This window comes from Schistocerca piceifrons, chromosome 5 (assembly GCF_021461385.2).
Source record: "Schistocerca piceifrons isolate TAMUIC-IGC-003096 chromosome 5, iqSchPice1.1, whole genome shotgun sequence".
Taxonomy (NCBI): domain Eukaryota; kingdom Metazoa; phylum Arthropoda; class Insecta; order Orthoptera; family Acrididae; genus Schistocerca; species Schistocerca piceifrons.
The window spans coordinates 106,587,191-106,659,279 of NC_060142.1; the positions used below are offsets into that span (position 1 = coordinate 106,587,191).

Below are 72,089 nucleotides of genomic sequence, written 5' to 3' on the forward strand. Positions count from 1 at the left end.
CCACGTAATACAATAGATACGTACTTGGACCATCCTTCTCACAAAACTCTTAGCGTTTACCCATAACCACTTAGAACTTAGTATATACTAATCAATACTCAACTGAGCAGCCGGCCGGAGTGGCCGAGCGGTTAAAGGCGCTGCAGTCTGGAACCGCACGACCGCTACGGTCGCAGGTTCGAATCCTGCCTCGGGCATGGATGTATGTGATGTCCTTAGGTTAGTTAGGTTTAAGTAGTTCTAAGTTCTAGGGGACTTTTGACCACAGCAGTTGAGTCCCATAGTGCTCAGAGCCATTTTTTGAATCAACTGAGCAAGTACTTTGTCACAAATAAATTCTTAGTTAAAAACTAAAACTGAAAACAAAGGTAGTGAACAAAAGATCTTACTAAATGTAATGAAACAGTTTCCTACAAAATTCATTATAATTTATGCTCACTCAAAACCTAAGCAATAATTTAGTTATGAATCAAATGAAAATTAGACTTAATTTATGACGGACCAGACGAAGAAGAGGGAGAGAAACGGTAGCGTGTTTACGTGGCTTGCTTACCGCAAGGTGACACCTCTGCCTGTCCACGTGTTTGTACTATGCAGTCCAGGCTTACGGTAAGCGTACACTGGTGACAGATGCTGCGACTTAAAACGACTCCAAAAATACAGTTGTCTCGACTGGAAACTCACTGCATGGCAGGATGAATCATGGTTAACTGTTCTACTCTGACGTCTTGGGGCGACAGCATAAAACAGACTATTTAACATGAGTGAATCATCTCCTTTCAAACAATTAGAAATATAATTAGCATTAATCGGATCCTCCTCAGCTTCCACAACAAAACATTATCTCTACAACTGAAATAACATCACTTAAAACAACTGACGCAGGAGCTCTTGCCTGCACATAATTACCTTCAACTACATTAACCATAGAACCTCAATAAAACAACAACATACATCAGTTCATACCAACAAAACTGTCCTCCGAGGGATAGCAACTGAAAGTCGTCATATCCCCACTTAACAACTTACAGGGGTAGAACAGATTAATTCTCCTCCATCATACATTACAATTCTTATTGCGGTACATTACTTAACAGATCTTAGCTCCATGCATTGAGTTAACCAGTCAAGCAATTACCACTTACGAAAGACAGAAAGCATGGATAGAAAAAGAATAAAAGGTCGGGAAAGAGAATGTAGAGAGGAGAAAGATGAGAAAGAGAAGGCAGAGAAAGTTCATTTCTTTCGTTCGGCAATCCAGTATGTCACACAGCGTCCTACTGATTTCGGCAACACAAGTGCTAATCGTGTCATTACTACTGTGTATGTGCTTGGGGCCTCAAGTCGCCTAGTACCAATAGTAAATTATGTACAATATCAGGATCGTCAGAATCCATGGTTTGTCGCTTTTTGACCCCAATGTACATGGGCCGGAATAATGAAGAACGTTGTTGCCTACGGCTTATGACGACAATGTACAGCAGTTCGAGCGATCATGAATTATCGTGTGGGCATCGAGGGCTGCCGTTAAATGACAGAACAGGATTAAGTCAAACAAAGGGAATATATTTCCATGTACGGAACACAAGGGGCGCACCTAGGGTCGGAAGTTAGCGGGTGTAGGCCAGACTAGGAGGACGAACAACTAAACAAAGTGGGTAACGGGAGAGTAGGCGGTTCTTGTTGATGGCGGGTCGGTTTGGCGTGCAGAGCCAAAGTATGACGTCTGTTCTAGTCGAAGTTTGGATCACTAGATAGCGAAGCAATTGTGTTCTGCACTGCACAACCATCCAGAGTCAACACACGTGATCTGTATCCCACGCACGCTGTTGATTAAAACCAATGGCGAGAATTCGCTAGCAGTTTCAGCAGAGGGCTCAAGGCGTCTCGTGTCAGTAGCTACAACTGGGCAGAGCTGCCTCGATTCTGAAAGGCAGGCAACTTGTGTGACGTAGGTACAGAGGGAGTTGCTCTAGGAGAAAACTTTTAAATATTTGATTGGGTATTTTGAAATAATTTGTTTTAAACCAATTCCCTAAAGTTTTCCTCGCCTTGCTCCCACCCGTACACCAAATTTCTATCAGCAAGTTGTTGGAGCAGTCGCACGGGTGGATTTCTGGAACTAAGTCGGTTTCTTGTCAACCAGGGAATATCTTCATGGATGGGAAGTTGGAGATATTTATTGTTGTCTTCTTAACGGAACAGGGGCTACGAGGCTGGGTGTTGATAGCCAGTGAAGTGGAGTAGTTCTTATGCAGTCGGTGATAATCCTCATGGTTTTATTGTTCTATTGAGCCAAGTGTCCGTCTTATTTACGTGTGGAGTCTTGAACCACACCGGAGCATAATATTCGGCGGTACAATACGCTTAACCGAGCACGTAAGTTCGGAGCGTCTCTGTTGAAGCTCCCCAGTTAGTACTGCAAAGTTTCTTTTTAAGGTTTTTCCGTGTGTTTATTTTCCAATAAGTTTTTGTTGAGATATCTGCTCAAAGATAGTGTACTACCAAGAGTCATTCCAAAACGTTGGTGATAACGCATAAAGGCTACAGCTTATGTTTCATGAGTTTTCAGCACGTTGTAGTGTCATTGTTATCCCTTTCATCCATTCCTCATGGGCGTTAACCAACTCTCGTACTGGTAAGCTAGCACTAGCACCAACAGTCCGCTCCCTGGGGGGCGGCTGGCTCGTTTCCCGCGAGAGGCGACGAGTATGCTCTTTGGACTCTACCGCTGCTTCATCAGTAGCCGTTTTCGATCGTCCAGTTTTGTCTCCAACAGAGCCAGTTTCATGGATATTCCCGGCGAGTTTCACCACCGCTTCGTGGGTCACGCTTGATGTTGATTTGTAAGGAAGAAACCGTCTTAAGTCTATAATGACGAATGCTATGCTAAAATTAAAAAGGCACCAAGTTTTTTCTCTCGTAATTCTTCTTTCTCTGATGTGTCACACGACCCCCCCCCCCCTCACCACTGAAAACTACGAGGTGTATTCAAGATGGCGGCTTCCAAAACGTACACCTTGTTGCTAATATAGCCTCACACGCTCACATGTTTTGCTCCTCTCTCATCTCAAACTACTTCACTTTACAACTCTGTTTGTCCAGCTCGGAGCGTTCTAGAAGGGCGGCCCCGTCCTATGAACCGAGTCGCATTCGCCTGTCTACTTTACATCTACGTCTACGTGATTACTATGCTATTCACAAGTGCCTGGCAGATGGTTCAATGAACCACCTTCTAGCTGTCTCTCTACCGTTACACTCTCGAACGGCGCGCGGGAAAAACGAGCACTTAAATTTTTCTATGCGAGACCTGATTTCACTTATTTTATCGAGATGATCATTTCTCCCTATGTAGGTGGGTACCAATAGAATGTTTCCGCAATCGCAGCAGAAAACTGGTGATTGAAATTTCATGAGAAGTTCCCGTAAGAACGAAAAACGCCTTTGTTTTAATGATTGCCACTCCAATTCACGTATCATGTCTGTGACACTATCTCCCCTATTTCGCGATAATACAAAACGAGCTGCCCTTCTTTGTACTTTTTCGATGTCATCTATCAGTCCCACCTGATGCGGATCCCACACCACACAGCAGTACTCCAGAACAGGGCGGAAAAGTGTAGTGTAAGCAATCTCTTTGGTAGACCTGTTGCACCTTCTAAGTGTTCTGCCAATGAATCGCAGTCTTTGGTTTGCTCTGCCCACAATATTATCTATGTGATCGTTCAAATTTAGGTTATTTGTAATTGTAATATCTAAGTATTTAGTTTAATTTACAGCCTTCAGATTTGTTGACTTATCGCATAATCGAAATTTATCTGATTTCTTTTAGTACTCATGCGAATAACTTTACACTTTTCTTTATTCAGGGTCAATTGCCACTTTTCGCACCACTCACATATCTTATCTAAATCATTTTGCAATTCGTTATAGTAATCTGATGACTTTACAAGATGGTAAATCACAGCATCATCTGCAAACAATCTAAGACGGCTATTCAGTTGTGTCCTATGTCGTTAATACAGACCAGGAAGAGTAGATGGCCTGTAACACTTCTTTGAGAAACGCCGGATATTACTTCTGTTTTAATCGATGACTTTCCGTCTGTTATTACGAACTGTGACCTTTCTGAAAGGAAATTACGAATCCAGCAGCACAACTGATGCGATATTTCATAGGCAGGCTGTTTGGTTAGAAGACGCTTGTGAGGAACGGTGTCGAAAGCCTTCTGGAAATCTAAAAATATGGAATCAATTTGACATTCCCTGTCGATAGAACTTGTTACTTGATGACTATAAAGATCTAGTTGTGTTTCGCAAGAACGATATCTTCTGAATCCGTGCTGACTTCGTGTCAATAAATCGTTTTCTTCGAGGTACTTCATAATGCTCGAATACAGCGTATGTTCCAAAACCCTACTGCAAATCGACGTTAGTGATACGGGCATGTAATTCAACGGATTACTCCTACTTCTCTTTTTGGATATTGGTGTGACTATGGCAATTTCCCAGTCTTTAGGTGCGGATCTTTCTGTGAGCGAGCGGTTGTATATAATGACTAAATATGGAGCTATTGCATCAGCATACTCTGAGAGGAACCTGACTGGTATAGAATCTGGACCGGAGGCCTTGGCTTAATTAAGTGATTTAAGCTGCTTTGTTACACCAAGGATATCTACTTCTATGTTTCTGATCTTGGCAGTTGTTATTGATTGGAATTCAGCAGTATTTACTTCGTCTTCTTTGGTGAAGGAGTTTCGTAAACCCGTGTTTAATAACTCACCTTCAGTGACGCTGTCATCAGTGACTTCACCGTTGTTATCGCGCAGTAAAGGTATTGATTGCGTCTTGCCACTGGTGTGATTTATGTATGACCAGAATCTCTTTGCGTTTTCTGCCAGATTTCGAGACAGAATTTTGTTGTGGAAGGTATTAGAAGCATCTCGCATTGAAGTACGCGCTATATTTCGAACTTCTGCAAAACTTTGCCAGTCTTGGGAATTTTGAGTTTTTTTTTAATTTGGCATGCTTTTTTGCTGCTTCTGCAACAGCTAGTCATGACTAACGTCGTCCACAATAAATCTGAGAATTTCCGACGACGTGTTGTACATTCATTAACACCAGGCTCGTGCCAATCTGGACAGACGTATGTAACACTGAATTCCAGTATGAACTCTGGTCCACAACTGTCCAACACCAACATTACGGAATACACGTGGGATGCCATGTCGTGTGTATTTTTGTGTCGTGCTTTGAACAACTGCAGTTATTCAGCGGCACAAACTTGAATTAACATAGCTCTATAATTTTCTGGCTCATCGGTGTGTGTGTGTGTGTGTGTGTGTGTGTGTGTGTGTGTGTGTGTGTGTAGAGAATAAGGTGGTTGTGATAGTTCAGATTTAACTTGGGGGTGATATTATTTTCCGTTAAAATAGCAGTTTCTTCAGAAGGGCATCACAACAACTCGTTTGTGGCATTTGACTTTTTCTGGTTAATGTTAGTGTGCTCAAAGTAACAACGACTTTTCCACTCTAGTATACGTACTTAGCGATACCTTTGAAAGCAAATCGGCATGAACCAACGTACATGGTTGTCAGTAACTTTTACGAGATAGGCCGATGCTACGTACTGCGCTGTATCATGCTTATCATATGCAATTCCCCCTTCCACTACAATACAGATATCGTCTGCAACGTAGATGTACATGTGATAATGGCTGGGGATTTTCCACGTGCTGCTCGGTATATGAGAAACAATGCGACACAAAGTAACTCCTAGTTTATTTCTAATCTTCATTTGGGTGTCATTTAGCAGAATGACGATTCGTTACTGAACGTCGTACTTTTTAAGTATCTGGACGTCCTTCACCTTCAAACATCATGCTCCTTCACACTTAAAGCTATGAATAAATACTTACAAATACGTAGCCAAAGCTATCCGAATGAAGGTGACATCAATGCAAATTTGCTTTCGTTGTGTAAGTCAAGCGTCAAACTGATTTACGGAATAGCTATGCTTGAATGGTATTTTAAATTACCCATTTCCTGTGGGTTTCGCTTAATGGATAAAGCGTTATGTCGTGGCGTGATAAAATGATTTTTCGAACTGTTTATGACTGTTGTTTATCGAACGTTGGTGAAGGTTTGTAACCAGTAAACCGCATCATTTTCGTAGTAAATAAATAGGTGGCCGAATTCATTGAAGACCATACCTAGTTTGGAGATGGTCCACATGCAGGACTACCAATTATTCCGACTGCAGGTAAAAACTGGTAAGAAAATATGTAATACGTTATTGACCGATTGGCAGTTAAGAGTTTATCAAACAGATGAAGCTTGAGGCACATTAGAATAAATGGTGTGGCACATTCTGCATCTAGAATCACCCACGCAACATTATACAACATGGACGCTGTTTTCGCTGGAAGCTAACTAAAAGCTTAAACGAAAAAGAATTTATCAGCGATGTTTGAACTGTTTTAAAAAAATAATAGAACTAATTTTGGGTAGCGATATTTTAATCTGAATGTGACGTGTGTCCTTAACGTAATGACAGAAACGAAAAAGAGATTTAAGTATTGCATAAAAGTCGGTGTCCTTCATACAAATAAAACAGGAAAAAATAACATGAGCAGCATAAAAGGTTATGGGCGGTGTTTTGAAGAGTTCAGAAGAAGTTCTTATTATTCACACCAAAGGGAAAACAGAAATTGTTGAATACTTCGTATTACTACTGGACAAACGAAAAGATACATGAGAAGACTTCTGGATTAGAAAAGAACAAATGATAACTTAAAAAGGTGCTTTTCAGTGGAAAGCCCGTTGTATTCAAAGTACAAAGAGATGAAACCTTCACACAGTTCACTACACTCGGAACATTCTGATATCTATAATAAACGTGTACAAAGAAATTCGTAAACGAGAATATTTTAAGTGCAATGCGGAAGTTTCAGCGAGTGTAGTCTGTTATTCAGCAGAACTCTACCCACAGAATAAGCGTTTTTGCAAAGTGCAGTAAGCCAGAGATGATTCTGACCTGAAGTAAGTACAAGGGATGCCTTTGAAACATTTAAAAAAACCATTAAACGAAAACCAATTCTAGTATAAATCATGTCATTTGTTCTAAAAACATTCGTCATTAAAATAAGTGAAATTTTCCTCGCGTTAGAGACGTCGAACATATACTTGGGTTTGGAAGCTTGACTAAAGCTGCTGCCCACGAATCATTTTTTTTGACGTATGGGAACAAACTAAAATACTTAGTCCTTAAATGAGGTGTATCCAGGCAACGAGACGTTACTTCGATGGTTTTCTCCGTCATAAATTAAACTGTTCAACGTGTCGTGTAAACAGCCAGAACTGTTATCGTGTAGAATGAAGTGAAGTGTTCATTCATTCGATGATTTCGTCGATTACTGTTGGTAAAGTTATTGCATAACATTCAGGGCTGATTATTCTTACAGCCCCTACATGCAAACAGTTAACTGCTCTTTATATCCATAGATTCAGTGATTCAGCTTGTCGTGAGCTCATGGCCAAGTGCAAAGGTAGTCGAAAACAGTCTACGGACGGGGCTGAAAAGAGGATTGTATCTTTTTTACCGTTGGCAGTGTAACGCTAGGGGCCCAGATAGGGTCTCAGTGCTGTATCCAAGGCGCGGAACACAGCCGGTTGACACGGGATTTAATTATATTGACAACTTCGTCAATAGCGGCCGTGCTCTCCGGGCAATGACTAACATTCAGGAAGATTAGACAATACTGAAGTATGGTGCGGGATTCGATGTCCGTCACCCTGTTCTCTGCTTGCTATGGGCACGCTACAGTGCTGCCGTTTGTGGTTAATAATAAAGAATTTTTACGGTATTTACCCCCCAGCCACCTGCAGCAGAGAATCAGTCGCTCACTGCATTCTCTCTGACACCAATACAGTGACTTTCCATGTCATGCGGTTCTTTGCTGTACCTACATTGGATGTTGACGCCGCTCATAATGCTATCGTGCTACATGGCAAAGGTGCTCCCAAGTAACTGACTTTTTCTTTTCACAAGGAAGCCAAGTATAACACTACCGGGCAATGTAAAATGACAAATACGGCCTTAACGTGCAGTAAGCGTTACCCTCTGGGAGGAATTTTGAAAATTTGACCGTGCACTAACCTAACTGATAGAGGGTATCGAACGTGAACTTCGTACTGTGGTAATTAGCAGAAAGCAGAAAGACTATAATTTAGAAAATAATGAAAGTAGTGAAAATTTACGTAAATGAAACAATAAAAAACGGTCTCCAGATTAATTAGGCATAGTAAGGTGAAAACCTTATCCTCAATGGATATATATATAGGGTGGTCCATTGATCGTGACCGGGCCAAATATCTCACGAAATAAGCGTCAAACGAAAAAACTACAAAGTACGAAACTTGTCAAGCTTGAAGGGGGAAACCAGATGGCTCTATGGTTGGCCCGCTAGATGGCGCTGCCATAGGTCAAACGGATATCAACTGCGTTTTTTTTTAATAGGAACCCCCATTTTTTATTACATATTCGAGAATTACGTAAAGAAATATGAATGTTTTAGTTGGACCACTTTTTTCGATTTGTGATAGATGGCGCTGTAATAGTCACAAACGTATAAGTACGGGGTATCACGTAACATTGCGCCAGTGCGGACGGTATTTGCTTCGTGATACATTACCCGTGTTAAAATGGACCGTTTACCAATTGTGGAAAAGGTCGATATCGTGTTGATGTATGGCTATTGTGATCAAAATGCCCAACGGGCGTGTGCTATGTATGCTGCTCGGTATCCTGGACGACATCATCCAAGTGTCCGGACCTTTCGCCGGATAGTTACGTTATTTAAGGAAACAGGAAGTGTTCAGCCACATGTGAAACGTCAGCCACAAGCTGCAACAAATGAAGATGCCCAAGTAGGTGTTTTAGCTGCTGTCGCGGCTAATCCGCACATCAGTAGCAGACAAATTGCGCGAGAATCGGGAATCTCAAACCCGTCGGTGTTGAGAATGTACATCAACATCGATTGCACCAGTACCATACTTCTATGCACCAGGAATTGCATGACGACGACTTTGAACGTCGTGTACAGTTCTGCCACTGGGCACAAGAGAAATTACTGGACGATAACAGATTTTTTACACGCGTTCTATTTAGCGACGAAGCGTCATTCACCAACAGCGGTAACGTAAACCGGCATGATATGCACTATTCGGCAACGGAAAATCCACCATGGCTGCGACACGTGGAACATCAGCGACCTTGGCGGGTTAATGTATGGTGCGGCATTATGGGAGGAAGGATAATTGGTCCGCACTTTATCGATGGCAATCTAAATGGTGCAATGTATGCTGATTTCCTACGTAAAGTTCTACCAATGTTACTACAAGATGTTTCACTGCATGACAGAATGGCGATGTACCTCCAACATGATGGATGTCCGGCACATAGCTCGCGTGCGGTTGAAGCAGTATTGAATAGCATATTTCGTGACAGGTAGATTGGTCGTCGAAGCACCATACCATGGCCCGCACGTTCACCGGATCTGACGTCACCGGATTTCTTTCTGTATGGAAAGTTGAAGGATATTTGCTATCGTGATCCACCGACAACGCCTGACAACATGCGTCAGTGCATTGTCAATGCATGTGCGAACATTACGGAAGGTGAACTACTCGCTGTTGAGAGGAATGTCGTTACATGTATTGCCAAATGCATTGAGGTTGACGGACATCATTTTGAGCATTTATTGCATTAAAGTAGTATTTACAGGCAATCACGCTGTATCAGCATGCGTTCTCAGAAATGATACGTTCACAAAGGTACATGTATCACATTGGAACAACCTAAATAAAATTTTCAAAGGTACCTACGTTCTGTATTTTAATTTAAAAAACTTACCTGTTACCAACTGTTCGTTTAAAATTGTTTGCCATACGTTTGTGACTATTACAGCGCCATCTATCGCAAAGCGAAAAAAGTGGTCCAACTAAAACATTCATATTTCTTTACGTACTACACGAATATGTAATAAAAAATGGGCGTTCCTATTTTAAAAACCGCAGTTGATATCCGTTTGATCTATGGCAGCGCCATCTAGCGGACCAACCATAGCGCCATCTGGTTTCCCCCTTCGTTCTTTGTAGTTTTTTCGTTTGACGCTTATTTCGTGAGATATTTGGCCCGGTCACGATCAATGGACCACCCTGTATATATATTCTTTCAAAAGGGACTTTCATAAATTTTTTATTAGTAAAGAGCAATGGACACACACACAACAACGAGCCGAACTGCACAGTTGGAAGCAGTAGTTATCAATTGTGCAGATAATCAGTTGCAGCAATGTAAATGAGACTTCCCCTTATTAATAGCAGTCATTACCTCAACCTTTAACTAAGTCAGCACTAAATGTTATCAAATATCTCACAAGACTAAGTGGCACCAGACAAGAGTTCAAGTTGGACCAAAAACATACACATCACAAATGCAATAAAATAACACTATACTACCACATTTCATATTCATTTCACTCTAGTAATGTTTCAGATTTAAATAGCAGAAACAAAATTGAAATTAACCTTTTCCTACTAGCAAAGATTAAAGTGGGGGCGCTTAAACTGTCCCTTCCTTTATAAGCAACTACGTACACATTTCAGAAACAATTTGCATCACATAAATGCTGAATTACAACCCCACTTAAGATTATTTAGTCCTCAATGCTTTATAACAATTTACACTAGCAGTATTCTTATTTAGCTTCGGAAATAAATTCAAGGTAAAGTAAAGTTTCAAATAGGTTTAGCATTATGTGCCTTTTTCATTACTTGGTAAGCAAGAGATTTTAATTATCAACATTTAAACTCTTTAGCACTAACTTTGGCACAATCAAAGTAGTAGCAATTCAAAGCAAAATAAAGCTTTTTTAACAAGTTTAAAGTAATGTGCCTCTCTCTTTATCTATAAAACAAATGATTTAACTAACAACTTTTATATACTTTAAAACTGAAATTTAGGCACATTTAAATAGAAACAAATTTGCATTTCTTCATAAACAGGATACTCGGTCTTTATTGCTTTTAGGATAGGATCGTGCTTGGTATCATGAAGAGAACATTTTCAAAATCCAAACACAAATTTTACAACACTTGAATTATTATTGCAAAAGCACACACAAGCACACTGGTTCATATTGGCATACATAGGTTTTCCAAAGTAGGAGAAGCCGTGGAGCAATAGTGGTGGCAAGCACGTGGTGGCTATCAGATTTCCTTCTGGCGGTTTTAAACTCTATTTAATTCTTCTTGGCGGTGTATTCATTACCTTTAGCGCCTTTTCAAATGCGGCAGCACCTTTTTAAAGCCGGAGCACTATCCGAGGCCATTCCATCATAGATTTGGTTTCGGAATACCTCACTTGGCACCTGTGGTGTTTATGCGACTGCTAGCCACTGACTGCGTCACGTGGTCTCTCTGTTGCCGCCCAAACTGACCACCACTTCCACCTTTTCTCGCGCGCCAACCCCTTCGGTAGTGGAGGGGGTTCCCTACGTCTTTTCTGTTTCACAATGCAAGATCCCTAAGTATGAACCAGTTTTCGACATACAATTTTGTTTTCACAAACAGACATATTTAACAAAGTTTCATTATTTTAGGACACTGTTAAGTTAAATCAAAAAATGCATCACAATTTTCCATTTCTCTCCAACAATTCAAAGAACTTAACACGTAAAGAATAAACACTTCATAATTATTTACAGTTAATTACACTGTACTAACCACTCATACTCTATAATAGTGTTACACGCTCCCTGCCTCCTTTTTTTTTAGACTGAAGATGGCGCTGCTCCTGGACTCTTGGATCGCCGAGTTGGTGGTCGTCTTGTCGGCGGCCGTGCTCTCCCTCTACCTGTGGTTCTCCAGTAGCTACAGATACTGGAAGAACAAGGGGGTGCCGTACGCGGAACCTACAGTTCCGTTTGGAAACTTCCGGGGAAGCATCCTAGGCCAAGAATCTCTCGGCGAGACATTGCAGAAAATGTACAATCAGCTGCCAAGTAAGGAATTTTAAATTTTCGTCAGTTATACGAAACTGTTCATTACTAATTAAGCGAGTCTGTGCTATAAGCTGTGATAATAAACAGGGGATAGGGAAAACTATGTGAACACCCATACTTACTTGGGAATGGTTTTGTTAATAGGGAGTTGGACGCCCATTTATTCGTAATACAGCTGCGTTTCGTCTTGGAATACTGGAATATAACGATTGTATAGTCTCCAGTGGAATGTTGTGCCACTCTTCGATCAGAGACTCTTCTAATTCCTTTAGTGACGAGAGAGACAGAAATTTGCTCCGGAATCTGCTCTCCAATAGCGCCCACAAGGGTTCGATAACGTTCAAATCCGGGGACTGGGCTGGGTGGGGAAGACGTTGTTCAGCTGCATGCTCCTCACACCATTATTGTACTGTCCTGGCTGTGTGAATGGGTGCGTTATCGTCCTGAAATATGGCATCATTGTTGTGGAACAACATTTGAATCATGGGGTGCACCTGATCACCTAAAATGTTCACGTAATCGTTGGCTGTAACACGGCCTTTGAGAGTAATGTTGGGACCACCAGAATACCATGATATGGCTGCCTACATCATCACGCAACCACCTCCACGCTTAACTGTTGGAATCAAGTAGTCAGGATTGTAGGCTTCTTTTGGGGTTCTCCAGACGTAAATCCGGCCCGGTGTTGAAAATAACGAAAACGTCGACTCGTCGGAAAATATGATGTATTTCCACAGGTCAGACGTCCAGATTTATGTCCCTGACACAATGTTTTACGCTTCTTTGCATTGCTTGTCGTCACTAATGGTTTCGGTATAGCAGCTCGTCCATGAATATTCGCTTTATGGAGTTCTTGGCGGACAGTGTCGATAGATACGGGGTATCTACAATGGCTACTGAGCTCTGCAGTCACTTTCACCGTTGTAGGTTTGTGTTGTTTTGACACAATTCGTGTTAGTGTACGACGATCTCTGACATTTAGTTTTGCATTTGCGCCCACTACTGCGTTTACACGATGACGTTTGTAATATTTTTGTGTACGCTCTCATGACTGCTGAAACAGTTGCTCTTGGAACATTCAGTAAGTTGACTGTCTTGGTTACTGGTGCTGCATCTAATCGGACCTCCACAATCTGCCTTCTTGAGAACTCTGTTAGGTCTTTCATTGCACGTCGACCTCAGCCTCTGGATGGAAATACGAAGTGTGCACTACTCGTAAACAACCTGCACTGATGCGTAGTCCGTATTGAACACGCACAGTCCAGTGCGACACCTGCATTACCTGCGTTGCTGACCGTCAAACACAACCAGCCCATTATTACCACTCTTCACATTATTTTGCCTATCCCCTCTAGACATGCTTTGTGCATTTGCAACACACCATTTTCTGCTTAGTCTATGAGTTCGTCCTGTGGGTATTGTGGATGCCACAGCTGGTTCACCGGTATCTAGGGAGGGGGAGGCTCTCTGCAGCCAGAAAATCACGGACTTCTCCGGATACTTCTAAACGAGTTTCGGTGGTGGCCGACAGGACTGGCTGTAGAGTGAGTGATTGCCAGAGGATGGAAGGAGTTTGCCACCACTTCCTGGAAAACCTGCCGGCGAACAGCAAGTGGTTGTGTGTGATGGATGTTTGTGATGCCCTTAGGTTAGTTAGGTTTAAGTAGTTCTAAGTTCTAGGCGATTGATGACCCCAGAAGTTAAGTCGCATAGTGCTCAGAGCCATTTGAACCAGTCAGAGAGTAATCAGTGCGATATTCCTTGATGGCACTGTGACTGCCGAACGGTATGTGAAGGTTTCGGAAGCTGATTTCTCCCCTTTATCCAAAGTGAACCAGATTTCGACAAGATGCGGTTGGTGCAAGACGGACCTCGACCCCATCGAAGCAGGAGAGTGATGTCTCGGAGGAGCACTCTGGGAACCGCACTTGTCTCTGGGGTACCCAGAGGCCAATCGCATGAGCCTCGATTGGCCACCATATTCCCCTGATCTGAACACGTGGGACGCCTTTTTGTGGCGCTGCATTAAAGACAAGGTGTACAGCAATAGTCCCAAAACCATTGGTGAGCTGAAAAGAGCGATTCAGGAGGTCATCGACAGAATCAGTGTTCCGACACTTCAGCGGCTCATGCAGAATTTCGCTATGCGTCTGCGCCACATCACCAAATATGGCATGGGATTCCAGTGGCACCAAAGGTGCCGCAGACCTCGTCACTGGTGCCCCTACGCCACCGCAACTCTGAGCATTAGCTAGAAGCGTTTCGACGGAAGCCAACGCAGCTTGTAGCTGTTTACGGACAGCAGCTAACTCTCCTTGTATCCGCTCACAACAAGCACAGTCCCTAGCGATATCGTACTGTGTACAAACTAGATATAAGGTCTCAAATGGCGCTATTGAGCTTGAAAATGTACCAAGGGAGAACAAAGTAACACTAAAAGTTGCTGTGCAGATTTCTCACTGCATTCTGGGACCGCAAACTATTAAACAGAAATAAAATTCTCTACTGAAGATGATGTATTTAAAGATACCAGTTATTAGAAATTCTGTTTGCCGAAAAGTTACTGCGCGAGATAAATATTCAAACTAGAATGCACTTATCTAAACTGTGTGCTGTCTACTAGCACAAAATTAAAACTTAGTAGCGCCACAGAGTTTCTGGCGACGGGAAAATTTACGCTGCACAAGAATATTCACAAGACTTACGCAAAAACAAAAACTACGATTAATTTTCTAACCACTAATGTACACAGTAAAATACACACGTACATTTCACTTCTTGGCAGAAGCACGTGAACAAAAAACAAAGACTACATTAGTTTACAGTTTATCAGACAAGTGCTGCGTCCTGTCGGCTCGGCTGCTGCCGCTGCACTTTATCGTGTAGCCGAAGTTGAGCGGATTCCTTTTAGCACTCATGTGGGCGATCTCACACTTTTCGTTATGTGGAGTCAATTGCCAATTTTCGCACCATACAGATATTTTTTCTAAATCGTTCTGCAATTTGTTTTGATCTTCTGATGCCTTTACTAGTCGATAAACGACTGCGTCATCTGCAATCAAGCGAAGACGGCTGCTGAGGTTCTCTCACAGATCGTTTACGTAGATAAGGAACAGCAAAGGGCTTATAACACTACTTTTACTCGATGACTTTCCGTCAACTACTACGAACTGTGACCTCTCTGACAGGAAATCACGAATCTAGTCATATAGCTGAGGCGATATTCCATATGCACACAATTTCACTACACGCCGCTTGTGTAGTACAGTGTCAAAAACCTTCCGGAAATCTAGATATACGGAATGAATTTAAAATCCCTTGTCAATAGCACTCAACACAGTGTGAGTAAAGAGCTAGTTGTGTTTCACAAGAACGATGTTTTCTAAATCAGTGTTGACTGTGCGTCAATAGACCGTTTTCTTCGAGGCAATTCATAATGTTCGAACACAATAAACACTATGTGATCAAAAGTATCAGGACACCTGACGGAAAATGACTTACAAGTTCGTGGCGCCCTCCATCGGTAATGCTGGAATTCAGTACGGTGTTGGCCCACCCTTAGCCTTGATGACAAATTCCACTCTAGCAGGCACACGTTCAAACAGGTGCTGGAATGTTTCTTGGGGAATGGCAGCCCTTTCTTCAAGGAGTTCTGCACTGAGAAGAGGTATCGATAACGGTCGGTAAGGCCTGGCACGAACTCGGCGTTCCAAAACATCCCAAGGGTGCCAGAATGAGATTTTCACTCTGCAGCCGAGTGTGCGCTGATATGAAACTTCCTGGGAGATTAAAACTGTGTGCCCGACCGAGACTCGAACTCGGGACCTTTGCCTTTCGCGGGCAAGTGCTCTACCATCTGAGCTACCGAAGCACGACTCACGCCCGGTACTCACAGCTTTACTTCTGCCAGTATCTCGTCTCCTACCTTCCAAACTTCTGCGAAGAGCTTCTGTAAAGTTTGGATGGTAGGAGACGAGATACTGGCAGAAGTAAAGCTATGAGTACCGGGCGTGAGTCGTGCTTCGGTAGCTCAGATGGTAGAGCACTTGCCCGCGAAAGGCAAAGGTCCCGAGTTCGAGTCTCGGTCGAGCACACAGTTTTAATCTGCCAGGAAGTTTCATCCCAAGGGTGTTCTGTAGGATTCAGGTCATGACTGTGTGCAAGCCAGTCCATTATAGGGATGTTATTGCCGTGTAACCACTCCACCACAGGCCGTGCATTACCAACAGGTGTTCATAGGTTGAAAGATGTAATCGCCATCCCGAATTGCTCTTCAACAGTGGGAAGCAAGAAGGTGCTTAAAACATCAAGTCCCGCGTCCCGACATCCTAATTTAGGTTTTCCGTGATTTCCCTAAACCGCTCCAGGCAACTGCCGGGATCGTTCCTTTCAAAGGGCACAGCCGACTTCCTTCCCTGTCCTTCCCTAATCCGATGAGACCGATGACCTCGCTGTTTGGTCTCTTCCCGCAAAACAACCCAACAACCCAACCAAACCATCAAGGTAGGCCTGTGCTGTGATAGTGTCACGCATAACAACAAGGGCTGCAAGCCCCCTCCATGAAAAACACGACCACACTATAACACCACCGCCTCCGAATTTTAGTGTTGGCACTACACACGCTGGCAGATGACGTTCACAGGGCATTCGCCATACCCACACCCTGCCATCGGATCGTCACATTGTGCACCGTGATTCGTCACTCCACACAACGTTTTTCCACTGTTCAGTCGTCTAATGTTTACGCTCCTTACACCAAGCGAGGCGTCGTTGGCATTTACCGGCGTGATGTGTGGCTTATGAGCAGCCGCTCGACCACGAAATCCAAGTTTTCTCACCTCCCACCTAACTTTTATAGTACTATATTAGCAAGGGATCCTGATGCATGGTCTGGATAGATATCTGCCTTTTACACATTCTGACCCAATTCAACTGTAGACGGTCTCTGCAGTCAGCAGACTAGGTTGGCCTGTACGCTTTTGTGCTGTACGTGGCCCTTCACGTTTCCACTTCACTATCACATCGGAAACAGTGGACCTAGGGATTTTTAGTAGTGTGGAACTCTGGCGTACAGACGTGTGACACAAGTCACCCGTTCACCTGACCGCGTTCGGAGTCCACGAGTTCCGCGGAACGCCCCATTCTGCTCTCACAATGTCTAATGTCTACTGAGGTCGCTGATATGGAGTACCTGGCAGTAGGTGGCAGCACAATGCACCTAATATGAAAAACGCATGTTTTTGGTGGAGTCCGGATACTTTCGATCAAATAGTGTATTTTCGATCATCAGATATCTACAAAAAGATCAGATACAAACATATTTTAGAAAACATAGTAATGGATGGTTGTAGCATTCCACTTTGACTGAAATCATCTGGCACAAATTATAATACACCTATCCAGGAGCGATTGCTGCACGCAGATATGGTGTTTCAGCTACGGTACACTTATTATTTGTTATTGTTTCATTGCTAATTTCCATGTTCCGCCAGCTATGTGCCATCGCCAGAGCGTTACATTTTATGAACGTATGATTGGACGATAGTTTGTCTGCAACCAATTTTTTTTTATTGGCAGGTTACACTGCCTACCCCTGAAAATGGCTACACAGCCGCAGATGTGCAGCAGTGAGGAAGCGCCAAAGAAACTGGTGTAGGCATGCGTATTCAAATACAGAGATATGTAAACAGGCAGAATTGAAAGAAATATCATCTATATGGAAATATGGGTTTTCGGACACGAGGGATCACTCGTGCACCCTTAATTACTGTACGACACAAAGCTTTACGCTTCTCCTGGGCCCAGCACCGACATTGGACTGTTGATGATTGGAAACATGTTGCCTGGTTGGATGAGTCTCGTTTCAAATTTTATCCAGCGGTTGGACGTGTTCGAGTATGGAGGCAACCTCATGAATCTATGGACCTTAAAAATCAGCAGGGGACTGTTCAAGCTGGTGGAGGTTCTGTGATGCTGTGGGGCGTGTGCAGTTGAGTGATATGGGACACCTGATATGTCTAGATACAGCTCTAACAGGTGACACGTATGTAATCAGCCTGTCTGGTCACTTGCATTCATTCGTGTCCATTGTGCATTCCGACGGACTTGGGCAACTTCAGCAGGACAATGCGACACCCCACCGTCCAGAATTGCTCCAGAGTGGCTCGAGGAACACTGTTCTGAGTTTAAACACTTCTTCTGGCCACCAACTCCCTTGATATGAACATTATTGAGCATATCGTCGATGCCTTGCAACATGCTGTTCAGATGAGGTTTCCAATCCCTTGTACTCTGACGGATTTGTGGACAGTCCTACAGGATTCATGATGTCAGTTCCCTCCAGCACTACTTCAGACTTTAGTCGAGTCCATGCCACGTCGTTTTGCAGTATTTCTGCGTGTTCGCGGGTGCCCTGCACGATATTAGGCAGGTGTACCAATTTCTTTGGCTCTTCAGTTTACCTTCGATAAGGTAGTGTTCTGTTTACGGAGCTGTTGCTTTCTTGTTCTTTGGAGGGATCTGAATTAATGAATTTTGCCTGTCAAAGTCGTCCTAACCATCCCAACCACTTGCTCTCTGAACTGTGACGGCGTCCGTTTCTTCTTCACATGCTGCAGTGATTTCGATCTGGTTGAAATTAAATGAGTAATCTAAAGAAGAGAGGGAGACTACAGACCAGTAACAGATAGCTAAAGAAAAGCAGACATGTTCTCGTAGACACCTGGAACTAAGAGGCAGTGTCGATGGTTACTAGCCTGTCCACAATTTCGGCCTACACAGGCGATCGGCAGGCTTGCTGTGAACCAGACCACAAATACATGGAATGGCCTCAAAACACCATAACGATATCTGCTCCAGTCCTTAGAGATAGCCGGCCGGAGTGGCCGAGCGGTTCTAGGCGCTACAGTCTGGATCCGCGCGACCGCTACGGTCGTAGGTTCGAATCCTGCCTGGGGCATGGATGTGTGTGATGTCCTTAGGTTAGTTCGGTTTAAGTAATTCTAAGTCTAGGGGACTGATGACCTCAGAAGTTAAGTCCCATAGTGCTCAGAGCCGTTTGAACCATTTTGAACCTTAGAGATAGTCTCGATGCAGTAGCGACATTATCATTTTGGTCTCATTATTATCTAGGTAAACACTATCCTCGGTCAGAGCCCCACGTACCTGAACAAGCCAGCTACAACTGAGATCCGGATGGTGGTCCAGAAGTAGTTTGCTAACGACTGTTTGTCCTTAGCAGCCGCACACTCCAGCGACGTGCAATGCATTTTATGTTTTTTTTTTTCTATTCTTGTAGAGGTGTTTAGCGCACTCGCAACGTCGGTGACAATGGAGTATGATAAAATATTCGCGAAATTTCTTTGACAAAGATCTATGACGTGGCGCTAAAAAGGGGTATTACACTGTCGTCAAATATTTCGTCAAATTCCGAGATGGTGGACAACAGCTTGCTATTATGCGTTGCAGTTTTTAGTACCACAATTGCATTGTGTGTGTATTTGGATGAATGCAACGGAGAAAATAGGAAACATACTCGGATGAAGCCTTAGGTATTACTTCGATATAATAAAAGCATTGAGCAAAATTTGTTATGAGAGCTACAAGTGGAGGAATTCAGGTATTAATACATAAATTAGTTACGAGTGGACGGGAGAGTATTTCAGTATTTACTCGGTAAAGGGGCTTCTCATATTGCAAAACAGAGTACTCTCTTGAGAAATGCTATATGTACAGAAGACAGACAAACTGTGAGATTGCGATTTCCTGATGCAGAGAGAGTTACTCCACAACACAGCACTCGAATATTACATCGCACATTAACCAAAGTAATTCCAGAAACGTTTGAAGCGATTTATTAAGCACGGAAGGCGAAATACGTGAAGATAAGTAAATGTTTAGTACACTATATGGGCAATAAGAACTATTTCTATTTTTGAATAATTTGATTAATGGAATCCGTGTTCCAACAAATATAAAATTAATAAAAAGTGCGAAACGGATGAAGCGCTTTCTAGCTTGTGCCATTCGGAATTCAAACATAAACGAAGTAGAATAGAAAGCTAAGAAAGAACTTTTTATTTTAGAGTGTGACCACATCTTCTATTCCGGCTTGTTGAAAAGCAACCTGGGTGTTTCGAGATGTAGAGGTGGATGGCTGTATCTGTGATTGTGGACATGAAGTTGCCTGCAGGTATTCCACTTGCCCATCAAGACACAATTAATAGCATACACTGAGCCCCTTTTCACTCCCAACACTAGTCGGAGTAAGTTTATATAAAAAAAATCCATAAGAGTCGAAGAAACACACCAACTTTGAAGCCATATTTAGAAACATAATACACAGACGTCAAATAGCTGTAGCGACGCCAGCGCTCAAAGCGGTTTCATGTCACGTTGTAGTGAACAGGCGACAAACGACTTTTATGATCAAATCTATCGCGAGGCGCTAGATTTGATCATATTTATTTGACGACAGGCGAGATTTGACAAAGTTCCCTATTACACCATCAAATTTCTTTGACATAAATATTTGACATATCAGCTTTGACACAGCAATATGATAGTGTAATGCCAGAATTAAAGCCATTATTCCATTATCCGTGTCGCTGTTAGATAACAAAGCAGGCCAGTTAAAGTCAATAGCAGATCTGGTTGGCCTAAGTCGCATCAAGCATAGACGGGATCCTCACCATAGAGCTCGTGTGGGCTTCGAAATGTCGCGTCACGTTCCACACAATTTTCTATTTGTCTCAATTGCGGATCTAGCTAACACTGAGAATCGGTACAATCCTTGTGGTGGCATCTAAGTTTTATTACATCAGGAAGATGTGCGCCGTCAGTTTATGTCGTAATTATGATCTGTTTTCATTTCAGGAGAGAGGTATGTCGGGTTTTACGGATTCCGTCGACCACTGCTGCTTATCCGTGACCCTGAACTCATTCGTCACGTCCTTGTTAAGGATTTCGGGACGTTCCACGACAGGGGACTGTTCATCGACGACGAAGAACCTCTCAACCAACATCTCTTTGCGTTGGGAGGAAAGAAGTGGCGCCAGCTGAGAATCAAGTTGAGCCCTACGTTCACATCTGGAAAACTAAAGGTGATGTTCAAGGTGAGTTGATGCGTGATGCGGCTCCACAGCGTAATCGTTTTGTGCTAAAAACCCAACGGCTTTGGTGCGAAAATTGTCTCTCGAAAGCTATAAATCTTTCCCTTACGTGGAGATGGCCACCAAAGCGGTCGACGACAATACAGACAAGTTTGAACACTGTCACAGCCTATAGGTTCACAAGCGATTACCATTACATTAAGAAAACATGACTTCATAACAATGCCGTTTAGTCTTCTTGGATTTTTCTCCGTACAGAACGTTTTGTTTCATCACACACTGATGTTTCATATTGGAAACTTCATTTACGCTATATGTTCCAGTCGTGTAAATGGAACCTCACCCTTACGGAATTTTTGTCTTTATGGAGGGAGACACAATAATGAAAAACCGACGTTCGTGACGTGTTTATAGACTTTACTAAAAATCAGTACAGGGTTATTACAAATGACTGAAGCGATTTCACAGCTCTACAATAACTTTATTATTTGAGATATTTTCACAATGCTTTGCACACACATACAAAAACTCAAAAAGTTTTTTTAGGCATTCACAAATGTTCGATATGTGCCCCTTTAGTGATTCGGCAGACATCAAGCCGATAATCAAGTTCTTCCCACACTCGGCGCAGCATGTCCCCATCAATGAGTTCGAAAGCATCGTTGATGCAAGCTCGCTGTTCTGGCACGTTTCTTGGTAGAGGAGGTTTAAACATTGAATCTTTCACATAATCCCACAGAAAGAAATCGCATGGGGTTAAGTCGGGAGAGCGTGGAGGCCATGACATGAATTGCTGATCATGATCTCCACCACGACCGATCCATCGGTTTTCCAAGCTCCTGTTTAAGAAATGCCGAACATCATGATGGAAGTGTGGTGGAGCACCATCCTGTTGAAAGATGAAGTCGGCGCTGTCGGTCTCCAGTTGTGGCATGAGCCAATTTTCCAGCATGTCCAGATACACGTGTCCGGTAACGTTTTTTTCGCAGAAGAAAAAGGGCCGTAAACTTTAAACCGTGAGATTGCACAAAACGTTAACTTTTGGTGAATTGCGAATTTGCTGCACGAATGCGTGAGGATTCTCTACCGCCCAGATTCGCACATTGTGTATGTCCACTTCACCATTAAGAAAACATGTTGCTTCATCACTGAAAACAAGTTTCGCACTGAACGCATCCTCTTCCATGAGCTGTTGCAACCGCGCCGAAAATTCAAATCGTTTGACTTTGTCATCGGGTGTCAGGGCTTGTAGCAATTGTAAACGGTAAGGCTTCTGCTTTAGCCTTTTCCGTAAGATTTTCCAAACCGTCGGCTGTGGTACGTTTAGCTCCCCGCTTGCTTTATTCGTCGACTTCCGCGGGCTACGCGTGAAATTTGCCCGCACGCGTTCAACCGTTTCTTCGCTCACTGCAGGCCGACCCGTTGATTTCCCCTTACAGAGGCATCCAGAAGCTTTAAACTGCGCATACCACCGCCGAATGGAGTTAGCAGTTGGTGGATCTTTGTTGAACTTCGTCCTGAAGTGTGGTTGCACTTTTATGACTGACTGATGTGAGTGCATTTCAAGCACGACATACGCTTTCTCGGCTCCTGTCGCCATTTTGTCTCACTGCGCTCTCGAGCACTCTGGCTGCAGAAACCTGAAGTGCTGCTTCAGCCGAACAAAACTTCATGAGTTTTTCTACGTATCTGTAGTGTGTCGTGACCATATGTCAATGAATGGAGCTACAGTGAATTTATGAAATCGCTTCAATCATTTGTAATAGCCCTGTAGTTTCAAACGTCACGTCTGATCTGATTGTTCTCGCTGAAGATTTAGCAGTATTGACTATTCACCGTTTCACTTAATATTACGTCAAAAACTCGCCAACTGCCCGCTCACAGTTAGGGCCTCTCAGGAGGCTGATAGTCTCGTACAGAGCGTAACGTTCCCGTACTATCCATGTTCTTCCATTCACAAACCTCAAGGGCGAAGGACAGGGTGATGGACGAAAATATTGCTCAAATTCAGGAGTTTCTTCGACTGGAATGTAGTAGAGAAATGTGATTTGCTACAATTGGTATTTTTATTGAAAAATATTAATATCTTCACCGTAATTGGGATTTTCCCGAGTTAGCTCTGAAATGAGGTAGATAGACGGTTGTCGCTGTAAATCTCGTTGTGATTTTCTGAAACACGAAAATTGCATATCACCCTGATCCTTACAGATGTAATTTCACTTCATCGTAGGGATTTGAAAAAAGGGGTCAAATTTGAAAAATGTGGCCATTTTTGGACACCTCTTTCTTGGTCGAAAAAAATACAAAATATGAGCATAAAAAAATCTGCTACGATGAAGAGCATTCAGTTTTCTTCAAGGAAGGCCAAAAATCATTAAAATCGAATGAAAATTGAAGGGTGGGCGACGACAATCATGCCGAAAAACATGGTTTTGAGAAAAACTCGTTTAAAGTTTGACAGGTAGTTATCATATATGAAAAGGGACAAAGCTTGAAACTTACGGGATATCATCGATGCCTGCTCCACATAATTGTCGCCCCGGCTAGCGGATGGCCGATTTCTGTTACTTTTACCTGATAAACCCTCATTTTCGTCCTCAACGGTCTTTTCGTCGCTGAACGTATCGCCCCTACCGTCTCTATTCGTACAGAATCGGCGCATTTCGTCACCGATTTTGACTTGAAGAGCATTTGCCAAGTGCATTAATGCAGTACGGTCTACATTGAATGTACATACGGCCAAATTGGAAGCAATGGTGACAATTTTGCTACGGTTGAACGCTGATTTTAGAGCGTATCTTCAAATGAGACTATTGAAACTTTCGTTTACATTTTGAGTAAAACCGCTCAAACGACGCTCCAGGAAATCAGGTTTACTCGAATCGCTTTAAATGGGGAGCGTGAGCGGGGAACCGGTTCTCTAACGCCCAGGCGTGCCGTGAACGGTGAGCTTCAAACGCTCACAGAATCGCTACTTTTTAAATATTTTGTATATACATTGGAATTCCGTAGTAAAAAAAATTGAGAGCTTTTTCCACCCTCACCCTGTTGTTACCCCATAACGGTGAATCCTGATGACTATAAAGTCTGGATTGCAATGTAACGCTGGACGGTGGCACACCGACTACTGACCCGAACTGTGCGCCAAGCTATATGTCATAATAGCGACATGATAACTTGTTAAAATATTACTTTGCATAATGGTAGTTTAGGCTGAAGGTCAAGGTATTATCCGGGTAGTTTAGTACAAAACGCAGAGTGTCACGTACTTTTGCGTGCAACTTTTCTTTGTATAACAGTGATTGGTCATAGGGGCTTACTACATTAATCCTCATAAATTAAGGATACCTGACGAATGTGGTGCCACACAACGTGGCACTACACAAAACTGGCGCTAATAGCATAGGCACATAGGGAACACACACGACACAGATCTGTAAGTCCACGGTATTGGTCATAAGTTGAGAAAACCGTCCCGAAACACATGTGCTACAAAACGCCACCGTTTCCTGCGCATGTACCCCGACATCAGTAAGGGATATGATCACCATACGCACGTACACAGACCGCACAACGGGTTGGCATACTCTGGATCAGGTGGTCGAGCAGTTGCTGGGGTGCAGCCTCCCATTCTTGCACCAGTGCCTGTCGGAACCCCTGAAGTGTCCTCTGGGTTTGAGGACGTGTAGCGATACGTCGACCGAGAGCATCCCAGACGTGCTCGATGGGGCTTAGGTCTGGAGAACAGGCAGGCCATTCGACTGATATCTTCTGTTTCGAGGTACTCCTCCACGATGTCAGGTCGGCGGGGCCGTGCGTTATCATCCATCAGGAGGAAGGTGGGATTCACTGCCACCCTGAAAAGGCGGACATACTGGTGCAAAATGACGTCCCGATACACCTGGCCTATTACAGTTCCTCTGTCAAAGACATGCAGGGGTGTACGTGCACCAATCATAATCCCACCCCACACCATCAAACCATGACCGCCATACTGGCCCCTTTCAAAGACATTAAGGGGTTGGTATCTGGTTCCTGGTTCACGCCAGATTAAAACCCGGCGAGAATCACTGCTCAGACCACACCTGGTCTCGTCCGTGAAAGTAACCTGGGAGCACGGTTTCAATGACCATGTGCTGTGTTCTTGACACCAGGCTTCTGTGACCAGGGGTTAGTGGAATGCACCTTGTAGATCTCCGGTCGAATAAACCATGTCTGTTCAGTCGTCTGTAGACTGTGTGTCTGGAGACAACTGTTCCAGTACCTGCAGTAAGGTCCCAAGCAAGGCTACCTGCAGTACTCCGTGGTCGTCTGCGGGCACTGATGCTGAGATATCAGTCTTCTTGTGGTGTTGCACACTGTGGACGTCCCGTACTGTTTCCTGGACACGTTTCCTGTCTGCTGGAATCGTTGCCATTATCTTGAGATCACACTTTGTGGCACACGGAGGGCCCGAGCTACGACCTGCTGTTTTTGACCAGCCTCCAGTTGCCCAATATTCTACCCCTCATAACGTTATCAATATGTGTTCTTTGAGCCATTTTCAACGCACAGTCACCATTAGCATGTCTGAAACGTCAGCACACTTACTCGCTGCACTGTACTCTGACATGCACCACCATACCTCTGCGTGTGTGGACCGCTGCCAGCGCCACCGTGTGATGACCGCAGCTCAAATGCACCACGTAGTTATACCCCGAGGTGATTTAAACCCGCAAACCGCCCACCAGAGCATTATTACACCATGTATCAGCATTATCCGTAATTTATGAGCATGAGTGTAGTACTAAGAGGCTGAGTCGTAAGTAAGTCACAAACTCCAAAATACCGCGTATCGTTTTAAATTTCACGCCTATACTTATCTAGAAGGTCGCAGCACATGTTGGGTGGAAGACAGCCGATACACCGTATTCAGCGGCCATTAGTTAATGATCTGAAGTCAGACAAATGTGGCAGGAGTGTTATGAGTGTGTCCCCGACTAAACAAACGCAATTTTTGTAATCCGGGAGACTGTTCGCAGAGCTCGTTCACAGCGAACTGCGTGTCGTACTTGGTTAGAACTGCATTTCAAGGAAATCTGTGCTCGACTGGATACAGGAATACAGCAAATGACAATAAAAATTCACAAGCAAAGAGCGCTTCGGGCCCGCTTCTTATCCTGCTCAGGCACTTTGTTGCCTCGTGTAGGGGTATGTCGCTGCCGCCTGGACACATGAGTCTTGTGGGTTGCAGGAATTTAAGGAACCAAATAAACTTGTTCTATCCCGAGAGGTAAGTCGTTAAATGCGAACACTGTATGCTGCGGGCTTTTAACGCCTTGTCGAACCATACCCTTCAAGTGCAACACGAGAAAAGTAACTCTCATAATGTCTTTATTCCATGTTGGAGTTGAGCAAAGCAGATGGTGAATTTTCTTCTGTTTCCCAGTTTTAGTTCCTTGTTCTTCAAAATGTAATAGCTTTGATAACGTGAAATACAGTATCCTTGCAATTCGAGAACATTATAATTCTCGAAGCTGTGAAACGAGGAGCAACAATGCAAGTAACCAAATTTTAGCGAAATCGCATTTATCGATCATTTTTCAACTCTCCTAGTTCATAGTGTGGTTGAACTATTTGGCATCTGATTGCAACTTTATCTAGACTACCGTAAAAAAATTAAGTATTTACTACGTGAGCTACCTCTTCAGTTGCACTAATTACCTGTTTTGATCCTCTCTGATGTCTGTTCTGCACGGAGAGATTTCGTTTCCGTTGCGCCGTCACCATTAAGCTTTACGTGCCTCCTGTTGTTTGTATGTAGTTGGGAGTCAGAAAATCCTCAACACATTACGTGAGGTACACTGCGTATGAAAGCATAAATTTTTGTAATAAAAAGATTTACAGACTTCTTTTTAATTTTGCAACATCTACGTCTATCCTCTTCAAAGTCACCCCATACTGTGTGGCAAATGGTAGATCTCAGACCACGATCGCTTACCCGCTTCTCTGTTCGAATCGCGAACGGCGCTTGGGAACAGTTGCAGTCCGTACGAGCTCTGATTTCTGGGAATTTCGACAGTAAAATTCTCCGTGATGCACAAGGCATTCCCGTAACGGACACGCCCCGACTAAACGATCCCAGCGCGAAACGTGAATCCTTTGTCGAATATTCGCCATTGGTTGCCTTAATCCTACTTGGTAAAAGAGTCCAGGTCAATGAACATTATCCAAAAATCTGTCAAACAAGGGTTTTTTCAGCCTTTGTTTCGTGGATAAATTACACTGATGCGCCAAGGAAACTGCTATAGGCATGCTATTCAAATACAGAGATATGTAAACAGGCAGAATATCAGTTGTTAGATAGGTTACTGCTGCTACAATGGCAGGTTATCAAAGTTTAAGTGAGTTTGAACGTGGTTCTATAGTCGGCACAGAACCGATGGGACACAGCATCTCCGATGTAGCGATGTAGTGTGGATTTTCCCGTGCGACTATTTCGAGAGCGTACCGTGAATATCAGGAAACCGGTAAAACACCAAAGCTCCGACATCGCTGCGGCCGGAAAAAGAACCTTCAAGAACGGGACCAACGACAACTGAAGGTAATCGTTCAACGTGACACAAGTGCAACCCTTCCGCAAATTGCTACAGATTTCAGTGCTGGGCCATGAACAAGTGTCAGCGTGTGAACCATTCAACGAAATATATTCGGTGTGGACTTTCGATGCCGAAGACGCACTCGCGTTCGCTTGGTGACTGCAAGACACAAAGCTTTACGCCTTGCCTAGTCCCGTCAACACCAACATTGGACTGGAAACATGTTGCCTAGTCGGACGAGTCTCGTTGCAAATTGTGTCGAGCGAATGGACGTGCACGGTTATGGAGACAACTTCATGAATCCGTGGACCCTGCATATCATCAGGCGACTGTTCAAGCTGGTGGAGGCTCTGTAATGGTGTGGGGCCCGTCCACCTCGAGTGGTATGGGACCTTGATACGTCTAGATAAGACTCTGACAGGTGACATGTAAGTAAGCATCCTATCTGATCACCTGCATCCATTCATGTTCATTGTTGAACTTGGGCAATTCCAGCATGATAATGCAACACGCCACATGTCCATAATTGTTACAGAGTAGCTCCAGGAACGCTCTTTTGGGTTTAAACACTTCCGCTGGCCACCAAACTCCCCACTCATGAACAATATTGAGCACATCTGGGTGCCTTGGAACGTGCCATTCAGAAGAGATCTCCACTCCCTCGTACTCTTAGGGATTTATGGACAGCCCTCCAGGGTTCATGGTGTCAGTTCCCTCGAGCACTACTTCAGAAATTAGTCGAGTCCATACCACGTCGTGTTGCGGCACTTCTGATTGCTCGCTGGGGCCCTACACGACATTAAGCAGATGCAATAGTTTCACCGAGGGAGGTGGCGCAGTGACCAGCACACTGGACTCGCATTCTGGAGGACGACAGTTCAATCCCGCGTCCGACCATCCTGATTTAGGTTTTCCGTGATTTCCCTAAATCGCTCCAGGCAAATGCCGGGATGATTCCCTTGAAAGGGCACGGCTACTTCCTTCCCCGTCTTTCCTAATCCGATGAGACCGTTGACCTCGCTGTCTGGTCTTCTCCCCCAAACAGCCCAACCACTAGTTTCTTTGGCTCTTCGGTGTATATATCCACTGAATCTCAGCCTGGCATCGGCTTTTCCTACAATTTCTGTTATGTGGGCGATTCACTTTAGGTCGCATCAGAAGTCCTAATCGGATAGCGGTTGATTTCTCCGCCTACTTACGATTCATTTATTTACGTTTAGTATCAACTGCCAGTCCCCGAAACAGCCGTAGTCCCTCCGGAGATCTTCCTGCATTTCGCTACAGTCGTATGGCGTTACCATCTTGCTGTAGGCAACGGCGTCATCTGCAAGAAGCTTGACGGAGCTTCCGACGATATCCACAAGATCATATTTATACACTGCAAACAAAAATGGCCCTGTAACACTCCCAAGGGGTAACGCGGAAATTACCTTCATTTCTGTCGATTTTGTTCTGTTAAAAATTACGTCTCAAGTTCTATCTCCTAAAAAGTCCTGAATCCAGCAATGGGAACACGGTAGTTTGCTGAAACACGCTCCTCTCTTACGGCCACTGACAAGGTGTATGCATTTATGTGATAGACTATCCAGGACAACGGGCGCGAGATGGCAGACGTGGTGGGGGAAATGGTGGACCGCGGGCAGTCGGTGGAGGTGCGCGAGCTGATTGCGCGGTTCACCACTGACGTCATCTCCTCCGTCGCCTTCGGCCAGGAGTGCAACTGCCAGCGGAACCCGGATCACGAGTTCCGCCAATGGGGGCGCAAGGTCTTCGAGCCCTCTTTGCGTGCAGGCATCGTGTCCATTCTGAACTTCATCAGTCCAACGGTGATGAACTATGCACGGTAAGACCCGCAACTATCAATTCGTCTGTTATGACCTCTTTGTGGATGGAACGTTAAGCCTTAATAGTCTTCTATCATGACTTGGATATGTTGAAGGCAAAACGCTGCACACCATTAACTTAGAACACCTCCACTGCCTTGCTACCGATACCACTTCTCAGGTCCTCGAACGAAACATTTCGTATGCTCTCACTCGCCATGCCTGGGTTCTCAAGTTTTCACCGTTTCACGAACTGTTACAGGGCTGTCAGTTATTATATAAAGACTGGACCTGATCGTAAAACTGAGTTCTTACAGTCTAGCATTACTTCAGCGAGCAGCGTCTCCACCTACAGGAGGTTTCCTTGAAAATGGTCCAGGCTTTCAGGAACAGTGCCAGAGAGAAATCTGGTGGTCTGAGGTTCCGGAAATGTCCAAGTCGAAGTTATGAAGTCAGACGGTTGCTTGTCTACTGTTCTCTGTCTGTTAAATTTTAATGGCTATGAGCCTTGCTAATTTATACGTCTGTCCTTGCTACTGAATCTAACTGCGGTTCTCAATGGAATCTAAGTGCAAGGAAATCTAAGTAGAGATTCTGCGACATGCAAACAACGCTTACAGACCCAAGACGTTTCCTTCGTCCGAAGAACTATGCTGCAACCCCTGCTATACAAATCAGTTCTTTGCAATTTTAAGATGAGTTCAGCTGCGATGGAGTGGATCGATCCTTTCTTGAGGTAATTTTGTAGGTAAATGATTTATTGAAATAAGAGAGACCTAAACATTGCCTTTGAGTTATCACCTATTTTTTCTCCGTTATAATACTGAAACATCCGCTTAGAAAAATTTATAAATGACAGTGCTGGAAAACCTCTACGTTATTTGATTTTCAAACAGCTGAGCAAAACTGAACGTACTCAGACATTTCTCTCTTTACTTATTCTGATCATCACTAAACTGACACACAATATTTGTTTTTCCTCAGCGCAATCTGATTTTCAATAAACCCTACAAAAGAATGGCCCTGACTAACAATAACCTATGCCTTTCATGAATCACTTGCCTCACAAAAATCTTCGTTACTCGAACTACTGCCATACAGTGAGCGCCAATACTGCCAGCTAAATAAAAGATTCTAACTACTGAAGGCACTAACAACTGATAGGCATAGTTAGCAAATGAAAGATTTTGGTAGAGAACAAACAATGTATTTACATTAATAGTGTTCAAAAGTCATAAAATATATCTCAGTTCATGACATCCAGTCTTACAAATTTCCTTTTTCTGACGGACACACGTACAGGTCGTCCGCTCGGTCGTCTCACTCCCCACATCCACCACTGCTGGCGGCTCACGGCCAACTGCGCAACGCTACACGCTTTTCACATCCATCTGCCCAACACTACAATAGCAAAAATTCCAACAATGCAAACCAGCCACAGACTGCACACAGCACAGTCCGTGATTTTCATACAAAGCAGTACGTGGCGTCACCAACATAAAAACCTGAACGGCCTACTTACAATACCACACCTATCGTTACCATATACTGTTATTACCTGTTACACTACTACGTTGCACTTTGTCAAAAATAAGCTTGTTGGAGTACTTTGATATTCGCTATTCAGTACTACCTTCCGCCCTCAATATTCTGTCTTCAATTCGTTGATTGCTACATTATTCCTTCATATAGTTCGACCTTCCTCGGCACTTTCCACTTCCCACTCACAACATCCAGTCCCTACTTCCTCTCATTCCTAACTATCTTCAACTGCTCTGCTTGACGTTATCTCCAGGGGTGCATCTCCGATGACGATCATTTGTAATGATTTGCACATATTGCTACACATGGTTTTACATTATTTAATGGTTTCAATAATTTCGTTTTCTTAGTGGTACTATCTCTTAATCAAACTACTACATTGTCTGGGGCTTAAGTTCACAGTTCATTGACGTATTACTTTGCACGCACAGTGTTTTAAGTTTCTGACACTGGATGAAACGGAAGCTGACCATGGAAGTTGCTGTGTATGGGCTGTACATCACATAAACGAGCAATCCTTCTCGCAGCAATGGTGGATCGACGGTCTGACGACGAAGGTTAGATCGCTGGCCCCACGGATCTCTTTGCCTCTGCAGGCCACGTGATCACATATAGCTCCTCCAGTATCTCTATACCGCCTGGCTATTTAGGGTGACGCAAAGCCACTCCAATGCATCTTCCGCCAAGCTTTGAGCCTGCACCCGAGTTCTTCAATCAGTGTCGCGATCGGAACCTCCTCTACGTACAACTTCGTGCCACACAGGCCGTCACCAACCAAGGTAGCCGGCTCTGCTGCCTGCGTTCCCCATCACCTGGACTTCGACCAGGAACTTGGAGTCGGCCATCGACCTTCACTGCGCTATTTTCTTCTTCCTCTACTGGCTGTTCTACAGTGTGGGCTAGTGTTACTTGGATTCACTTAATTGCTCCACGTACTTTTCCGATTATGCGCTGTTTACGTATTTATAGACTCATCGAACTTCCCAGCTCGGCCCAACTTCGGTAACCACATAGTTTCTACATCTACATCTACATGGGTACTCTGCAAATCACATTCAAGTGCCTGACAGAGGGTTCATCGAACCAGCTTCACAATTCTCTATTATTCCAATCTCGTATAGCTGCAGAAAGAATGGACACCTATATCTTTCCGTACGAGCTCTGATTTCCCTTATTTTATCGTGCTGATCGTTCTTCCCATGTAGGTCGGTGTCAAAAAAATATTTTCGCATTCGGAGGAGAAAGTTGGTGATTGGATTTCGTAAGAAGATTCCGTCGCAACGAAAAACGCCTTTCTTTTAATGATTTCCAACTCAAATCCTGTATCATTTCTGTGACACTCTCTCCCATACACGCTGCCTTTCTTTTAAGTTTTATGATGTAATTCGTCAGTCCTATCTGGTAAGGATCCCAACCGCGCAGGACGGACAAAAGTAGTGTAGGCAATCTCCTTAGTAGGTCTGTTAATTTTTTAAGTGTCCTGCCAATAAAACGCAGTCTTAGCCTTCCCCACTACATTTTCTGTGTGTTCCTTCCAATTTAAGTTGTTCGTTATTGTAATTACTAGGTATTTAGTTGAATTTACGGCTTTTGGATTAGACTGATTTATCGTGTAACCGAAGTTTAACGAGTTCCTCTCAACACTCATGTGCATGACCTCACACTTTTCGTTATTTAGGGTCAACTGCCACTTTTAGCACTATTCAAATATCTTTTTGAAATCGTTTTGCAGTTTGTTTTAATCTTCTGATGACTTCATCAGTCGATAAACCACAGCGTCATCTGCAAACAACCGAAGACGGCTGCTCAGATTGTCTCCAAAATCGTTTATATAGATAAGGAACAGAAAAGGGCCTATAACACTACCTCGCGGAACGCCAGAAATCACTTGTTTCTCTCGATGACTTTCCGTCAGTTACTACGAACTGTGACTTCTCCGACAGGAAATCACATAACTGGGACGATATTCCATAAACACGCAATTTCACTACGAGTTTCGGAAATTAGTCCCATAATCCCATAACATTTATGTCAGAAACTACTGTAAGAAAAAGCGACTTTCTAGGAATTGACACAGGAAATCACACTACAGAATGCGCGTGTTTAGGCCTGATATCAAGGGTTATTAGAGTGCAGTCTGAATTTACAAGTTGAAGTATTCACTCGGTAAACCTAAATTAAACAGCGACCCACCAATTTACGGGATCAGCTGACATGATTTTTGTCCACGGACAATCAAATGGAACCTTTAGAGAAATTGACACGTCGTATCGTTCCGTGTACCAGAGTTTCACACTCTTCTGCAAAACGTTTGCGTACCGGAAACAAAGAAATTGGTGCAAAGAACGAGGACAACAAATGGTTCAAAATGGCACTCAGCACTATGGGACTCAACTTCTGAGGTCATTAGTCCCCTAGAACTTAGAACTAGTTAAACCAAAATAACCCAAGGACATCACACAGATCCATGCCCGAGGGAGGATTCGAACCTGCAACTGTAGCGGTCTCGCGGTTCCAGACTGCAGCGCCTAGAACCGCACGGCCACTTCGGCCGGCTGGACAACAAATGATAGGGACTCACGTCACGAAAAAAATCAATGTGTACTGGCCTGAGTGTGGATGTTACAATTACCACTCAGAAGGAAATTTGTATTTAAACATTTAAACATTACACAAACCCATCTCCCCAATTAGTAACCACGCCCTCCACGGATTGTGATAGTGTTGCTTTTGGGCTTTGCGCAACAGCGCACCTAGTTGACATCCTTAGTACACGTGTGTCAGTATTGTCGTACATAGCAAAAACCAACGAAGCCATTAATTTTTGCAATCTTTTAAATACTGTGGCATCTAAGAAGACCATCTAGGACAGGGTAATGTAACTTTCGCAATATTTTTTCGTGAATATGATTATTCAGAAACATGATTATTCATTTGGATACTCAACTGAAGTCCCATCGGATAGGATAGCGAATGAAGAAAACGACTTTACAGACGATAAATCGATTGTAGGACAAGTGTCAGTGACGGAAACAGTACTCCTCGAAGAGGAACTAGCAGTTCTAGTGACAATGAGCCTTCACAAAAGAAGAAATCGAATACTGAAACTTCCTGGCAGATTAAAACTGTGTGCCGGACCGAGACGCGAACTCGGGACCTTTGCCTTTCCCGGGCAAGTGCTCTACCAACTGAGCTACCCAAGCACGACTCACGCCCCGTCCTCACAGCTTTACTTCCGCCAGTACATCGTCTCCTACCATCCAAACTTTACAGAAGCTCTCCTGCGAACCATGCAGGACTAGCACTCCTGAAAGAAAGGATATTGCGGAGACATGGCTTAGCCACAGCCTAGGGGATGTTTCCAGAATGAGATTTTCACTCTGCAGCGGAGTGTGCCCTGATATGAAACTTCCTGACAGATGGCTTAACCATGTCTCCGCAATCTCCTTTCTTTCAGGAGTGCTAGTCCTCCATGGTTCGCAGGAGAGCTTCTGTAAAGTTTGGAAGGTAGGAGACGAGGTACTGGCGGAAGTAAAGCTGTGAGGACGGGGCGTGAGTCGTGCTTGGGTAACTAAGGTGGTAGAGCACTTGCCCGCGAAAGGCAAAGGTTCCGAGTTCGAGTCTCAGTCCGCCACACAGTTTTAATCTGCCAGGAAGTTTCATATCAGCGCACACTCCGCTGCAGAGTGAAAATCTCTATCTAAGTCCAATACTGTTAGTATTTTAACAAAATTTTCGAAATAACATTTTGAATGTACTTATAATCATTAACACACGTCTCCTCGTTAAGTTGTGACGTGCATCTCATTATTGAAGAGACATCCAAGCCTATCAAACATCAAAATAATGTTTGATGATGTGGAGAAAAAAGGTCATATGAACATCTATTTCCAGGAAATCAAAGAACAAGTGATAAAATAACACATGCCACCCCAAATTTGGCATATCAGTGAATGAAATAAAATGCTTCCATAATAAGCGCCTGAAATTTTGGACAATACAAACAGCAAGAGAAACTGGGCGCACGAACTTTAAATGTTCTGCTCTTTTCATAGCACGTCTCACGAAAAAAAATTCATTAAGTGCCGTAGACACATCACTGCTTTCGTGACAACGAGAGATGTACAGGAAGACCATGATATTCGCCAGCCTAGGACCTGTTTTCCCGAAGAAGTAGACAAGAGAACAGCACATTTTCATATACAGCCACACTGCATTTGGAAGACTGATCGAAGTCGATTTAATTGTCAACTAAAATTTTGTATTCGTGGAGATCCACAGCCTCCAGATGCTTAATAAACGTAAACATGGTCCGTAGCAGACTGTAACGTGATTTTTATTTAATCTTGGTTTTTGTATTGGCCAAAATTACAGGTGCCTCCAATGGACACATTTTAAATCATTTCTTGCGATGCATGCAGACAATAAGCGGTTTTACAAGTGCGTGACAATGACAAGTAGTCGAAATTAGAACGACTAAATAAAAATCACGTTAGAGCCTACTACGGACCGTGTTTACATTTATCAATTATGAACTACCTTCTAATATGACAGTATCTAAGAAAAAGGGGAAAAACAGTTGCCAAACTCCAATCTGCCCATGATACATCTCATAGTCATACAATAGATACTGGACTTCCAATGAGTGGATAAGTAACCAAAAACTGTGTATTTGTCTTGAGGAAAACGTTTCTACACTCCTCGTTGACCTCGGCATGCTAGAAGGTTTATTGTGACTAGCGCGACACCATGTCTTTTTCATTGCCCGTAATACGTAATATGTTGGAAATGTTAGAACAGTAATCTCCTTCCATAGTGAAAAGAGGCAACTATTTTTAGGAGTGCTTGCGTTAACATCAAATAATTGTTACTTTTTTTGTAGGGTAAAAGGAGGATTTACGGCTGTCAGCAAATATTTCCGAAAAATGGTTGCAGACACCGTTGCTTACAGAGAGAAGAATAACTACAGAAGGAAAGACTTCATGGATCTCCTTATTCAGCTAAAAAACAAAGGATATGTCGACCCCGACAAAGGAGAGACAGTGGAGAACGGGCATCAGAAAGGCATCGGCACTCCTGAGAGTAAGTCCTCCTTCTTCTTCTTGCTGTTCAGGTACACTCACAGTGCCCGCTCTCTTTGATGGCACATTGACGTAATTACCTTAGAGAGGTGTTGTCTTATTCGCCATGAGCCTACAAATCATATAATTCCTCACTCTATGTTCTAATTTTGGTGTATTGCGTCAGGTGGACAAAGTGCTAGCTTTAACTTGAGTTAGAATTGTTCTGATCACGTTCTCTGTTGCGTTTCTGACTGCATCACATGCTAGGAATGAGTAGCTCTATATGTACAACTGGAAAATGCTGCCTACTAGATAAACTGCTCCGTATTGTTGTATTTATATTCTTGACTTTGAATATAACCAAATATATAATATGCATAACCAAAAATAATTTCTTATGGGTTGGCATTTTCTTCCACTCAGTTCTTGAAATGATGGGCCTGGCTAGTGTTTGGCTTAATACATGTAGGGAACCTAAAACTACACACAGACTACCCAGAATACCGTTCCCACTATCGAGAATGGGTGGTTAGTTTTGCCACGGTGTCGCTCACTTATAAGTCCAAACAATTTCAGGCACTGGATTGTTGTTCTAAAAGCGAACTGTGAAACGTACTGTTCTTATTGCGACGGAACAACTCTTATTCTCTGCAGCCAGAAATAAGCCTACGAACAGTATGAGGAGGAAAGTACGGCTGTTAGCTGATGAGGCTTTAGTGTACGGGAAAGTGAGCAGCTACAGGATACAGGAAGTGATGGGGAGGATTTCTGTTTGGTGTGAGGATTCGCAACTTGCCCTTAAGGTCGGACAAAGTGAGTTAAGACAAATGGATAGGAAAGACAATCCTGTAACGTTAGAAAACTGTATTTGGTGCTGTCCTACATGGCACTGTTGTGTCTATTAAATATTTAGACATGGTACTGATAATCGACATGAAGTGGAACGAGCATGTAAGACAGATTGTAAGGAAGGTAAACGGTCGACTTCGGTTTATTTTGGCTGCCTCAAGAACGATTCTACTGCCACTAACATACATCTCGCGTAAGTAGCACGAACACCAGATAGGTGAAATCAGGGATCGTTTGGAAGCATATAGACAGTCGATTTCCCCCCGTACCTTCCGCCATGCACCGTATGCTGGCTTGAGGAGTATAAACGCAAATATGGATGTAAGACAAACTGTAGTCACTAAACAAGTTTTTACTCGTACTGAAATTAGTATTTAATTTTTCATCTTATGTGTACCTGCATGATGCAGTCTTCCTTCAGATTCCTTAATTTCTGACCCTGAGAAGTTTAACCTTCTTCATCCCCTCGTGAGATCGTGCAGAACCATACAACATAGCGGTGATAATATGTGGGTTCTTAATCTAACAAGCTTAACTTAGCGTCTAAGTAAAATTTTTTATTTGTTAATAAGGTCTCGGCTTACAGTTAACGCTCATGGGGATTCTATCCACTTAGTGCCTTGTTATCTCACGAATTTACGGTTTAACATTATAGGTAATTTCCCAGTACATAACATAAAGACAGCCAATGGCAGGCACCTTTGACTTTCCGTGCTCGCATACGCGTTATCCGCCGTCTTGCTCGGTACATATCCGCGTGCCACAGTATAAGTTCCAACGTAGCGTCCGCGGCTAACCGACCGCTTTCCACAAAGTGGGACCGGGGCTGTTCCTCAGCTAAGTAACGTAGCCTGACATGGTACCACGGTACTCAAGCTTTTTATGTTTGACCGTGCCTTATTCTGGGATGCATTAGTTTATTTTATGCTTCTGAAGAAGACTAGACTACTCTAGCTGAAACCTAGGTAAAGACCAGTAACATTTCGCAACTGAGGCGGATTTTTGATATAATAATGACGTAAGGTTCCTGATGACCACACTTTGCGCCATGTTCCAATGTACCACAATTTAATTCCCCACCTTTTTACCACATTTCATGTAGGGAGAGCACGTGATATTGTCGGTGGTGATCTGTTCATCAGATGAGGACGTTAAGCCAGGCAGCCCATTGCTGCTATTCGAGAGGACTGGGCTGTGTGTCGGCATTTGGTTTCACCGTCTCCCTTCTCTCATTATCATCTTCGCCCTCTCCCTTCTCTCATCATCATCTTCACCCTCTTTCTTCTCTCATTATCAGCTTTACCCTCTCCCTTCTCTCGTCTTCACACTTTGACTTCTCTCATTATCATCTTCACCCTCTTCCTTCTCTCATCATCATCTTCATCCTCTCTCTTCTCTCATTATCATCTTCACCCTCTCCCTTCTCTCATTATCATCTTCACCCTCTCCCTTCTCTCATTATGATCTTCACCCTGTCCCTCTTCTGATCATCGTCTTCACTCTCCCTTTCTTTCATTATCACAAATGTGACACCATACTCTGCATGCACCCATTATAGTCTCCTACATCCTTGCTGGTCTAGTGATAAAGGTGTGCCTGGGAACTGAGAGGCTATGCATTTGGAACACAATTCGACTCTGGAAATTTCCTCTTTGCTTTCAACCTAGATTTCACTTATCAATGGTGTGAGGAGTCCCCAGGAAGAACACATGGCTCCATGTTAAATTGTCGCTCCCCTTGTGATGGTATGATTTTATATTCACCTTTGGGCAAGTACATGACAGAGTTTCAAGCAGTTGCTCGCTACTGTCACAGCGGTGAGACGTTCGTGTGTGCTTTATGCCCAGAACGTAAGCTTTCTGCAAAATATTGATACTTTACATTAACTCCTACGTGCTAAATTATTTATGTTCAGAAAGTTCTTAGTGTTAATCAAAATGACAAGTTGGATAAAAAGTAAAATAACTGGTTATGATAAATGATTGTGTCCTTATGGATTAATTCAAAATGGCTCCGAGCACTATGCGACTTAACTTCTGAGGTCATCAGTCGCCTAGAACTTAGAACTAATTAAACCTAACTAACCTAAGGACATCACACACATCCATGCCCGAGGCAGGATTCGAACCTGCGACCGTAGCGGTCACGCGGTTCCAGACTGAAGCGCCTTTAACCGCACGGCCACACCGGCCGGCAATGGATTAATTACAGTCTAAACCAATGATCTGATCCTAACAAACTGACGATATATTTGTTTAATAAAACATACAACAACGATATGGTGGTCCCACAATGTATCCTTATAAAGCATAAAATAAATAACACTAATAAAATAAGTGCAGTTAAGATTACTGATAACGGAAATGAAGTGGTAACAGGTCCCCAGAGTTCAAATAATCATCTGCAGTGAACAACGTAGAAAGTCCCATGCCACTTAACTGTTCACTAATGGAACTGCAAATTCATAACTATTCAGAGTTCAGTGGTGCAGTTAAAATATCAGAATTCCCGTAAACAGTGGTATATCCTATAATGCTAATCTGTAGCAAGTCCAAAGGCAGCATATCACCAGACACTTGTGAGAGGTTACTGACCTAAATACTTGCAAATTGTAAGCTTAGCACCAAAATATTCCAGTTCTCTACGAAAGTTAAAGTATTCACATGGCCACCTAAAACCTAAAATTCACTGGTCTGAAACCACCCACAAAGATCTTCAATACAGAAGTTGCCTCTTCCACGCCTCTGAAGAGCAAGACAAGTGACAGTTCGTTCACCTTTTTGTGCTTCTTCTAAGCAAGCCAAAAGTTACAAGAATAAACAAAATCAACAATGGAGAAGCACATAAAATATAAAGATTTTACAGATACAATGTATATGTTGAAAGAAACGCCTCTCTCCTCCGGTGCACTTCAGACCACACACAGTATTCTAGGCATAATATTTTTGGCACAATTTAAGCATGAATTCTGAGGACATATGGTCAACATTAATAACAAATAAAACATTATACATAAAGAATGAACAGTATGGATGACATGGTCAATAGAAACGGCTCATTGTGCTCAATTGAATGATGCTATCAGAATTTAGGTACTAAGTGCCACTTTTACATCTTTGTTAGAGTCGAAGTGAATATTAAATTAATGATTCTCGATAACATATTTGGGATATAGCGATATAAATTCAGTCATCATGAAAAAAATCAGTCTCCATCGCAAAATGAAAGATAATTTATTAGTTGAGACTAGTTTCAATCCACACAGATCGTCTTCAGACCATAAGACATCTACTATAATTAGTTATAGGTTCACTGAGTGGAGGTGAACTGTATGACAGAATTCACATTTGTCATCTGGTCTGGAGAAGATATAGATACATTGAAATCTTTCAGCACGAGTTATCTTCTACTTTGCGATCTAGAGTGATTTTTTTCATTACAACAAATATTTAATCAACTAATAAAGGAATCACTTTATAAAATATATACATAATACGCATTTATATACACGGGTGTCCAAAATTAGATCAACAAGCGAAAATTTTGCAAGGTTGCTTTCATTTTGTCACAGAACAGAATAAACGAGTGATAGTAAAGTAGAAACAATACAATGAATTAGAACGTAAACAACTACAACATGCATAACAGTGGATAAAAATTTCTTCGTTTCTTCCAACTTATCGGATTTGTACAAACATTCCGACAACTGGTTAATCTGCTCAGTATGCGGTTGACTCCCTTTGTCAGCAAAAGAGGCCTGACAACGACGGGGTATGCTGCGAATGATGTCATCAGTCTCATGTTGAGGCAATACCGCCCATTCATCCTGCAGAGCTGCTCACAAGTCTTGGAGAGTGGTCGGTGGATGCTGACGTGATGCAAAGCTTCTCCCTAGCGGATCCGACACATGCTCTATGGGATTCAAACCGGGAGAGCGAGCAGGCCATCCCATGCATGCAATACCTTCCGTTCCCAGGAAAACGTCAATCACCTGTGCTCTATGAGGTCTAGCATTATCGTCCATCAATACGAAGTCTGGGACTACACCACCTCGCAACAACTGTAAATGTGGTCCCAAGACCTCGTCGCGGTACCTGAGCCGATTCACCCATACAGTTTCATGAAGTGGCGTTCGAGTGGTCAACATAATCCTTTCTCACACCATTAAGGATTCTCCTCGGTATCGGTCTCTTTCCACAATGTTTGGATTCCGGAATCGTGTTTCTCGTTCCCTACAGATGCAAATGCGTCGAGAATCACTCTAGAGACCAAATCGACTCAGGTGTGAGCAGAATATTGACAAACTGTTCGACCGTCCAGTTGGCGTATTGAGGACTCCACTCTAGACACTCCCTTCTGTGAAGACGCATCAGAGGTACACAAGCAGAAGGTCTCCAGCGATAAACGCTATTCATCCGAAACCTTCAGTACACTGCTTGTCTCAATACAACACGTCTAGTGGATGCTGCGAGGTGAGATGCCAGTTGCCGTGCAGTACTAATCCGTTACCGTCGTGCCCTTACGACCTAATAAGGGTCCAATCTTTTGGCATCACACGTGTTCGGCCCTGTCCTGGTCTTGGATTGCTGTTTCGGTCTCTATAAATTGTCGCCACATCCGAGAAACAACAGAACAATTCACATTAAGCCATTGGGTCACATCAGTTTGGAACTGTCCTGCTTCCATTCCTGTTAAGGACCATCGCAGGCCCTAACATGCGTGCAATATCTTCCGTTCCCAGGAATACGTCAATCACCCGTGCTCTAAAAGGTCGAGCATTATTGTCCATCAGTACGAAGTCTGAGCCCACAGCACCTTGCAACAACCGCAGATGAGGTCCCTAGATCTTGTCACGACGGATGACAGCAGTTTAATCTTGTTGATTCACCCGTACAATTTCATGAAGAGGAGTTCCAGTGGTAAACATAATCCCTGCGCACACCATTTGGGATCGTCGTCGATGTCGGTCTCTTCCCACAATGTCTGGATTCCAAAATCCTGTTCCACATATCCTCCAGATGCGAATCCATCGAAAATCACTTTCCAGACAAAATCAGGACTCATCTGTGAAAACAGCATTGGCCCATTGTTCGACTGCCCAGGTGGCATGTTGATGACTCCACTCTAGATGTTCCCTTCTGTGAAGACGCGTCAGAGGCAAACATACAACAGGTCTGCCGACAAAAGAGGCCACTCTGCCGAAACCTTGTGCACACTGTTTAACTCGGTACAACACAGCCAGTGGATGCTGCTGGCTCACATGCAAGTTGCCACACAGTACTAAGGCGGTACTGTCATGCCTTCACCGCCAAATGAAGTCACACGTGGTCGGCCCTGACCTGGTCTTCGGGATACAGTTTCGGTTTCTACAAACTATTGCCACATCCGAGAAGCAACAGAACGATTCACATCAAGCCATCGGCTCACATCAGTTTGTGAGTGCCCTGCTTCCATTCTTTCTATGGCTCTCCACGGCAGAGAGTTTCTCTGCGCCATACTGTACCACGTGTGACTGTGTACACGGCGATTGTGGATGTGGGGCTACTTGGCAAACATTACCTTCGTTTCAGAGGTGCCCTGGCGTCATTGCTGGCATGGTTGTCTGTTGACCGAATGCCATCTTCCGTGCAGAAGATTGTACGGACACCTGATTGATATTTGCAAAAACAGACATAATGTCTTATGGGATAACAGCAATCAGTGATTTTATAATGTTACTTTAAATCCGTCTTGATTGCAAATTTTTTTTTATCATTCATATGACCGGTTTCGGTTCATTCAGAACCATCTTCAGATCTGATATTTAAGTTACAGGAGTAACCCGTCCAATTCAGCAACTTTCACATTTTTTTTTATGTGACGTAGCATGTGAAAGTTACTGAATTGGACGGGTTACTCCTGTAACTTAAATAACCTGGTTGATAGTTTGTGTGACTATTTCGTGAACTAGACACAGGTCGGGAAAATAACGGTTTGTTGCTTTAACTTTGGACACCAGTGTAGGTAGAGGTTCAAGGTATATCACGTTGCGTTCACTTTAAGTATAACTGTGGAAAAATTGATGTCCTAATACATTTACATAATTAACATCGAATCAAACATCGTACGATTCAGAACAGAATGTAAAATGGATATTGAAGTGAGATCTTAAGTATTGGTTGCTAGGGACCGCAGGAATCGTCCAACACTTAGGCTGTAAATATAATTCGTAGTCTCTGTGAGATATAAGTATATAAAGGTTTGTGTAACGCTGCCATTCATAAGCAATCTGAAAGTAAGTCCTATAGTTTCTACGAAAAAATTGTTATCAAAACAGCAAAACACACTCCTCAGTGATGTGATTGCCTTGATATGCTCGGATTTGTAATACGATGGGACTGTAACACTATTTCAAAGTATTCCGTAGCAGCTGTATTGTGGAGTCACCTGAGGTGACTTAGTCACGGACAGCTCGTCGCAACAACCTTTCCCCCACTGGATAGCTGGCGTAGATCAGAAACACACAAGTCGCCCACAGTGACGTCCATTTCAAATACTTGCACTCAGCCGCTGAGCGAGACGAAATTAACCAACAGATTCGCCTAAGATGAAACACAAATAAACCTTGCGCAAAGAAGTCATTATGCTCGGAGGAAACAAAGACTTTCCGATTAGACAGGTGTGCCTGCCCCTAGGGCTCTCTCTGTCAATAATACCATACTGCAATGTTTCTTTTTGATTGCTCACATATGTTTTAAAAAATCATGCAAGTTTCAGGAGAATAATGCAAAATAATGAAGGAATTGATATTTTTACTACCTCAACGACAATGGTGGCATGTCTGATTTGGTTGATTAACTTGCTTGAAGGTGTGATTTCAAACTACAATAAAAATTCCTGGCACTTTTTACACATTGTGATTTGCATGAGTGCTATTACTTAACCGAACGTTATTCTATTTCACATTTTTGGTGCAGTCAGCTGTGACTCTTAACTTTCTTTTACCTTTCCACAGAACTGTCGATGGATGACTTGGCAGCGCAGGCCTTCGTCTTCTTCGTTGCAGGCTTCGAGACGTCCTCAACGGCGACGAGCTTCACTTTGCATGAACTGGCGCTCAACCCTGACGTGCAGAGCAAGCTGCAAGACGAAATCGACTCCGTGCTGAAAGAAAACGACAGCGAAATATCCTACGACGCCATCGGCAAAATGACTTACCTCGACAAGGTTGTAGCCGGTAAGGAAAATCAGTCTTCAATTTGGGTTCCACTTTTAATTACATTTATTACACCTTGTTCAAATAAATAAGAACAAAACAGATCCACCTGTCTCAGGTTTTTATAGCAACTGGCTAACTGTGTTTGCCTTTCTCACCATATACTGTCAGCATACAAGTTAGAGAGAGTCAGGCAGTTCACCCACGTGCAGAAAAATCACAGATTAAAAGGCTACCAGTGGAAAGTCCTCTCGATGTAAACATTTATCTCGTATTGAAATGCTTGAAGAAGGGATTCACATTTAGTCTTACTTGAAGAACAATCCCGTTCACAAATAATACAAGCAAATTTCAAGAAACTCTCCAAAGTTTCGAACCTGCAGCCTCGTTAATATATGCAAAGTGTTGGCTACGATTCAGACTGGGAGCAATACATGTCTGCTCCCGACCCATCTAAGGAAAGCAACCAGAGAATCTGCCAAAACAGTGCGTAAAATGACAACATTTACACATTTACAAATTCGCCAATCTGCAGTGTTTTCAAAGACCGACATTTGAACTCTGGTTGTCCCACCATGCAGTGCTAAAACCCCGTAACCATAGAACTTCTCAACACTTTACATTCTTAGGAGAGCAAAAAGACACTGAAAATCTTTGTTTGTCATCTTACTCTCCATCAGATTTTTATTGGCGTACCTTAAACATTACCATGTTATTGTAATAAATTAGCCACGCAGCCTACTTGCAGCAAATTTTTCTTTTCCAAAGTACAATCCTCACTGATATAGGCAGGCATTTGTCAGAAAATTTAACCTGGATGCAATAATTATACTGTATTAACCCTGTGGTGTGCTGATGTGTTATAGGAAAAACGGTGCGTGACGCATGAAACACGTGTGAAGCAATATTCGGTGGGGTAGATTTTAGCTATACAATGCAAAAACGAAACTGCAGGTACCAGCTGAAATAACAGAGAAAAAGCACCTTGACGATCCCTAGGAGAGACACCAATTATTTTCTTTTTCCATATACAAATTTCAAACAAAAAACGTATACAAAACAATGTACCGGATTGTTTTCTTTACAGATAAACTAAAAGTACTTCCACTACATAAAGACTAGCTGAGTGTCTACTCCCATAAGAGAACTGGATAGGAAATGCTGGGGAGGTGTAGTCTGTGTGTAAACTGAAAAGTGGGCAGTACTCTCGGTAGAGGACGTTGCCTTTGCAGGGGGAACACTACTGCTGTCGTACAGGACGACTAAGACTCAATTTCTCCTCTAGCACGGTACAACAGTGTGCAGCGACTTTCTCAAATTCGCCCGCCCGGCTAGCCATGCGGTTTAACGCTTGGCTTTCCGGGCGGGAAGGCGTGCCGGTCCCCGGCACAAATCCGCCCGGCGGATTAGTGTCGAGTTCCGGTGTGCCGGCCATCCTGTGGATGGTTTTTAAGGCGGTTTTCCATCTGCCTCGGCGAATGCCGGCTGGTTCCCCTTATTCCGCCTAAGTTGCTGCGCAGACATTTTCTCCACGTACGCGTACACCGTAATTATTCTGCCACGCAAACATTGGAGTTACACTCGTCTGGTGTGAGACGTTCCCGGTGGGGTCCACTAGGGGCCGAACCGCACAATAACCCTGGGGTCGGTGTGAGGCGGCGGTGGTGTGACTGCTGTAGCCTGTTGTGGGGTTGTGAACCACTGCGGGCTACGGCGGGGATGAAGCCTCTCCGCCGGTTGTAGGTCCTCAGTCCCATACAATACAATACGGAAATTCTGTCCATATGCATTACCTGAATTAGTATTATCAGTAACTCGTACCTGTATTCCTTCCAGTGTTAACCCATTTCGTGAAAAATAAACACTCGCCGGGGTATGTCTGCGCACTACGTTGCCAGTGATTCATAAGGCGTGCTGTGAGTGCCACGTATAGCATTCTAAAACGCCCTGTAGTTGTTTGTTGTGACGTAGTGGCATAAAGAGAGTGGGGAATTACCTGCTCGGGCTTCAGTCTGCACACCTCTGAAGCAGGGATCTGCATGACCACAGTCAAGTGGTCTACCTTTCCTCCCAATTCTACCCCACACGTTTGCCCCTCCATTCTGTGACATCCCTGGAACACAATTTACTACCCCCCCCCTCCCCCCCCCCGAAATACTGGTCTACCACACTTAGATGTGCTACTTTGTTTTTAACCCACATCATTTAAAGATAAACATTAATTTTGTAGCATTAAAACAATATTTTTAATACTCTGCGATTTTTAATAATCTGCGATATTTGCATACCCTACACTGAAGAGCCAAAGAAACCGTTACACCTGTCCAGTATCGTGTAGGGCTCCCCCTGGCACGCAGAACTGCCGCAACATGACGTGACATGGACTCGACTAATATCTGAATATTGCTGGAGGGAACTGACACCATGAATCCTGCAGGGCTCTCCATAAATCGGTAAGAGTACGAGGGGTGGAGGTTTCTTATTAGCAGCACGTTGCAAGGCATCCCAGATATGGGCAATAATGGCACACTCGAAGAAATTCCGTTGCAAAAGACGGAATTTTTATGATCTGTATGACATAGCATAATTGCCATTTTTTTTTCTTTTTCATTTCAGAGTCTCTCAGGAAATATCCACCCGTACCATTGCTGAACAGAGAGTGCAACCAAGACTACAAGATTCCAGACAGTGACGTCATTCTGGAGAAAGGAACACCTGTAGCTCTGTCTGTGCTGGGCCTCCATTATGACCCCGCATATTTTCCAGACCCCGACCGATTCGACCCTGAGAGGTTCTCCGAAGAGGCCAAAGCTAAGCGACACCCCTATGTCTACCTGCCTTTCGGGGAGGGACCACGCATTTGCATAGGTGAGTACGTTGTCGGCTGCTGCACGCACTAATATTCACAGCTATGTTGGTAACTGATGCTACCACATATTTACACTGCGACCATTCTTGACATATTTTCGTATTGTTAACCTCACACTGTGGGTTCTGTTGTTCACTACACAGTCATAGAAAGGAAAATTTTGTTACTCCATACACCGTTTACCGAACTGCGTCTACATCCATATGCCGCAAACCACTGTGAAGTGCACGGCAGGCGGTATTTCCAATGATGCTTGCTATCAGAGCTTTTTCCCGTTTCATACACGTATTGAACCCAACAAGAATGGCTGTCTAAACACCTCTGTGTGCTCTGTAACGAATCTAATCTTGTCTTAGCGGTTCCCACAGGAACGATACGTAGAAAGCTGCAACGTATTCCTACATTCATCACTTAAACTTGGTCCTTGAAACTTACTATTTAGTCTTTCACGGGATAGTTGGAGCCCATCTTCTGGCGTTTGCCAGTTTACATCTTACATCATCTCTGTGGCGCCCACCATGTGTCAGACAAACCTGTGGCCATTCATGCAGCCTGTTTGGTATATCCCTCTATTCCTGTCTGGTAATGGTCCTACACACTTTAATGATATTCTAAGGTGGGTGATACGACTGTCTTGTAAGGAATCTGCTTTGTGGACAGACTGCAGCGCTATCCTACATATGAACCAAAGTCAGCGACATGCAGAACCTATGTGATCATTCCATTTATATACCTGCAAATTGATACACCTACATATTCGAATGAGTTGACACATCCCAACTGTAGCTAAATGATACTGCATCCATGCGATAAGTCGTTTTTTAAGTTGTATAATGTGCACAGTCTTACACTTCTGGGCGTTTAACGGAAGTAGCCAAAAAATCGTGCACCACTTGAAAATCTTGCCAAGATCTGACCGAATATATGCATACGTTTTTGTAGACAATACTTCATTATTGATAACGTCATCATCTACGAAAAGTCTGGGGTTACAGGTGGGAGAGAAAGTAGCTATCTGCCGCGCCGAGAGGGAGAAAATTGCTCCTGCCCCTCGTTTCGACATATATGTACCACCAAGTTACTTGCATCTGTACGTAACTGAATACAACGACTGCTGCTGCTGCGAATAATAATGCATAGTAATAATAATAAATACAAGCATATTGAATTCATCACACTTACATGAAAATACATGTTATTTGTAATCGTACAGTAACCTAATAGTTAATCCAATCGCCGTCATGATCAATTATAGCTTGGCACCTTTTTGGCGTGCTTTTCACGAGATTTTCTGCATGTTCTCTCGGTAACGATGTCTATATCGTCCTGATTTTATTTGAAAGGTGCTTCAAAGTATATATTGGCTTTCCTTTAAGCTCCACCTTAATATGAAGGGCTTATTTCAATAGTGGTACAAGTCCATTAATTCCACTTTTCTGTCTATAATGCTTCTGAAATTAATGATCCAAACAGAAAGAGAGGTTCATCTCTAGCAAGAATCCATATCCAGAATGAGATTTTCATTCTGCAGCGGAGTGTGCGCTGATATTAAACTTCTTGGCAGATTAAAACTGTGTGCCAGACCGAGACTCGAACTCGGGACCTTTGCCTTTCGCGGGCAAGTGCTCTACCAACTGAGCTACCCAAGCTGTGAGGATGGGGCATGAGTCGTGCTTGGGTAACTCAGTTGGTAGAGCCCTTGCCCGCGAAAGGCAAAGGTCCCGAGTTCGAGTGTCGGTTCGGCACACAGTATTAATCTGCCAGTAAGTTTCAAGAAACCCTATGCTTGAATATTTCTGGTATCTCAACTGCAGATTTTTCAGCGCTCATTTAACTTTAGGACTCTGTATTTCAACATGAACAAAAATGGACTTGTCCCAGTATTGAAATAAGCCTTTCATATAAGATCAAATATTTGCGCTCGGGTTTGCATCCACAGACACCGCAGGCCAGTCTATCGTTGACACCCCGTTGTCTTGTTTCCACGCTGTACGGAGATGGATGCGATGTTTCGCATCATTATCCTATTGAAGCACCCAGTTTTTTTTGTTCGAACCATATAGCTTCTTACCGTACCTCACAAGACATTTTTGATATTGCATATATTTTCAGCGTTTAAACTGGCTGTAAGTGCAAACAGCCAAAACTGCAACCGACAAAACAAAACATTCAACTCTCACAGTCTATCTCTATAAACTGTGTGAAAGCTCACTGTGTACAGATTCGAGACCAGCAAGATGTTGCTGCGGAAGTGACATTTAAAACTGTGGTGTAGACTTTCTTGTGGAACTGACTGTAAATCAGGCAATGATGTTTAATGTAGCAAAGTCGTGCACAAGATCTTCCTAGTCTAGCTGCTGTGTTATATCAGAATACATGGAGAGTACAGCAAGACTGCAACATCGGTAACCGCAAATAATTCTTGATTTTTTTGAGGAATGAGAAGAACAACTGGTAGCAGCGCTTTGCAAAAGTACTTGTAGCGTCATTTCCAAATTAATAAACACTTCTTGAACGTGGCTTTCACGCAACACACTGTTCAAAGTATCTGGGGAGGCGGTTTTCAATCCGTTGCCCTTCCCGTATGCTTTAAAATAAATAACCTCATCACTCAAAAATTCTTCCAAGTAATCTTTGTGTTGTCTTTTTCAAGTAAATTACTTAGGAACTCCAAATTTCTCTTCCAACGATTTTTTCTTTTCTCGAGTTCAGATATCAGTCTGTGTGGAATAACCAGAAAGATATCCACCAGAAAATCATCCTTTTCTTTAAAAGTAGTATCAAGGTCCGCTGTTTCGTCTCAGTTTTCTTAACTTTTTTTCTTTTTCTCAACTATTTCCTATATAGTTATGTTTTCGACGCCAGTGTTTTCACATGTGTCGTACACTGAACGAGTGTATCGAAAGTATTCAAGCAGAGAATCGTACAACTTTATTAGAGTCCCAATATCAGTATCAACAATTGGTAACAGTTTATTTGTAGCATTAGATCTCTTCTGTATCGTGTCGCTCTGTCTGGCGTGTTTATGAAAGTAGTTTTACAGAGACAGAATAATTTAATTCTGACTGAAAAATATTCCAACGGGTCTCGAAGAACGGAAGAAAGTGTTGCAACAAACGGAAAAATGAAACTGATTGAGGACAACATTCTGCTGCACGACCCTGACAAGTAAAGAGAGAGTGAGCCGCTCATGGAACAGACAAGGCGAGAGGGCTAATCTGATTAATTCTAGCTTGGAGACCAGATTAAGTACCAGCCGTATTGCTTCCATTGCAGTGTGACTGATCCCTGCATAGGTCTTGCCTAGTAAATTTATTAATAAATTAGCTAATTCTTCCTATTTGTGAAACAATTTGAGACAACAGATAAATCTTTCGGCAGGATCTCCATCTTTCGATAAATACCTCACAACAAAAGACAACTGATCCGCATGTGTAGCGGCGGGGTCAGGGATTTTCTCTGCCTCGGGATGACTGGGTGTTGTGTGATGTCCTTAGGTTAGTTAGGTTTAAGTAGTTCTTCCTTAGGTTAGTTAGGTTTAAGTAGTTCTAAGTTCTAGGGGACTGATGACCATAGCTGTTGTCCCATAGTGCTCAGAGTCATTTGAGCCATTTGAGCTACATGTGTAGCATCGATGTTGACGTCTAATGTGGTCGAAAAATGTCTAGGTTAGGCGGCGGACTTTATCGTTAGCTGCAATATAGCTGATTTCACTGTAATACCTTCTCACGTAAACCATATATACATTTATTTGACCCGCATTTACAGGGTTTTTTTCTTTTTCATCTGTTTCGAGGCTGTTTAATAACTTGCTCGTTATCAAATCTGGACAGCTTTAAAGAATCTTTAATGTTCTGTTGATCCATAATGTCATGCATTGCGGTTGTATGGTTCGCAGTCCAAATGCTGCCCGTTGACGGTGCAGATGTGTCGTATGGAATGGGGTTTTAAATATGTTGTCTCTCCATGCAAAGCATCCGGCGCTTCCGAAGAGTCTGTGTGCAGTATCGATGGATATAGTTAGCGTTGTGTGTTGCAATATGCTATACCTTACTATGCATATCTGCATTTATAAGTGCTGTCTTCTGCAGTCGGTCTAATTCACTGGCCGTGTGTTCGTTCATTGCTGTCCTGTCCTGACAGTATGCATTGCCGTTTCATACGGGTTACCCGCTATAGTCATTCCTACCCTTCCCTTCTTTCTTTTGTTGGTAAAAACGTGTCCTGAATGTAGTCTTCAGTGGACCTAGTAGGCCAACATGTCAAACTTCCTGGCAGATTGAAACTGTTTGCCGGACCGAGACTCGAACTCGGGACCTTTCCCTTTCGCGGGCAAAGGCTCTAAATTTACCATTTCGTACACTGTGATAAGGGATCGTGAGTCGTGGATAGCTCAGTTGTTAGAGCACTGAACCGAAAATGACAAAGATCTCGAGTTCGAGTCTCGGTCCGACACAGACTTTCAATCTGCCAGGAAGTTTAATATCAGCGCACACTCCGCTGCAGAGTGAAAATTCCATTCAGGACAACGGTTGATTTGAGATAGCGCCGGTCGCACTGGTGTAATTTTGTAGGATTCTTCTTTTTGTATGTAGAAACTTGTTTGTTGTTGATAACATGTCATCCACATATACGTGACATGCGGATTTGCTATTGAGGGTTTATAGAGAATGTAGATTTTCATGGCTTTACTGTAATTGCATAAAGAGTTACAGGATATGGGCAGCTCTGTCGTGTAGCTCATTTCTCCAGTATTGGTCGAGCTGTTTCACCATTATTTTGTAAACTGAGTGTCAGGGACGCACTGTTGTGTTATACTAACGAACTAACATAAGAAGTGTGATCAAAAATATGGTAAATAATTTTATTAGAAACAAAGTGTAAGCTTACATGGAATTTGATTTAATCTTCTTTAGAGTCTTTTCATTGGCTGGCAATGTACCTATCTCAACGCTGAATCCCTGACTGGAAGCATTTCTCGAAGGCTACTTTTGGAAGGGCGTTCAGTTGTTCTGTCCTGGCCCTCTGAATGACAGAAATAGTGTCAAAACGTTTTCCTTTAAGCTTAGTTTTAAGTTTTGAGAAGAGCCAGATTTCGCATGGTACTAAATCTGGTGAGTAAAAAATGTGTGTGGAATCTTATGGGGCTTAACTGCTAAGGTCATCAGTCCCTAAGCTTACACACTACTTAACCGCAATTACCCTAAGGACAAAGACACACACCCATGCCCGAGGGAGGACTCGAACCTCCGCCGAGATCAGCCGCACAGCCGGGCGAAGTGGCCGTTGAGGTTCTAGGCGCTACAGTCTGGAACCGCGCGACCGCTACGGTCGCAGGTTCGAGTCCTGCCTCGGGCTTGGATGTGTGTGATGTCCTTAGGTTAGTTAGGTTTAAGTAGTTCTAAGTTCTAGGGGACTGATGACCTGAGAAGATAGGTCCCATAGTGCTCAGAGCCATTTGAACCATTTGAACCATCAGCCGCACAGTCCATGATTATAGCGCCTGAGACCGCTCGGCTAATCCCGCGTGGCATGGTGAGTAAGGCGGATGTGCCCAGACTGGAAAGCCGGCCGCGGTGGCCGAGTTGTTCTACGCACTTCAGTCCGGAACCGCGCTGCTGCTACTGTCGCAGGTTCGAATCCTGTCTCGGGCATGGATGTGTGTGATGTCCTTAGGTTAGTTAGGTTTAAGGAGTTCTACGTTCTAGGGGACTGATGACCTCATATGTTAAGTCCCATAGTGCTCAGAGCCATTTTGAACCCAGACTGGAAAACCTTCATCGGCCAAAAACTCGGAAATCAAAAGCGAAGTGTGGCGCGGCGTAATGTCATGATGAAGAAGGAAGCCATTGGCCCATTTTCCTGGACTCTTTCTTCATATATCGTTTCGCAAACGTTGCAGTACGACCTTGCAAAATTCGGTGTTTTCAATAGTTTCCCTTGTAACGAACTCCGATTGCCCTATGCCCTGAAAACGAAAAAAAGAATGGGCATGACTATGATATTCGATTTTGGCTGACGTGGCATGTTAGAGCGAGGGAATTCAGTTTTCCTATCAGGTATTCTCAATTTTCGTGTCATGGTCAAATCCATAAACCCAAGTTTCATCTCCAGTTAGAATTTTGGATGTGAACTGCGGTCCTGCATATAGACGATGCTTCAACTCCGTGCAAACTGACACACCATTTTTCTTCTGTTCATCAGTCAAAAGTCTGGGAACAAATTTTACAATCATTTGTCTCATTTGCAAATCATCAGTTGAATGCTTTGCCCCGAACCGTGCAAGGTGTTAATTTCTTCGGTAAGCTCTCGAATAGTTCTTCGCCTGCTTGAATGGACAATTTTTGACACTTTTTGTATACTCGTCTTCTACCGACTGATTTATGCTTTTAAAATGCTCGTAACACTTGTAAACAGTCCTCAGAGTTACATCATTACCGCTACACATCAGTTTTAATATTTCTTGACTTTCTTGGGCATTTCCTTGCAACTTGAAACGGAATTTAATGTTCACGCGTTGTTAAATTCATGACGCGTGACAGAGTCGATAAACACAACCTCACTCTAGTGTCGCTGGACGCTGAGTGACAAGTCAGAACGTGCTCCAACTAGATGCTGTCTGTCTCAACGGATCAAGTTATCGGACAAGTTACATGAAATGGTTGTAGCGTCAGCAGCCGCTGCTAAGAAAATTTATTCACCGTATTTTTTGATCACATCTCGTAGATTCTATGTAACCCGATTTTAGCGACGTTGGTGATGTAGGTGCACTGGTAGCACTGGCATGAACTTACATACGGGTGTCCAATTATTTAAGTCCTTCTATTAAAATGTGTAGTCCTTGAAAAAAAATTGAAATTGGAACTTTGATCGTAATTGTTTAAAACACAATTGAAATCGCCTTCGATAATAATTTTATTATAAGTCCATATTATTAAAATTGCAACTGATCACTTGAGAAATTCATTTCTCTTCCTGCGAACGACACTATCCCTTGGTTTATATACTTTATGATTAACATATCATGAATTTTTATGCTGATATTATCTCTTCGGGATTCGAGTAACGATCGTGTCGTATACTGAATACGTTGTTTGTATAGGACGCCTATTCCGCATGCACTCCCTGTATTGGTAGCTTCGTCATACCCGGTAATTTCAATTGTTCTATATGTGACTACTAGCTGTACCAGAGCGATGTGTGTATCTGCCACATATAAGCATTGCTTGAAACTTCTTTTTCGTCTTCGATTCTATTCTGTATTTAGTGTTGCAGTTTTACAATCTTGTGTCATTTCTCCTAAGTACGTGGTTGGACATTTCTTCGTTTCATCTGCCCAATGTCCAATGTTCACAGGTGGATTCGTGTTCTTAATTCCATTGGATCCGGATCTTGTCTTTCATTTTCCACTTCGACGTCAGCGCCACTTTGGGACCTGTGACGTGTACATCCTTCATCATTTCTCAGTAATTGCTTCATTCTGTTTACATTTCCTTTCAAGTCATGTATGTCTCCTTTTGACAGTTTACCCGACTTGCGTTGGGTTTTCCCGGTTTTCATCACACGCTGCTACTTTTGCTTGTCACACTGCTTGCTCGAGAACTGTTGGTTTTAATTGCAGTGTTGCTTCGCTCAGGACTCGTTAACGGTGGCCATTGTATGTCTTGCGATCTGCGTTCAATCATTCCTTGCATATTATTCTGGTCTTCCCTGCCTGGTCGTGTTTTGAGTTATTATATCAGGACGGTTGTTGATCTGCGTCGTTTGTCACCATTGACCAGCTCCCAGTAACAACTTGCTCCTGCCTATGGTTGCTCTCATTGTTTGCTTCGTCTGCAGACTTCACCGGAAATGCCCTGCTCTCGGTTATCAGTGGTTCTGCGGTTTGATGCTGTGTCATTTTTCAGTGCTTCCACGGTTCCTACATGTTTATCGACACTCACCGTTTGATTCCCCACTACTTATGCAGCCTAGGTTGTTGGGTCACCGTCGTTCTCGTTTCCTCGGTTTATCTTGGGACGAGTCTTTGGTTAACACTTCTGAACTGTAGGGACCCTGGTTTAACAAGCTGCCTGTCATATACACTGAACAGCTAAAGAAACTGGTACACCTAATATCGTGTAGGGCCCAGGCGAGCACTCAGAAATGTCGCAACACGACGTGGCATGGACTTGACTAATGTCTGAAGTAGTGCTGGAGGGAACTGACACCATGAATCCTGCAGGGCTCTCCATAAATCCTTGAGAGTAGAAAGGGAGAGCTTCTGAACAGCACGTTGCAAGGAATCCCACATATGCTCAATAATGTGGGTGTCTGGGGAATTTGGTGGCCAGCCGGCCGCGGTGGACAAGCGGTTCTAGGCGCTTCAGTCCGGAACCGCGCGACTGCCACGGTCGCAGGTTCGAATCCTGCCTCGGGCATGGATGTGTGTGATGTCCTTAGGTTGGTTAGGTTTAAGTAGTTCTAAGTTCTAGGGGGCTGATGACCTCAGATGTTAAGTCCCATTGTGCTCAGAGCCAATTTGGTGGCCAGCGGAAGTGTTTAAACTCAGAAGAGAGTTCCTGTAGCCGCTCTGTAGTAATTCTGGACGTGGGGCGTCACATTGTCCTGATGGAATTGTCCAAGTCCGTCTGAATGCACAATGGACGTGAAGGGATGCACGTCATCAGACAGGATGCCTACGTACGTGTCAACTGTCGGAGTCGTATCTAGACACATCAGGGGTCCCATATCATTGCAACTGCACACGCCCCACTCCACTGCAAAGTCTCCACCAGCTTGAACAGTCCCCTGCTGACACGCAGGGCCCATGGATTCACAAAGTTGTCTCCAAATCCGTACACGTCCATCCACTCAATACAATTTGAAGCTAGACTCGTCCGACCAGGCAACTTCTTTCCAGTCATCAACAGTCGAATGTTGGTGTCGTGCAGTCATCAAGGGTACACGAGTGGGTCTTCGGCTCCGAAAGCCCATATCGATGATGTTCGGTTCGCACGCTGACACTTGATGGCCCAGCACTGAGATGTGCAGCAAATTGCGGAAGGGTTGCACTTCTGTCAAGTTGAACCATTCTGTTCAGTCGTCGTTGGTTCCGTTCTTGCAGGATCTAATTCCGGTCGCAGCGATGTCGGAGATTTGATGTTTTACGGGATTCTTGATGTTCGCGGTACACTCGTGAAATCGTCGTACGGAAAAATCCCCACTTCATCGCTACCTCGGTGATACTGTGACCCATTGCTCGTGCGACGGCTATAACACCATATTGAAACTCACTTAAATCTTGATAACCTGCCATTTTAGCGGCAGTAACCGACCTAACAACTGCGGCAGACACTTACTGTCTTATGTAATTTCATGAGATCTTACATGTGGGCACTTGTTCTTATATGCTTTGCGGAAAACTAATAGTAAAGTTTGATGCTTTTGCCAAGTTTAGAGAATTCACAGACTAAGTGTATCTACATGTCGAAATGTAGCTCCAGTTATATTTTCTCTGAAGCCTGTCGTCCTACTTAAGGGACATGAAAAAGAAAGGCCTTTACTTCCTAATGAATAGGGGCAGTTGATTCAGAATCACTTCATCCAGCTGTATAATTACATTTCTGTGTATATTTCAGGTATGAGGATGGGTCTTTTGCAAACCAAAGTGGGTCTCGTGAACATCCTGTCAAAGTACAGCGTGCGACCCACAGAGAAGACAGTAACTAACCTGGATTACCATCCTAGGTCCTTTATCCTTATGACTAAGAGTGGAATCCATCTTAAGTTTGTAAAGCGTTCCTAGGAGGACAGCACTGAAGAACAATCGTCACGTCCAACATCATGAGTTTTCGTGTCTGAAGTTGTAATTAGTGGTTTTGCGTTTTGTACGTTATCAAGCATTATGACTCGCAGAAAATGCTTACATAGTGGCTTTACTATTTGAACGACAACTGTACATCCTTGTGTGACCCTGAAATCTTCATTATTGTACCTGTACCAGCATGTATTATGTTTATGTACGTAATGTAAATAAATAAACAAGTCTACCAGGTGCAGATATCACTACCTTCTTCTCTCAAACATTTGTAAGTTGATGATTGTTACTACAACTGCTATTCGCAAGATTATCGAGAAGGAAAATCACAGCGGCCATTTTCAGGTGTTCTCATCCAGTGCCGGCTTTAGACAACAGCCTCCTGGATGAGTGCCCATCCCATAGATGTCACTTGCAAGGTTGAGATCCAGCTATGGTACAAAACCGGTACATTTGGTTGACACAGAACTATGGTTTTGTGAAATACCTGTATGACACGATTTTATGTACTTACAATTTATTTTAAAAATCTGTTACTACTTTTAAAATTCATTTTTCTTTGTCAAACCAAATGACGCCTTTGCCACCAAGGCCATATGGGATGAAATTGCAATAAATAAACGATGTTTGTGATGTTTTGTGCACACGACAGGGGACGGGAACCGATAAAGTCCGTCATTTTCCTGGACGGCAGTGGAAAAACGCATAAAAACTGCACTCAAGTTGGCCTGAGTGCTATACATCACGAAGCTCCACCTTAGTGTGATTTACCTTTGTGTTTTGATCGACCTAGACTGAATCTCAGATTAATTTGTTGCAATGTATTTCTACCTTCTACAACGCTGGAATAATATGTAAGGTAAGGAAATAATATTTTTCTATTCGCTTTAGAAGTTTACGAGCATGTGGATAACATTAATTTCATCATCTCCAAGAGCGTAACTTCCTGTGTGGAAATGTAACTCCAAGCGGCATATCGTAATGCCGAAAGTAAGCAAGATGCAAAAGGACAATTGCATGAAATAAACACCGTACTCGACACAGGAACGTATGAAGTAAAAATAAAGAAGGGGTAGTTCTGTAAAGATGTTTTGAAAGGAGAAAAGCGATTACTAACGTACCATTTTGAGGAAGTCACAGTAGTAGTAAGAAAACCAAGTTGCAATCAAAGGCAAAATAGATGAAATATCATTGTATACTGTTAGTTCTTAGAACATAATAACGTTAAAAGTAGTGCGTAGAAAACTGAGAAAAAATACATTTAAAATCAGGATATGTTTCGTATTACAAAGAAACAGGTCAGGAAGGAAATTCAAAGGTATGCAGTTTAGTAAACAAAACAGTTGTAAACAATATTACAGACGCTGAAAAGAGACTTAAAATCAACGAAAGGTCTAGAGATCTTGGTGTACCAATACATTCACTCTGATGAGAAAATAAATGTCCTCTATAAAGAATCACAGAGACAGGTATTTCACAGTGCAGCCCAAAGAAAGGCTATATGGCTGTCTGGAGGATTACTGAAGAAGTGGACTTAAAGTCTAAGACACAATTTTTACTTGCAAACCCGTTAATGTTTTAACTGGTTTGAATCGGTCCACCATTATTTCATCTCTTGTGTCTCCTTATCAAAGAGCAGCAGTTACACTTAACACCCCTAAATTTTGTGGTATGTATTCCAATCACTGGTGATAATGTCCGACAACCCAAAAAAATGTGGAATTAGGTGTACAGTTGGGTTGGGTTGGGGTTGTTTGGGGAAGGAGACCAGGCAGCGAGGTCATCGGTCTCATCGGATTAGGGAAGGATGGGGAAGGATGTCGGCAGTGCCCTTTCAGAAGAACCATCCCGGCATTTGCCTGGAGTGATTTAGGGAAATCACGGAAAACCTAAATCAGGATGGCCGGACGCAGGATTGAACCGTCGTCCTCCCGAATGCGAGTCCAGTGTCTAACCACTGCGCCACCTCGCTCGGTAGGTGTACAGTTAATCTAGTTTTTTTCTGCACCATGAAAAACAGAAAGTAATTAATTTAACATTCGTTAATTAGATTTTTTCTCAGGTTAGGGTGTTTCGTGGCACTTATCCATATCCTCATTTCTGTTGCATCTAATTTTTCCCTTTCTCGTTTCTCTGGAGTCAACCTTTTAGGACCAACTCTTAAAAAACTTCAAATAAATATCTTCATGAATTTATTTCTTGCTTCTCGATTGAGTTAGTTGTTTGTTAATAAATCAGTCGTATTTATGAGTGCCTTTTTAGTCACTGCAATTATTTTTTGTAATATCTGTTATATTCCAGTTGTCGCCGGCTTCTGTACTTCCCAAGTACAAAATTAAGTTATTCACGTTGATATTTTGTTTCGTATTATAATGTCTGCCCTCACTTGTCTGTTATATTTATCTATTCAGTGTACCATCTTCATAAAAACAAGTTACAAAGTGTCACCAATAAAATGAACTGCAGAAACCACAGCCGAATAGCAAATCGGTGAAGGACGGGAAAATAGAGATAGATCAACAAGTCATTCATTTAGTGTCTCATGATGACGATAACCACAGCCTCTGTGTTCTCCTACATTCCTTACCCTCTATGACTCTGACTAGTACCAGGTACTCTATTCCATCGTGTCTTAACACATGTCCTGTCCTTTTTCTAATCAGAGTTTTTCACTTATTTTTTTGCTTCACACATTCTGCGCGGATCTTTCGCAACCCTTGCCTTCTGTAACGCCACACTTCAAACGCTTAGATTCCCCTCTTTTCTGGTTTATCCACAGACCAAAGTGCAAAGTGAGTAAACAACCGTAATTTGAAGATGCTAAAGTGCGCGTCATATATCTTGGCGGCCGAGTTTAGGTTCGTTCTGCGCATCTGACGTCACAAAAAACAGTCAGCCAATGAACAGAGAACGACGTTGCCAGATCTCGACAGTAGTGCAGAGCACGGACGAGTGTCTTCAGTTTTGGAAACGTTCAGTCATAAATAAAGTAATAGAACAAAAGCAATGTCTTGATAGCAGACTTTCTTTTACAGAAAGTTTGGAAAAAGCATTCTTTATACCAATTGCTTCCTATTCTATTAATTAATTAAACCAAACAAGCAATAAGACTCCTAATTCAGGCTATAGCAAGGAAAGGTATTTGTTTCAATCTCACGAACTGCTTTTTCGCAATAAAGAACAGCGGTAATTGCTTATTTCCTACTGTACTTCGACGAAGCGTGAGTAATTCATAGTCATACCAACAGTGTTTATAAGTAGTTGCGTGAGGTGTTACAGTCGTTACGGGGTAACCCTGTTCGATGAGCTGAGGTAGCGGAACGGTTAAGTTGTTGGGCTGCCAAGTGAAAGGTTATGAGTTCAAACCTTCTGCGGTGCTTAATATTTTCTTTATTTAAAAACAATATTGGAGTGCCTTACTTCACGAATTTTATTCGCTTGAATGAAATTTCTAGTGCTTTGCCTCTTCATTAACTTTTTCGCTGCTGCAGACACGTGCTCCCCGCATTCCGCGCTGTGCGCGATTTTGTCATCACTGCACTTCTCGCCTGTGCAGACACATGGTGTTCCCACTTCTTTGACACACTTATCATTCGATTTCACAAAAACTATTTGGCCAAAAAATTTGATTTTTACACGTCTTCTTGCCTGATACCTTCCCCCCATAAATGACTTAATTTTGTTTTGATGTGCAGCATTAAATGTAGTAAACCATTGCACGAAATTTTGAAGAGTTTGCAGAGGTAAAAGTCCATAGCGTATACTTTCCGTATGGTCGATTTTAGTTGCCACAATGTTGAGAATGAAATGTGGACAAGATACCTAAATTTCATATAATATTTACTGTATAACAATATCTCATTTAATTTAAGTACCACATAGGTGTCGTATGTAATATTGAGAAATATTCCGTCTTTCGCGACTGTAATAAAAGTTTTATATACACACGGTGCGTTTGGCTTCATTTTAAAGCACTTCCATCGGTGAAAGGTATGGCACATACGCAATGGTATTCATGTTCTATTTCTTGTTTTTGTTCCACAGTCGCAGTTTTACCAATGGTATTGAAATATATCCCTCTTCTGCAACTGAAATAAGCGACTTATTTAGACCAGACGCGTTTCTCTCTTTTGAAACATCATAAGAGGACTGTATTTTGTGTCCTCCATTGCCAAGTCACCTTTCGTAGTTTTGGGCTGCGGTAGCACAATATTCAACGTTTGTGTTGGCTCATCAGTGTTTTAGCAAATAAATGCTGTTTGTGTGTGCCACACACAAAATTATATTTGACATAGCTCTGAGCACTTCACTGACAGACGGTATATTCAAGTCCTAATGTTTTTGTAAGTCCACAGTTTTGTTTAATGTATTTTGTCTACTTCCTTTTGATTGACTTGAAGTGCTTTAAAATAAAGCCAAACGTGCCCAGTGTAAGGAAAACTTTTGTTACAGTCGCGAAAGGTGAAATATTTCTCAATATTACATACGACACTTATGTGGTACTTAAATTAAATGAAATATATAGGTATCTTGTCCACATTTCATTCTCAACATTGTGGCAACTAAAATCGACCATACGGAAAGTATACTCTATGGACTTTTACCTCTGCAAACTCTTCAAAATTTCGTGCAAAGGTTTACTATATTTAATGCTGCATAATAACTGCGTTGAACATCGAAACAAAATTAAGTCATTTATGGGGGGAAGGTATCAGTCAAGAAGATAGGTAAAAATCTAATTTTTGAGCCAAATAGTTTTTGTGGAATCGAATGATAAAGAGTGTCAAAGCAGTCGGAACACAATGTGTCTGCACAGGCGAGCAGTGCAGTGACAAAATCGCGGACTGCGCGGAATGCAGGGAGCACGTCTTTGTAGCAGCGAAAGGGTTAATGCGGCCGTGGTGGCTTTACTTCATGAACTGCGCGCTCCCCCCTACACGTAAGCTTGCGAACTATGCTATACTATGGCGCTGCTACTATTGGCGCGTGCGTCGTGTGCAACTGGCAACGCAGCAATCTCCAGCGTGTAGGCGGGCATGCGCGAGCCTCCAAGATAAAAGAATTGAACTATAAGAGGGACAGCGACGGAGAAAGGACCAAACATAGTGACTGATACAAACACATTGTTATGTCCTTAAACATGAGTGATGACACAAAGAGACTCACTTTTACTGTGGATAAACGGTGTGTTGAATACAAGTAAACATATTTCAACTCAAAAAAGGGAATATATTACTAAAAGTGCTTTTGTGTACACACACACCAACTAAACATTTTCCTCTATTTTTAAGTAGGGTGACTTTTTCTGCCGTGTACAAGCTCTAGGCATTCTTCGATGAGAGGATACGGAACAAGAAAGGTCCAATGGTCCTATGTCCGGAAACGCATGAGTTCCATGTTCCCACTTATTAAATCATACATTGTTTCGGAGACTGCGATCTAATACGCTCTGTATCATGCAGTCACATTTACAGAATTTGTTGGATATGGTTTCCATGTGCCTCAACGGATGCGTGTACGCGCCGTAGCATGTTCTGTCTCACGCGTTCATACCGGCCAGGCTGCATCCGAACAGTATCAAAGGCGGCATGGATTCGCTGCTCCAGTGTCTCCACATCTGGAATGTGCACTCCATACACGATACTTTTGAGATGGATCCATAAGCAGAAATATCACAGGTTGCGTCGTGATGAATGATCAGACCGGACAACTCTATTCCCTCGTCCGATCCATCGACCAGGGAAGACACGGTAGAGATGCTTCCGGATGTTAAGTGGGCTGGAGTGTATCTTGTAACAGCCATACAACCGTTCGAATCATCAATGGCAGTTCTTCCAGCAGGGGAGGCAAAGTCACCCGGAAGGAACTCCGATAGTTCCGGCCTGTTAGGCGAATTGGTCCTAAAATACGGTCGCCAATTATCCCAGCCCACATATTCCGGCTGCACCTATGCTGATGATTCGCTGTCACCATACCATGGGGGCTCTGAATACTATCCCACAGATGACTTATGAAAGTTGCAGATACCATTCAGCGTAAAGGTGGTCTCATCTTTGAATATGATGGATGCCACAAAGCCCGGAATCGTGCTTGCCTGGTGAAGAAACCAGTGACAAAGCCGCTCACGATGTAGAAAATATGTCGCTAGTAATCCCTACACACGCTGTAAGTGATAAGGGTAGTAACAACTGGAATGGAAAATATTGCACACCGTTGTCTGGCTTACCCCGTACTGGCGGACCTTCCAAAGTGTTAATCATATTTGCCTCCAAGTCTGGTATCCTCACATTTCGGGTACGTCCTTCATGATTTCCAGCTTCCTGAAACGACCCTGTCTTTGGCAAACGGCGAAACACTGTTGCAAACATTGAATGCTGTGATTGCTGTTGGCGGAGACAGGTCTCCTGATACAACCTTGCTGCCCGCTACCGTTTGCCTTTCTATAAGTAAAGAGCATGACGGCGAGCTCTAGTTTCGAATCCATTGTATACAACGCTGTATTACATCCACTACAAGGTTAGTCAGCAAGAGAAGTGAGCAGAATACAACATTAACAACTACTATGGTCGGAGAGGACGCTAGGGCATGACGTATGAGGAACAGTACCAACCTCTAGGAGGAAACCATGCATGCTGTCACTGTGGCCGCAAGACAGCAGTCTGTGGTGTCACCGCCAGACACCACACTTGCTAGGTGGTAGCCTTTAAATCGGCCGCGGTCCATTAGTATACGCCGGACCCGCGTGTCGCCACTGTCAGTGATTGCAGACCGAGCGCCGCCACACGGCAGGTCTAGAGAGACTTACTAGCACTCGCCCCAGTTGTACAACCGACGTAGCTAGCAACAGTTCACTGACAAATAAGGTCTCAGTTGCCGAGAGGATAGTTAGCATAGCCTTCAGCTAAGTCATTTGCTACGATCTAGCAAGGCGCCATTACCAGTGTATATATATAAATGGAGATTATATCTGTACAAGAGCGATGTACACCAATTATGGATTAAAGTTAAGTATTCCAGCAGCTACGTACTTTTCTTTATAGCATTCATTACGTATCCTGTTTCAGACCTCACGCCAGCCTGCGTGAGTTTAAACACGTGCATTTCGGCCTCCTCTAGCAACACAGTGTTGGTTCTCCTGCCAACACTACACAGTCTCTCTAACAAAGTATGTTTAAATAAATGGCCCCCAGCATGGAAGCCAAGCATTTCCGGACATGAATTCATTAGATCTTTTTGGTTGCGTGTCCAGTCATCGATCAGTCCTTAAGAGTTTGTACACGGTGGAAGGAACACCCTGTATAATGCCCATCGAAGTGGTGATTAGCGTATTAAGGAACCACTGAACTAGAAAGGGATGAGCTGATCGCACTGCGACACACTAAATCCTCCAACCTACAAGAAAAGCAAAAGGAAGAGTTTACTGATAAAGACGCCGGCCGTGAAAGCCTATATGGAATGATTCGACGCCTCTACGGGGAGGAAATGTCAACTAGGGTACGACGACTGGAGAACCTACGCAAGAAGAAAGGTCAACAACTTTGCTCACTCACTTTTCTGCTACGCTGTCGTGATACCGGTATAGTTCCCAAGTTTTTAAAAGTGAGAAGAATGTTTCATTCGGCACAAGCTAACCGTATTTATTCTCGTATGGAACTGGCATTACTACGTGAGCGGATACATCAGACACGACGAGGACTGGCGGTATGTGATGGCCAACTGCTAAATCTTCATTTACTTATTAGCAATACTATGCAGTTTTGTCATTGGAACAAAGTGGACAGTTTAACATTTAGATCTATGGAGATTAGTGCAGAAGTGTCTTCCAATAGGCAGAAGGACAAGTTTGATCGTCTACAAGAGGGTCGACAGGAAACACCGGTTCCAAACAATTCCCAAACGGTTATTAATTTATCGGAAAAAGAATTGTCTAAGGAAGAACTTTCTGTTCTGTCTAAAGGAGGGAATTTTGCAATAACTCCATCCAAGATTCCTGTGGAGGACATTATTGCTAATATAGAGGCAGGAATTCGTCAGTTACCATCATATTCTGCTGATGAAATTAGAATGGAAACCTCCAGGATATTACGCAAAGCTAAGTCACCCAGCAGCAATCTGTCTCAAGGGGAAAGGCAGGCATTGCGGGAGATCAATGCAGACAAGAATGTTATTATAGTTGCCGCTGACAAGGGAAATGTTACTGTTTTAATGAATTCTGAGGATTATCACAAGAAGATCAGTGATCTCCTGGAACCCAGCACATACAAGAAGTTGAAAAAGGATCCCACAACGAAGGTGCTGAATGCCACCAATCGTCTGATAAAACAGTCTTCAATTCCTACAGAAGTTAAAAAGTATCTTTGTGAAACGGAGGCTTATCCTCCGAGATTATATGGATTACCAAAGATACATAAACCTGATGTTCCTTTGAGACCAATAGTCAGCGCAATTGGAGCTCCTACCCAAGAACTAGCCAGACACCTTGCCTCTTTGTTACAACCTCACATAGGCAAAACTGAGAGTCATATTAAAAACTCTCTACACTTCATTGAGAAATTGAGGGAAATTACTGTCGGTCCTAATGACATACTTGTCAGTTTTGATATAGTGTCTTTGTTCACGATGGTTCCAGTTGATGAAGCTCTCTCCCATATAGCCAATATGTTCCCTACTGATATAGTAGCCTTGTTCCAACACTGTCTATCCTCAACCTATTTTCAGTACAATGGTGAATTTTATGAACAGATCGATGGGGTAGCCATGGGAAGCCCCCTAAGTCCCGCAATTGCGAATTTATTCATGGAATATTTTGAACATCAAGCATTGCAGTCGGCCAAAAAAAGCCCCTCGAAGTGGTATCGGTATGTGGATGATACCTTTGTAATATGGAATCATGAGGAAGAAGACTTGAATGATTTTCTGGTACACTTAAATAGCATCAACCCAAAGATTAATTAAATTTACTATGGAGAAGGAGAAGAATGGACAACTTAACTTCTTGGATGTATCAGTTATCAAACGGGCGGATGGGACCTTAGGCCATAAGGTCTACAGGAAAGGGACACATACTGATCGCTACCTCCATAAGAACTCAAACCACCACCCTAGGCAAAAGAGGGGGGTCATAAAAACACTAGTGGATAGGGCCAATAATATTTGTGAACCAGGCTACTTACAAGAAGAACTAAATCATTTACGAATGGCCTTTGCGAAAAATGGTTATACGAAAAACGAGATTAATCGAGCACTTCACCCAAATAGAAAAATGCCTAAAAATAGGAGACAGCAACAACCATCAGCTGGAAAAGTATTTCTTCCCTTCATCCATAATATCACGGATCGCATTGGAAAAGTACTAGCCAAGTTTCAGGTAGAGACCATTTTTAGATCTACTAAGAAAATTAGTGAATGCGTAAGATCAACAAAAGATGCTCGTCACCCCCTAGCCACCCCAGGGGTATATAAAATTCCGTGTAGTTGCGGCAGGGTTTACATAGGAACTACAAAAAGAAGCATCAATACACGGTTGACGGAGCACAAAAGAAACTGTCGCTTGGGACATATCGACAAATCGGCAGTAGCGGAACATGTTTTTAAGGATGGAGATCACGACATAAAATTTGGTGAAACAAGCGTGCTAGCGAGGACGTCGCACTATTATACACGTATGTATAGAGAGGCAATTGAAATCCACAAACATCAATACAATTTTAATCGTAAAGAAGAAGGATTAAAATTGGATAAGATATGGCGGTCGACGTTGCATCAGTCACGTGACAATCGATTGCCTGCAATCGAGAGAACAGACGATAGCCAGAGATAGCTGCACATCGACGCCACGTGACGTGTGGTGGCGCCCCCTACGATCTCTATATAAGCGGCGGCCCCAGCTCCTAGCAGCCACTCCACTGTTCACATGTGCCGTCGCAGCTCTCCGTGTTTTGTGCGCCGTGTCAACAAGTGTTAGTGTTTTTTCGTCCAACGTGAACGGCTTCTTGTTTTTTTGTTTTTTTGTAACTACTTTCTTTGCCCGCCATTTTTTGTATTTTCTGTGTCACCTATCTCATATTATTGTACCCCATACGGCTGAAGAGCGGCGTATTAAGCTGCTGCCAGCCCGCCTTGTATGAGGTGCTGAAAATTACAATAAAGGAAAAAAAAAAAACTCCTAGCAGCCAGTCGTCGACTCACCTCGGAAGATGTTCTCCGTAGTTGAGAACGAAACGTCAGGGAGAAGAAGTTCTACAGATCGACCACGGCAACTTAGCCCGGAAGAGTTTACTGATAAAATTTTAAAGCCTTTGTAACGCTTATCTCACTGTCAACTAAACAGCGAGCAGGTCCCCACGTAAGTTTACCTCTGACAAAAAAATCCACTCTGTTAAAACGTGGCATCTGGTGATTCGTACGCCCAAGACTGCGAAAGTTAAACACGTCATGAGCTGAAGTAGTCCCTTTACAAATGCAATGCCTCTATATTGGCACTGCTATTCTTTTTGCGATGTATTTGACTCCGTCAGTAGCAATTTCTTGTTCACGAAAATATTGGATAATGGTTTTTCAGGTAGTGAGCCGATTTTTTAAAGATATTCGAGTTATCTTAACCTCTGGTCGTAAAGGCTGTGAGTGACCTCATATCGTCTTCGCGCCTAGAAGGGGAAACTTCACGATAGCACCGTTGCTTTCTTTGTCCACAGTTTGGTAACCCCGACTGGATAAACTTTTCTAAGGACTCGGTTCAGCATATTATGCCTTAGAAGTGTCTCCCTCTGTGTTAACCTTAGGACAATTATGTTCTCTTATTTACACTTTCTGTCGTTTCATTGAAATACAGTAGCATACTGGTAAGCGCCCCTACAGTAAATAAAGGGTTTCTTCAGCAGAAGCTTTTGTGAAGACACTCCAACTCTTACACTGAATTTCCAGTACGTTTACTCCTTAATGATGTTTATTGCCGTCATAACAAGAATCTTCAACTGAACTATGATATACACAGTCGTAATGAACTACACAAAAATAATTTTCATGTTACCTGTCTTCATGACGAGCGCTCAGAAAGCAGTTATGTTCTATTCTAGTAAGATACTCAACTACACTCCGGTCCAACGTAAGGCAGCATGTTAACTCGTAAGTCCTACCAATTGAAAAGAAAATCAAAAACTACCTCATTAGACAGTCTTTCTACAATCGGCCTTAATATTTAGATTCAGGGATTCACAAGGTCTGTTAATTGCATGGCAAGTAGCGGTGTTTGTTATAAAGCTATTTGACAAGGAGTATTTTGGTACAATTTTGTCTTCGTAGATAAGTATGTGGGTAAATATTTTGTTTGAAAAATAGTATTGTATCCAGGTAAATGCTAAGCAAATAATAGCAGATAAACATCAGCTGTACAGTACAAATGAGGAGGATGTAACTGTTTTTAAAGTAGCAGATTCCTCGTTCATTTACTCGATTGAATTTAGATGGTGTAAGTGTGAACTGTGCTAAGTTGTACAATGAGGGTCTGCTATTAATTCTCTATACAGTATACAGGTTGCTATGATGTCTTTGTCTCATATTAATGTATACCTGCCTCTTTCTACATCCCATCTTTTCGATGACACATATGGAACACCACGAGTTAATGAATTAATGAATCTCCAGGCAAGATTTCACCGTAATTATATATGACCTTCCGGCAATAGCTCGTTACGGCCCAAAGGGTATTGACACTTTCTTCATGTTCTGTTCTACTGCTCTGCTATACCACTTTTCACAGTTCTCGATACCCAGATAAGTCTAACGCATTTCACCTGCTATTATGACAGAAAAAGGCAGTGATGGATACTTTTCCTGAGGGGCCTGAACGGCCTTAGAGAATAGGGACAGATGAAAAATTTCTTTCCTTGCTTATGTCTCACCTGATGCTTTACCTTCAGAGTCGACTGAAAATCAGCACTGAAGACTCTAGAGCTGATTTCTAAAGACAAAGTTGGGGGAAAGTATTGAGAAGACAACTGAATTTGCTAGTGTCAGAGAGACGGATTCCACTAAATAGGTCAGGATCCCACTACACGCAGGAAGCGGGGGGCGGTGTGGAGGGGACTGGACGATTTTTTAGGCTGGAGGTCTTAGGAACGTAGCCGCGCAGGGTTAGCCGAGCGGTCTGAGGCGCTGCAGTCATGGACTGTGCAGCTGGTCCCGGCGGAGGTTCGAGTCCTCCCTCGGGCATGGGTGTGTGTGTTTGTCCTTAGGTTAGTTTAGGTTAAGTAGTGTGTAAGCTTAGGGACTGATGACCTTAGCAGTTAAGTCCCATAAGATTTCACACACATTTGAACATTTTTCTTAGGAACGTACAGAAAAGGCTTCAAAGGGAGCAGGAGGAACAAAGGAAGAGGCTAGACATAGGAACAATCAATATTGTAACTGTAAATTGTTGTAGACGTGTTGGAAAAGAACTAGAGCTCCAAGCACTAACAGAAAGTACTGACTTTGAAATCATTATAGGCACAGAAAGCTCACAAAAGCAAGAAATATGTCCAGCCGGAATTTTTACAAAGGACCTAACCGTATTCAGAAAGAATAGATGAAGTACAGTTTGTGTTAGAGGTTTTTTTGCTGTCAGAAGTAGTTTCTTTTGTAGTGAAATTCAAGTAGACAGTTCCTGTGAGTTACTGTGGATAGAGGTTATGCTTGACGAATAAATTAACTGGTTCCTTTTACCGACTCCGTGACTCAAATGACGCAGTTGCTGAACAGTTCAAAGAAAACTTGAATGTCATTTCAAATAGGTACCCCACTCATACATTGCATGGGGGCTTAATTAAATAGTATTCAAATAATTTTAATTTTAGTAGCTGATTGTCCGATTACGCAGTCTCGTAACCGGTTGGCCCTGACTAGTATTACTCCGCAATCTGACTGCATAGAATAACAACAAAGAGTGAAAGGAATCTTCCGTTAACACAATTAATTTATTAAGTCCCCAGCAACTATAAAACCTACGAAACAACGAAACACAAGTGTAGCTGTTCTGTGTGTGGAAGTGTGATTCAACGTTCACATCTGGCACGGTTCTTCCTCAATAAGACCAGATATTTTAAACACCATTTATACTGAAGTAATTTAAAAAAACAGAAATACTATAATTGCACATAGAAACCAGAAATACAGTCTAATACAAGAACACGAGCCAGATGCTTTGTTGACTGAACCTGTGACCAAGAGGCATTATTGTTTAAGACATTGAAATAATAAAAAAGGGGAATTTTTTACCTTTATATTGCATGGGGGCTTAATTAAATATGATTGAAAATATTTTTTTAGTTTTTCGTAGCTGTAAGTCCGATTACGCAAGTCTCGTAAACGGTTGGCCCTGACTATTATTATTACGCAATCTGACTGCTTAGAACAACAACGAAGAATGAAATGAAATTTTTCGTTAACACAATTAATTAATTAAGTCGCCAGCAACTATAAAATCTACGAAGCCAACAAAGCACAAGTGTAGCTGTTCTGTATGTGGTAGTATGACTCAACGCACATCTGGCACGGTTCTTCTTCAACAAGACAAGAAATTTTAAATACCATTTATACTGAAGTAACTAAAGGAAATAAAAATACCATAATTACTCAAGAAAACCAGAATTACACTCTAATACAAGAACACAAGCCAGATGCTTTGTTGACTGAACCTGTAATGATGCATTATTTGAGACACACAAATAATAAAAGAACATAGTGGTTTTTACCTTCATATATATTGACGAAATGCACTCTGATCATTACAATATCTTCATTAGAATAATATCTGCTATCTCTCCCATCAAATAACTGGATAAAACATGGAACAAACACTCCCTACTACCACATCTCACTCCAACTTCACGACAAGCAGTGTCTACCACAACTTCTCGGCAAGAACTGCCTGCCGCTACGTCTCAATAATCACTCTCTGCTACAACATCTCAACACAGACTACCACGAGCTCTGGACAAGCACTGACTGCTACGAGTTCTTTCCTAGCACTGACACTACGAGCTCTGCCCACGCACTGACTTCTACGAGCTCTCGACAAGCACTGTGGAGGCGGCTTAATAATACTCTTTGGCGCAATCTCTGGCGCAGTGGCTCAGTGTAGCCACCTTTCATATGCCCCTCCTCCACAGGCCAGAATTTGATGGTATTTTTGCCAGCATTGGTGGTGAAAATACCACCAAATTCGTCCACAAAAATACAGACAAAAATAAAAGATAATATTAATACCTAAATATCACATAATTAGTTAAAATTTTGGCTTTGCACTGACCTTGCAATAGCCTAATATATAAAATACAGTAGGCAATACAAATTCTTTTCATACATGTGGCTTTACATAATAGTTCACACAATACACAAAAAATCAGTTTATACAAATGTTCACATAAAATGCTTTCAATGATTAGTTTATACAAAAAAAAGGACACCAACAGGTGACATCTTTTCAGTAGAAGCAGTCCATCAGTGGCACCCAGTAAAGTTTAGCAGGTACACCCAGCAACAAGTCACATTAGTTCAGTAGAAGCAATCCATCAGAGGCACCCAGCAATGTTGAGTAGGTGCAGACAGCAACAAGTGACTTCATTTCAGTAGAAACAGTTCATCAGTTGCACCCAGCAATGTTGAGCAGGTGCAGACACCAACAAGTGACATCATTTCAGTAGAAGCAGTCCATCAGTTGCGCCCAGCAATGTTGAGCAGGAGCAGACACCAACAAGTGACATCATTTCAGTAGAAGCAGTCCATCAGTTGCACCCAGCAATGTTGAGCAGGTGCAGACAGCAAGAAGTAACATCATTTCAGTAGAAACAGTTCTAACAGTGTCACCCAGCAATGTTGAGTAGGTGCAGACACCAACAAGTGACATCATTTCAGTAGAAGCAGTTCCATCTGTGGCACCCAGTAGAGTTGAAGAGGTACACACAGCAACAAGTGACATCATTTCAGTAGAAGCAGTTCCATCTGTGGCACCCAGTAAAGTTGAAGAGGTACACACAGCAACAAGTCACATTAGTTCAGTAGAAGCAATCCATCAGAGGCACCCAGCAATGTTGAGTAGGTGCAGACAGCAACAAGTGACTTCATTTCAGTAGAAACAGTTCATCAGTTGCACCCAGCAATGTTGAGCAGGTGCAGACACCAACAAGTGACATCATTTCAGTAGAAGCAGTCCATCAGTTG

At 42.9% G+C, this 72,089-nt stretch overlaps 1 protein-coding gene across 1 annotated transcript; it reads left to right on the forward strand.

The window, feature by feature from the left end:
* Positions 1-11,840: 11,840 nt before the first annotated feature.
* LOC124798348 (cytochrome P450 6k1-like) lies at positions 11,841-57,139 on the forward strand. The gene is made up of 7 exons (XM_047261706.1): positions 11,841-12,063; positions 20,938-21,176; positions 29,332-29,594; positions 35,999-36,198; positions 44,023-44,244; positions 46,840-47,091; positions 56,713-57,139. Exons 1-7 carry the CDS (start codon positions 11,844-11,846, stop codon positions 56,877-56,879), a joined length of 1,563 nt encoding a protein of 520 aa, XP_047117662.1. The 5' UTR covers positions 11,841-11,843; the 3' UTR covers positions 56,880-57,139.
* The last annotated feature ends 14,950 nt before the right edge of the window (positions 57,140-72,089 follow it).

Coding starts and splice junctions, on each gene's coding strand:
- LOC124798348 (XM_047261706.1), top strand. CDS start 11,844: ATGGCGCTGCTCCTGGACTCTTGGATCGCCGAGTTGGTGGTCGTCTTG. Junction 29,595..35,998: donor ACGGTGATGAACTATGCACG/GTAAGACCCGCA, acceptor CTTTTTTTGTAG/GGTAAAAGGAGGATTTACGG. Junction 36,199..44,022: donor AGGCATCGGCACTCCTGAGA/GTAAGTCCTCCT, acceptor ACCTTTCCACAG/AACTGTCGATGGATGACTTG.